This window comes from Grammomys surdaster, unplaced genomic scaffold (genome assembly GCF_004785775.1).
Source record: "Grammomys surdaster isolate TR1022 unplaced genomic scaffold, NIH_TR_1.0 125450, whole genome shotgun sequence".
Classification (NCBI taxonomy): domain Eukaryota; kingdom Metazoa; phylum Chordata; class Mammalia; order Rodentia; family Muridae; genus Grammomys; species Grammomys surdaster.
In genome coordinates, this window is record NW_021620314.1 from 764 (window position 1) to 72852 (window position 72089).

Below are 72089 nucleotides of genomic sequence, written 5' to 3' on the forward strand. Positions count from 1 at the left end.
TCATCTCGATCCACCAAAAATTCCACCCCCCCAAGTTGGAGTTTATATATGTTAGAGGCCAAAGCAATAAAGTTGAGCTCCCGTTTCAACAAGACTCCTTGCCCTGTGTGTTTCTTTTGGGACATTGTCACTCATCATTTTGCTCAGCCCCAGAGAGAGCTGGTGGGATTGGGAATGCTCTCCTTTCGCCTGGACCTGCTGACAAGTAGCTGACAGACTGGTGGCCCCTGTGAGGAACTTTTCTCCTGTCCTCTTGATGTAAGAATACTGATGGGCCAGTCTGGTTGCAGGTGAGTGTACTCCCATAAGATATGGGACAGTCTACATCTAACTGTGGTATCCTTCTCATAATCCTCCAACTAATCCATTCCATGCTCCTCCTCCTTCTGTGCCCTCTGTTACTCTGCCTTATTCCATAGGAGGTCCTAACTCAATAGAAACCGCTCACCTCTACCCAGTCACCCTTAAGCCTGGGGGCACTCCAACCATTGTAGCTCTGAAAAGTTGCTTTCCACACTGGTTGAAAACAAGGAAAAGGCCAAGGAGCCTCCTTCTGCTGAAGACACATCTGAACCAATAGTGAAATAGTCCTTGTGGGTCATCACCCAAGGGACCTCTTTATCCTTCTTTAGAACCCTTTGGCAATGGTCCTTACCTGGCCACGAAGCAGGCAATAAAACTGGCCACCAAAGACCCCTCAGACAACCTTTCTTAGACCTCTGAAGTAACATCTGAGCCTTACAATAGGGAGGTGCTTGGCACCCAGTACACCACCAGTCTTTACCTAGTGAATATCAACTCTAGCAATAATCAGACAGATGCCTGGTATCCTTAGGAATCCCAAGATCCTAAAGAATTTAAGAAGGCAGTGACAGAGGATGGGCCAACTTCCTCTGGGCTGAGACTATTCTTGGGGGTCTGGCCTGCCAGGCATGTGTTGCTTGAGATGGGAAAGAGTTGGTTAAGGTAAGCCTCCTTTAAGTTTCTGGCATATTTTAATGAGGAATGCTGCACTGGTGGAAAGGAACCAGAATGCCCAACTAGTCATATAAATCACCACTGGGATGCTCTCATTAAGACTCATTGTATTGTGATATTCATTAAGTGGAAAAATAGTTGTAGGTATTCTCCTAGGCTATATGACTTAGCTGAATCATAAGCAATAGAAATATGTGTTTCATATCACGATGGTTAACTTAAATCCAATTAAAATGGGATTGGTGAGCTTCTGAACATTCTTACCATGATATTCACTATTGGATCAAAGATAATATTGTAGGCAGTCCACTACGACAGCTTGGAATAGCTATGTTACATCTGGGTATGAGTATTACCTTTATTCTGGAAGCAATGGCATTTTATAGCCATGTAGGAAAGCTTTCCTGAAGGTTGAAGTCTCCAGTTTACTATCATCTAGATTTTTCTATGTTATATGCCATACATATGTGGTATCAAAGTCAATAATGTCTTATCATTAGTTGTAGCTCATATCCAAATCATTAGCATGATCCTGTAGTAATTGACAATTATCTCAGGAAACAGATCAAAAAGATGTAATCTGTCCTAGGTACTGGAGGTTTCCTTAGGTAGTGTAAGTAGAGGCGTAATTTCCCCATTTATAATCATCACTCCATTAAAAAAGCTATATGTATAATATTTACACATACTATATATTTTTCATTTACTTTTGTAGTGACTTTTTCTTTTTCTCTCCTTCCCTTCTCTCTTTCTCTGTCTCTCTGTCTGTGTTGCTCTCTACCTCTCTGTATCTTTCATTCATATATATATATATATATACACACATATATATATATATATATATATATATATATATATATATATATATGCATATGTGCCCACGCCCATGTTTCTACTGCTTTCACGACTTTTTTACTATTAGTTATATGGCATCGTATTTCTACCTCATGCAATCCTCCCATAAACCATCACTATTAATCATGCTGCTCTAATATCCTCTTTATTTCTTAGTTTTTTATATTTATGCTATAAGATCAAGAATTGACAAATGGGACTTCATAAAATTGCATGTGTTTTGCAAGGCAAAGGACACTGTCAATGGGACAAAATGGCAACCAACAGATTGGGAAAAGATCTTTACCAATCCCACATCTGATAGAGGACTACTATCCAATATACACAAAGAACTCAAGAAATTAGACTCCTGGCAACCACATAACCCTATTAAAAATGGGGCATAGAGCTAAACAAAGAATTCTCCACAGATTAAATGTGAAAGGCCAAGAAGCCCCTAAAGAAATGTTCAGCATCCTTAGTCATCAGGGAAGTGCAAATCAAAACAACCTTGAGATTCCACTCACACCAGTCAGAATGGCTAAGATCAAAAACTCAGGTGATAGTAGATGCTGGCGAGGGTGTGGAGAAAGAGGAACACTCTTCCATTGTTGGTTTGATTGCAAGATGTTGCAACCAATCTAGAAATCTGTCTGGCAGTTCCTCAGAAAATTGGAAATATCATTACATGAGTACTCAGCTATACCACTCCTGGGCATATACCCAGAAGACGCTCTAACATATAACAAAGACATATGCTCCAGTATGTTCATAGCAGCTTTATTTATAATAGCCAGAAGCATGAAAGAACTCAGATGTCCTTCAACAGAAGAATGGATACAAAACATGTGGTACATTTACACAATGGAGAATTACTCAGCTATTAAAAACAATGAATTTGAGAAATTCTTAGGTAAATGGATGGAACTAGAAAATATCATCCTGAGTGAGGTAACCCAATCACAAAAGAACACACATGGTATTCACTCACTGATAATTAAATTTTAGCCCAGAAACTTGAAATACCAAATAATCAACTCACAGACCACATCAAGCTCATGAAGAATGAAGACCAAGTGTGACGGGGAGAGGGGGGCCTTCGGTCCTTCTTAGAAAGAGTAACAAATACTCAAGGGAGCAAATATGGAGACAAAGTGTAGGTCAGAAACTGAAGGAGGAGCCTTCTGGAGACCATTCTACCTGGGTATCCATCCCATGTGCAGTCACCAAAGGTAGATGCTGATGTGGATGTCAGGAAGTACATGCTGACAGGAGCCTGATATAGCTGTCTCCTTAGAAGCCTGCAAGAGTATCACATATTCAGAGGCAGATGCTCACAGCTAACCATTGAACTGATCATGAGGTTCCCAATGGAAGGGTTAGAGTGAAGACTGAAGGAGCTGAAAGTGTTTGCGACCCCATGAGGAGAGCAACAATACCAACCAACCAGAACCCCTAAGGTCTAAACCTCCAGCCTGGGAGCACTTAGGGAGGGACCTATGGCTACAGCTGTATATGCAAGGGAGGATGTACCTGTCAGGTATAAGTGGAGAGAGGAGATCCTTGGTTCCATGAAGGCTGGACGCCATGTGTGTGGGAATTTGAGGGTGCTGAGGTGTGAGTGTGGGGGGTGGGTAAGGGCACATCCTCATAGAAGCAGGAGGAGGGAGGATGTGATGGGTTCCTGGGTGGGACTAAGGATAATGGGGTAAGTGGATAACATCTGAAATTTAAACAAAATGTCCAATAAAAAAAAAGAAAAAAAAAAGATTCGACAGGCCAATTGATTCTGCCACTCTTAAACAATGTGATCCCAATCTACCCCCTATTTTATATATATTTTCTTTGAGAAAATATTTGTAAATCACTCCTACTTAATAAAACAATAAAAAGATTTAATAAGTTGTCTGTATTTCCACTTTCTTTCTTGAATGTTCCAGTTTTCCATCTTTCCTCAACAGTGTCTGTCAGTTTCCTCAGCTAGACATCAAGGTTGTCATTGCTTTCAAATGCCTAGTTGTAACCCATCTCCACAACTGTGCTGGTTACTGAGGACACTGGTCTCTTTCTTTCTGTCTTGACTTGTCATTGCTGTGGGTGTCAGCAGCCTCTCTCAGGATGAAAATTATTCTCATTTTTCTTTTTCATATGTTTGGTTTAATATTGTTGCATGTGAATCTGTAACATAGTGTTAACAGGAAACCCTGTGTACATGTTGATATATGTGTAAAGGTGAGTTCATCCTGGCTGGTAAATTTTCAGAAGCTATATATCTCATTTGCATGATTATTTGTAATGTTTAGTATTATATGTATTTATTGTTTGTATGTAATTAAGAATATATGTATATGTATATATATATGCACACACACATATATATATACATAAATATATATGTAAACATGTGTATATGTGTCTGAGTGCATATGTGTTTGTGTGTGTATATCTGTCTGTGTTTAGAGAAGCTGATTATATGTTTTGGACATATAATCCTCAATTCACCTTGGTTCTCAGCACTGAGGTAGTCACTCTCATGGTACTCTTAAAGAAGGTTGAGTGGCTCACCAGCATACCTTAGACATCTGCATGTTCCTCCTTCTCATGGCTAGCATTGCATTCACAGACAAGTAACCAAGAATTTGCAAAGGTTTTGAGAATTCATTCTCATGTCTCTGTGCTTTTGCAACATTCATTTTACCAAATGAGTTCTCTCTTTCTTGTCTGGTATCTGACTGTATTACTATTTTGAAAAAAATTAATTGCCGGGCAGTGGTGGCACACACCTTCAATCCTAGCACTTGGGTGGCAGAGGCAGGTTATTTCTCAGTTCGAGGCCAGCCTGGTCTACAGAGTGAGTACCAGGACAGTCAGGGCTATACAGAGAATTCTTTTCTCGAAAAAAAAAAGAAATAATAATTAATCTTATCGATTCACTAACATGTACATTGCTGAAAGTGTATATAAGAAAAAACAACAAAAAGACAATTAGTGACATTATAATGAAACACTGACTAAAACTCTGACATGCTGAGGAGTATCAAAAAATACTTGGGTGTAGATTTGATAAATATTATACAAAGTATATTTTTACTGTAAAGAATTATTCATTAACAACACAGCATTTTTGGTTTTTAGCAAGAAATGTATGTCAGTATTAATGACTCAAACTATAGTAATCAATAGGTTACCACAAAACATAAATAATTATTGAACAATCCCAGTCATTCATTACTGACCACAATGATGTTAACATCTATAACTCTACATAAAACATACATTTATTCATCCATAATTTGGTACAACTGCTACATCCTTGATTTAATTTTGGCTCCAAGATATTAGATTTTACGTTACCTTTTTCTCCCACAACTTCATCAAATTTATTTATAACTAACCATTTGCCACCCAAGATCTCTAATAATTCATGATGTAGTGAATCAAACTTAAGCTTTAAATTACAAAGAGTGTGGAAATATCTAAAGAAAATGAAGGCCATCCCCAAATAAAAACAACTGGCAAGGAATTGAAATCTCTATGTGTTCACCTACTAATTATTTGTGCTTCTATTCTTTACTGCTATTCTAAAGGCTTACCATCAGCTGAGGTGATGCCCATGTTCTTTTCTTGTTACTGTCTTGCTCACAAAACATTTTTACATCTTATCTCAGGAACACAGGACATTGTTTGAGAATGCAAAAGAGAATATAAACTTTTCTCTTGTCTCTCATGGAATAAGTTCTAGATTCATGTTCCTAGCAACAGGAGCCTCTCCCTTTTTAGAACCTGGCAACCCATGAGATTCTTCCCAATGGTTCATTCCTCAACCCCACGAACCAAAGATATTTGGTTTCTTCTTTTATGTCAGCAAGTTTAACTCCTTTCTCCTCATATGCTATACTCCAGTGTTTTCATTGTGAATTAATTTCATTTCTAAACTTATATTTTCCCTCATACACTGTAAAACCATGAAGCATAGCTATTTTGTTCATATTATAATCACTGTTCCATTTTATTTAGTATTGACAACAGAAAGGAATACTCAAAGTACTTCAAATTATGGAAAATAATTCCACATCTTTTAAAGTAGATTCTTAAGAAACCAGCTGTCAGAGACAGGGGCAGCAGGAGGAAGAAGAGAAGATAAGATGGATGGAGAAGAGGTTGTATCTTACTCATGTGGCTTTATACAGCCACAGATAGCTATAAATAGCATAAAAGGATAGAATAGCTTGATAACTAGTCTAAGTTGGTAGGCAACTGGTATCATTGTCAATTGGCTCTAAATTAATTGTGTGGCATCTGGGAATTGAGAACTTATTGATATATATAACTGATAATTATAAGAAAAGAGAAATAAATTGTCTACCATTAGTTTTATCTTTCTCAGATCAGCGGATACATCAGAGACATTGAACACCTGCACATGGAGAGGCATATCAATGGCATACAACTGTTATTCAACCTAATGTATGATATGAATTTGAAAGAGGAGGGCTGAGAACCAGCATAGGAGAATTTCTCTGACAGTAGGCTAACTGATAACTGAAAAAACATCAATCTGGTACTAGTGCATTTCATAGGTTGATTAGAAAATTGTGTGGACTTATTTATGTGCTGTTTAATTTTGCTAAACTCATGTTTATCTACTGGTGAGACTTGTGTCCACTTTCCTTCTTGTTGGATGCTATATGGATTGAATTTGGACAGAAAATTTTTTCAATATTTGCATATGTGTGAGTGTGTGTGTGTATGTTTGTGTGTGTTTGTGTGTGTGTGTGTCTGTGAACATCTGTGTCTGTCTTGTTGTGTCTGGAAGATGTTGTTTCCTTAACCATCCATCTCCTCTGGCTCATATAATCTTTGCATTTCCTTTTCCACAAGAAAACCTGAGTGTTGATAGGAGGGTTTTGATAACGACATTACATTTTGGGCTGAACAGACCAAGGTGTCTCACTTTCTCTGTATTCTTTAGTGTTTTCACTTGTGACATTCATAGTCCATTGCTTGAAGAAACTCATTTGATGAGAGTTGAGCAACTGTCTGGTCTAGGGGTATATCAATATGTCATTAAGAGTCATTCTATTATGATATTCATTAAGTGGAAAAATAGTTGTAGGTATCCTCCTAGGCTATATGACTTAGTTCAAACATGAACAATAGAAATATTTGTTTCCTATCATGAGGCTTAACTTAAATCCAAATAAAAAGGTATTGGTGACCCTCTGAACATTCTTACCATGATTTTCACTACTGAAACCAAGATAATATTGTAATCAGTCCATTACTACAGCTTGGAACAGCTATGTTACATCTGGGTGAGATTATTATCTTTATTCTGGAAGCAATGGCATTTTATAGCTATGTAGGAAAGCTTTTCTGAAGGTTGAAATCTCCAGTTTACTATCATCTAGATTTTTCTATGTTATATGCCATACAAATGTGGTATCAATGTCAATAGTGTCTTATCATTAGTTGTAGCTTGTATCTAACAGCATTAGCAATACCCTGTAGTAACTGGCAATGATTTCGGGAAGCAGCTCACAAAGATGCAATCCATTCTAGGTTCTGAAAGATTCATGATGTAGTGTAAGTAGGGGTGTAATTTCCCCATTTAAAATCATCACTCCATTATATATATATACATATGCACACATATATATGTATATATGTATAATATTTATACATAGTATATATTTTTAAATTAATTTCTGAGTCTCATTCCATTTATTTCTCTCTCCTTTCCCTCTCTCTTTCTCTGTGTCTCTGTCTGTGTTGCTCTCTGCCTCTCTGTCTCTTTCTTTCATATATATATATGTATATATATACATATATATGTACATATTTATATGTATGTATGTTTGTGAGTGTATGTATCTGTTTGTGTGTATGTGTGACCATGCTAATGCTTCTATTGCTTTCCCAACTTCTTTACTATTAGATATACCACCTCATATTTCTACCTCATACAGTCCTCCCATTGTCCACCACTGTTAATCATACTGCTCTAATATACTCATTATTTCTTAGTAATTTTATATTGTATAAGTTTTTCCTGGGAAGATCTTCTATTTCTCTCTCATTCCTTACTAGACAGCAAGCCTCAGAGTGAATTGTAAATGAAATATAGATAGTTAAATCCAAAATGATAACATCCACTTCTAAGAAATATGCAATGCTTTCGTACCTTCCTCAGGATGATTGTTTCTAGCTCCATCATCTTAGATGCAAATTTCAGTTTCTTAATAGTTGACTAATAGTCCAGTGTCTAAATGTACTACATTTCATTATCTTGTCATCTAGGGATGGTCATCTGGATTTCTTGTCATTTCTAATTGTCATGAATAGGGAAGCTGTGAACGTGGGTGAGTATTTCTCCCTCCAATAAAGTGTTGAGTCCTTTGGTTGTATGCTCAAGGTTCAGACAGATATACCTTGGAATAAATCTATTTTCCTATTTTTGAGTAATCTCTATTCTGATATTCTTAGCAGTAGGACTAATTTATACTTCTACCAGCAGTAAATAATTGTTCCCATTACATCATTGCTGTTAATAATTGCTATATTTTCTTATATTATTGTTGTCCATTGGGACTGGAATAAAATAAAATTTGAAAGTACTAAAATTATTTCTTTTGAAAGTGGGCTATATCTGGGAGTTTAGTTCGTAAGAATGTTTTTGAGTCTTGCTCCTCCTCCTCTCCCTCTTCCTCTCCTTCTTCCACCTCTTTATCCTCGTTTTTTCTTCCTCCTCCTCCTTCTCCTCCTTCTCACCTGTCTCTTCTTCTTCCTCTTTCTCCTCTTCCTCTTCTTATTCCTCTTTTTCCATTTCCTCCTCTTCCTTCTTCTTCATTTTTGTTTTTGCTTGTTTGGTTGGTTTTGTTCGAGATAGTTTCTCTGTTAAGTCCCGTCTGTCACAGCCCTCACTCTGTAGACCAGGCTGCCCTAAAACTCAGAGATCTACCTACCTCTCCCTCCCCAGTTCTAGGATTAAAACCATGTGCCACTGCTCCCTAGTGACCCTTCTTTCGGCAATATGCCCCTACTTGGTTTTCCAAATCTTGTTCATTTAGAGGTTATAACACTTTTTTGCTAAACAGCACATAATTGACCTGGTGTGTTAACTCTTTGGTAATTTTCTATAATGATATCATAAGGTAACATAAATGAACTGTATTACTAAATAGAATAAATTTATTGTCTTGGAGATATAGAGTCCAGTATCTCAACAACATGATGTCCTCATAGCTGTACTTCCTCTCTTATTGCCAAGGAATGAGTAGCTTATCATGCTTCTTCACTCTGATGGTTCCCTGATTAGAAGACCTTTGTGCTCTCTGTTATATACCATTGTGTGCGAAATATACTCCATTTAAATCAAATGTTAGTTATATCATAAAAATGGCCCCATAGACTCATCTGTTTGAATGATTGTCTCATATGAGCAATGGTGGAACTATTTCGGGGTGTGTCCTTTTTGAATGAAGTGTGTTAGTGTAGAAGGAGGTTTTCAGGTTTCAGATACTCAAGCTAGGCCTACTGTTGCTTTCACTTTTGCTACCTGTAGATCAAGATATAGAACTCTCAGCTTCTCCAGCCTCATGTTTACCTGCATGCTGCAGTGTTTGCAACCATCAAAATAATAGACTAAACCTCTGAAATCATATATCACACTCAATTGATTTTTTTACCCTTTATCAGAGTTGCTTTGGTCATGGTTTTTCTTCACAGCAATAGAAATCCTAACTAAGAAACCATGCAAAAATCAAAACCTAGACCAAACCCAAAAAGCAACCAAAAAAAAAAAAAAACAGTTTAAGAATAAAAAATTCTTTCATGACAAAACATAAATATTAACATTATTCATTCAGTGATTCTTGAATGTTAACTTATAGAGCTAATATTACAAAAAGACCCTGGTGCTGAAAAACAGGGATGTACACTAATAGCACAGAGAATTCAAAGATATGTTCCCATAACCACTGCCCCTTTATGCTGGCATAGGTCCAGAAGTCATAACATTGGGAAAAAAAAAAACCCTTCCATCTTTAAGAAACCATTCTGAGAACAATGGAATGATTCTTATAAACAATGGTTTACAAGGGAAAGAAAGATCTTTATGATTCAGAGTTAAAACTTTAAAATCAAAACAAACAAACAAACAGTATTCCTCACTCCAAGTGGATGAAATTTCCCTGCAGTGACTAAAACTCTAACTAATGGAGAAGAATGTATGGAACAACCTTTAAGGCACATAGTTAAGGACTTTGTAAACTTAACTGATTGGTCAGAAAGATCAATAGTTGACATATAAGACCTGCCTCAAACAAAAGATTTTGTACAATGATAGCAGACGTAACTCAATCAAGTGCAATTGCAATATGAAGTAGGAGTGTGCGGGGCGCGCGCGTAGTGATCTCGCCGGCAAAAAACACACACACACGCACGCACACACACACATCACACACACGCCAGAATCCTTCCGTATGAACACGTTTATTTCCCCAAAACCAAGATGGTGGAAGAAGACGAGAAGGCATGGGAAAGCACTGCCTATATACCCCAGAGCGGGGTATTCACCCCCTGATTGGCTGCTTACTCGTAGCGCGCCAAACGCCGTGGGATGGGCTTAGCTTTGGCGGGCTTACCATGGCACATGCGCAGTTTACTTGGTACTAGGAAGAATTACGGGCGACAGCGCCACCTAGCGATGGCGGACTTTGTCAGCTCTTGTGGCGGCTCCCAACATCTGCCCCTTTTTGTTTAAATATAGAGGGTGGCAGAGGTCCCTGGGAAGGTTTCGTAACTCCCAATTTTGGGGGGTCTCACGGCGGGTCTGAGTCTCTTTAGAGGGCGGTGCTCAAACTCTTACCCGTCACGGGGTCAGCCTCCCCACCCGAGGCTGCCCTGTCTTAGGTGGCCGAGACTTATCCGTCCACTCCGTTATTGACTTACCAGACCTTCTATCCGTGGAACGAACACCTTAGTGGGCAGGGACTGTGTATAGAAATGTTTGAGGCTTTACAGGGTGTCTTTACCAGAAGCCCTTGGGTACAGCGGCTGAGGAATCTGTCCTTGGCCTGTCTAGTATGGTATGACTCAAACCCAAGGCCTGATCAAGCAAATTCCATCTTGGGGGAATAAGCGATCAAAGAACCAACAGTTTAAAACCGTCTCCCTTACCCTACCAGGTGCAATGGAAACGAGTCCTCCGGGTGCAAGGGCTAAGGGGAACAGAAAGAGATGCAAACACCCATCCCTGTGCAATGGAGTCATCTCCTAGGGGTGCAAGGGCTGTTTGTCTCAAAATTCAGGTACCACAGCTATACAGACAAGAATCAGCCAGGCCAAGACTCCTCACTGACCCAGTGTAAAGGGCAAATGTTCTGGGGTGTAACGCTGATGGCCCAACATTAGCACCACCACTCGTGAGGGGGAGACTGCTTATAATTGAGGCAGTGATAACCACACTGCAGGGGAAGCCCCTAGTACTTTGGAAGCGCCTGTGCAAAAATAGCCTTGTCAAGATTATGTTGAGCTCTGAGTTTGCAACCAACCAAAAGATGAATACTAATCCACAACTGGGGTATACCAAACCGGCCTACTCCCACCCACTTAAAAAAGGGAAGAAAAGGAAAAGAAAGGAAGAAAGCTGAAGAATTCTGGGAGGACAGTCCCTCAGTCAGGGACAGATCCACGCGCGTCTGAGTTGATGTTCACCACAGCTGCTCTCAATTTTCTGAGTGTCTCACTGAAGTTTTCTGAGCAGTTTCCTGTAAGATACTGAAACAATTTTCTGGACAGATTAGTTACACGAGTAAAGTTTTTATACTGTACACTGGTGATGTAAAGTGTACCCAGTTTTCTCTCACATCTCAATTGGGCTAGTTGAAAGAGGATATCTAATCTCTCTCTCATTAAATCAAGGCGTTGATTAAGGATCATTAGCCCGCCTTTTAGTAGGGTACTGGCGGAGGTTTGAAGGTTAACAGTCTCTGCCACCGTGGCTGACAATTGGGGGTAGTGCCCACCTGAACAGAAGTTGACATAGTAATCTCAGTGGCAGTGGCGGTAACGGCACTAATTAATATCGTCGTCACTATGGCTGCAGTTATACCAATCTCCTTTTTGTCTAAATAATGACAAAGTGGAATGAGTCTCCACGGGGATGGGAACCCATCGCGTGACTCTGGCAACCATAGTGCGAGTGAATCTTTAGAATTCCAACACTGGGACATCCAGCAGGTTTTATTGGGACAATTCTTAAAGGTGGAATTTGATAAAATAAACAAAAATACTAGGAACCTGTATCCCTTGGATCAGTACAAGGGCTATCATCAGAGCCTGGAGGGTCTGTCTGGGTGTCACTTTCCAGTATCGCGAGTCGCCTCGTCAGCCGCTCTGGTAGCCAAAACGGATTGTCTTCTTCCTGTGGAAACACACAGACCGCTCCCCTGGCTTTTATTAAAATAGAATCTGGACCTTTTCATTGTCCGGTCAAGATGTCTTTTTATTTGACCATTTCTTTTGGCCTGTCAAGCTGAAAGTGAGGTTTTAGCCAATTAATCTCTGTTAACAACTTTTGAGAATCACTTTTCTGGAGCAACAAGTACTCTAAAATCTTAAAGCTCGTTGTACTAGAGCAAGGGCTTGTGGAAAACTCTTTTAGAGAGATCAGCCAATAAAATATACAACGAATAATATATAATGAGAGATTTAAACGCTTTAACCTTTTGTATTAAAGCAACAACAAATTTTTTAAGGCCATTAATCATTCTTTGAGGCAAGCTTTTTTAATGAATGGCTTCATGGGCTCTCAAAAATCACAAGCAATTTCACTTAATGTAAACCTCTCACCTTTACCAGGAGGTAAAGGAACTGTATAGAACAATCTTTTAAATCTATAATAATTTTTTATATGCATTTACTTGAATGGCAGCTGGAGTAGGCAAGTCAGGCTGTAGTGTCCCATTAGTCTTATAAATCTTAAATTTGAACTTTCTCTGTGTAGCCCTGGCTGTCTTGGAACTCACTCTGCAGACCAGGCTGGCCCTGAACTCAGAAATCCGCCTGCCTCTGCCTCCCAAGTGCTGGGATTAAAGGCGTGCGCCACCAACGCCCGGCTTCAGTGTTTTTTGGATTAATTGAATAACCAACTCCTTTTAGCTGAGTGAAGTATCAAATAAAGCCAAGCTGAAGGCAATCTTGTCCTCCAATAATTGTTAATTAGCCCCAGTATCTATCAATCTTTTAAAACCCTTTTTCTTTTAATTATTAATTTAAGATTAGGTTTTTAGTTACTGATAAGACCTAATACACATCAGAGGAACCAAGGCCATTTTGTCTCTATCACACCCAACAATTTTGGCCTGGCCCAAAAGCTGTTTTGAATTTCTTTGAGTCTGAGGCTGACACCTCCCTAAGGAACAAGCAAGGCAATAAACAAATTCTAGAGAACACCCTTTTTGAGGCGGGACAGGACAATAGGAATGTCTGAAATCTAAGCTCCTGTCTCAACTACTCTGTTATAGTCTTAATTTAAATGTAAATGTTTTAATCTTGGCCTATATCCTGAGGCCTGGCCCAAGGATTATCCTTCTTGTACCAAGGACAGGTGTGTCAGGTAACCTTGGTCACCTGGCTGTTGTTTAAGTCTCTGTTCCTGGGACAGTCACTTTAAAAACTATCTAAATTTCTACATTTAAAACACCCCCCATCTCTATGGCTCTGTGCAGTTATGGCCAGACCCTGATTGTATGAGGGTGCAATTTCATTGCAAAGACAAGTATCTAAGTCTGTCTTTGCTTGTATGATTTGAGGGCTGTGTGGGCAGTTTAACCTGATTAACATCACACTGACCTTGTCTTACAAGCACGTTAAGATCTCAGCCTGTATGTCTTAATTTAAATGTAAATGTTCTAAATCTCTAGCAGGCCAGTACTGTATCACAACTTGTTATAAATATTTTTATTTAACTCTACCTGCTGCCCCCCCCCTTTCTATCACATGGGCGAATCAAAAAAAAAAAATTTTTAAACTCAAGATTAAAACTGCCAACTGCAGCCAATGGAATACTGGCAGTTTAACTAAACTTTTAAATATCTTTTGTAGCATTAGAGTGTAACCATTAATTTTGAGAAGCAAAAGCAAAACTAATCCAAACAATCTATCTTCTCTAAAATCAACACCAAGCAGACCACCCCTATGCTATAACGTTTTGCCGCCAATTCTCTACACATGAATGCATGAAGCAGCTTTTAATCTCATTGAAGAGACATTGGTCTAAAATCTTACTTTCTATATACCTGGTTTCTGAACGACTCCAACACTGAGCTAGTTCCACGCCACCTTTTGTTATCAAAGTTGTAAATTTTTAATTACACCCAATAATTTAAGCCAATAGTCTATAACCAAGACATGTAGAACATTTTTATACTTTTAAAACCAATCTGAAACAACAATGAAATGGCTATATATCTTATTTTTAGATCAAACAAAATTTCTTGTCTTTCTAGCTGTAATTTCAAGAGAAAAGCACCTTGTCACAGAGGTTTTTCTAGGACAAAACGACTCTTAGCTTCCTTATAAAACCCAAAATGCTGCTGGTCTCTTTTAAAAGCAGCTTATGTCAACCTCGATTCCTGAAAAGACTTTTTTTAGCTCCCAAAGGTTGGATCAAGCAGTTTTAACGATCTTTCTTTTTGAACACGTAACAAACACAGAACATTTAGACAACGAAACAAAAGGCAAACACAACACGTGGACATTGGCGCGCCAAGGACAAACAAAGAACTTTTAGGAGCTACAGAGAAGTTCAGGACGTCTCCCGAATTCTCTGTTTCTAGATGAACTCTGAAATAGCCTTTTCATTCCTTTTGTTGACACAGCTCAGAGAGAGGGCACCTGTATTTTTTTTAAAACTCTTTCTCTCTCTCTCATATTTAAAATGTAACTTTTCATCTCGTTCATTGGAGATTTAGCGGGTAGCTAATTTAACACTTCAATACCCTGCTTTCTAATTCTTTTTAACCCTGCTCTTCCCACCTGAAGCGGCCGCAGGCAATGCCTGTTTAGAATTCTCCTGACCTATGTTTCGCTATTACCTCCTAGGCAAAATCCTCATTCACCTAGACTGACTCTCCCGAAACATTTTTCTTGTAAACACAGCCTCTAATTGACCGTCACTAACGCAAGAACTCGATCTCGTGGCGGCGGCTGTCTATTCGGCTGGCATCTATCCTCCCCATCCCTCTCTACATCTGAGTCCTCTGACTCGGAAGTTAGCCCCTCCGACTCAGAGCTATCACGCCGTAAAAACCCCGGCTCCTTTACCAGATACGGAGGTTTCTTTCTGAGGCTTACTTTCCTTCCGTCTCTCCCGAGAGTGTTCTTCCTCTCCTCTCTCATCCCCGTGGGTTGGTCCTCGGGGAGGCCTGATTTCTTAAATATGTCCCTTTTCTCTTTTCTTTTCTGACTTTTTAAGCGCTTCCATTTCTCTGTCTCTGTTTCTGACATGTGGGCCCATAATTCGTCTATCACTCCCCAGCCCGCCGCCATAACCGAGCAGCTTTTCTCATCCTGCAAAACCAGAAGGAAGAGTACCAGCACTGTCTGGGGTGGGAGGCGAAAAAAATCAAGACCAGACATTATCTCTCAGAGAACATTACCCCGTCATACGGTTCTGGATTCACTCCACGCGTGAGAAAACGAGCGGAGGGTCTTCTTTAAGCAGCGCCGGCGATCGATGGATTTTCCCGGGTTTCACGGCACCAAATGTGCGGGGCGCGCGCGTAGTGATCTCGCCGGCAAAAAACATACACACACGCGCGCACACACACACATCACACACACGCCAGAATCCTTCCGTATGAACACGTTTATTTCCCCAAAACCAAGATGGTGGAAGAAGACGAGAAGGCGTGGGAAAACACTGCCTATATACCCCAGAGCGGGGTATTCACCCCCTGATTGGCTGCTTACTCGTAGCGCGCCAAACGCCGTGGGATGGGCTTAGCTTTGGCGGGCTTACCATGGCACATGCGCAGTTTACTTGGTACTAGGAAGAATTACGGGCGACAGCGCTACCTAGCGATGGCGGACTTTGTCAGCTCTTGTGGCGGCTCCCAACATAGGAGGAGGCAGAAAATTTTGTGAGCTATACTTTTAACAAGAGTATTATTGATTAGGTTAGCTGTTCTTAAGCTTTTCAACACTATGAGTCTTTAAAACAGTTCCTCATGTTAGGGGGACCTCCCAGCCATAAAATTTTGTTGTCGTCCTACTTCATAATAGTATTTTTGCTACTTTTTTTGGAGATAGAAACTTGCTAAAGGGAAGGTGACCAATAGGTTGAGAACTATTTACCTCGGTTATAAAAACATAAAGAAACTAAATGTCAGCAAAATAAACAATTCAATTAAAAGTTGTCCCTTGAAGCTTGGGTAAGAATGCAGATCCGAGTCCCCAATATTTTATATAAGAAAACAATGAAGATGATATTCAGTAAATGTGGTTTTTGTTTGTTTGTTTTTCAAGAATAAAAATGTGTAAATGACCTTACTAATCCAGTGAATATCTCTGCATCAAAAAAAAAAAAGCTGTTATCAAAGCTCATCTAGAAGACAATGAATAGGATCATTGGTGACATCAAGAAATAAATGGGATAATAAGACATTTCAAACTTATCAAATAAAATGAACTCAGTTTTTAAGTTGGGAATCTTTCTTCTCTTCTATACCTATTATCTTTAGGTTTGCATGCTCTTCTCATTGTATCCTGGATTTCCTAGATGTTTTGAGTTAGGAGCTTTTTGCATTTTGCGTTTTCTTTGAGTGTTGTGTCAATGTTTTCTATGGTATCTTCTGTACCTGAGATTCTCTCTTCTATCTCTTGTATTCTGTTGTTGATGCTTGCATCTATCACTCCTGATTTCTTTCCTAGGTTTTATATCTCCAGGTTTGTCTCCCTTTGAGATTTCTTTATTGTTTCTATTTCCATTTTTAAATCCTAAATGGCTTTGTTCAATTCCTTCACCTGTTTCTTTGTGTTTTCTTGTAATTCCTTAAGGGATTTTTGTGTCTCCTCTTTAAGAGCTTCTACCTGTTTACCTGTGTACTCCTGTATTACTTTAAGGGAGTTATTTATGTTCTTCTTAAAGTCCTCTATCATCACCATCATCATCATCATCATCATCATCATCATCATCATCGGTGATTTTAAATTCAAATCTTGCTTTTCTAGTATTATGGGATATCCAGTACTTGCTATTGTAGGAGAACTGGGTTCTGATGATGTCGTGCCCCCTTGGTTTCTGTTGCTTATATTCTCATGCTTGTCTCTTGCCATCTTCCCTCACTGTATCTAACTGGAGCCTGTCCCTTCTCTGATCCTGGTGTGTCAGAACTCCTCAGAGTCCAGCTGTCTGTTATCCTGTGATTCTGAGATCCTGGGTGTGTCAGAACTTTTGGAAGTCAAGCTGCTTCTGAGATCCTGAAATCCTGGTGTGATCAAGCTCCTGAGATACTGTTATCCTGGGTGTGTTAGAGCATCTGGGTGTCTAGCTTCCTCTGAATGTTGTGGGACTGGGTGTGGAGGTAGTATTCAAGGTCTGCTCAGGGCAGCAGCTCAGACTGGAAGGAACTGGTGCCACTGGCTGGGTGTGCTTCCTGCATCCCTGGATCCTGGGGGTCCCAGTTACTACCAGCGTTGGGGCAGATGTTTTGGCCCCCTCATCGATGACCCTGGGCATATTATAGCACCTAGGAATCGAGCTTCCTCTGGGTGTTGTGGGACTTGGTTAGGTGTTAGCACCCATGGTTGAAAGCAATCTAAATATGGAAGTTTATACCTCTAACAGTATGTACTAAAAAACCAGAGCGATCTCCATAAAAAAAAAACAAAAACCAAAAACCAAAAAACAAAAAAACAACCAACCAGCCGAACAACCCCCACAAACACAACAACAACAACAACAAAAACAACAACAAACCAACCAAACAACGAAACAACCAACCAAGCAGACAACCACCCACCCAACCAACCAACCAACCAACCAACCCACAAACACATTAATGCCTTCCAAAAATTTAAAGTCTAAAATCAATGAGGGAAAGAAGTCATTTAGACTGAGACAGAAATTTATCTATTGGAAATAACAACAAAACAGAGGCTCTGGTTTTTGAGAGTGTATACACAACTAAGGAAACCCTTGGTCACAGTAACCAAATGAGAGTGAGGAGACATGTATATGGTATTTTAAAATGTTATTTATAACTCCATTTATTATTAATATGACCTGGCCAGCCTCCAGTAAATGAGGCAGAGTTCTATGGATTTTTTTCTTCTTTTCTTTTTCCTATGTAATTTTAAAATCAGACTTTGCACAATCCATGGGTGAATTACATTTAGTAAACTTTCCTATAGGTTAGACTGGTTAATCCCCTAGGTGTGCTCTTCAAGTACTTGCTATTTGAGTCTCACCAGCATTATTTCTACTCCACCATCTTGTCTGAAGGGTCCAGTTTCCCTGACTACATGTTCATGATCCATCTAGCCTCATGGAGGCCTTCTCCTCCCTCTGTTTTCTGTCTTTGTCCCTTCAGCCTTTCTCTTTTCTCCTGGTCTTGACCTGTGATCCTAGCACCTATTCTCTACCCACCTCTATTCTCCCGAGACAGTTATTGGTTGTAGCTCCTTTGATTCAACAATAGATTTAAGTTGGAGTTCAATGTTTACACAACAATGACTGTTGTATGTGAGAATCTGCTCATCTGTAGCAACCAGATTTGTGGTTCATAATTTATCATTTTTGTACACGGCAAGAGCAGACCAACTCTCAGCAGAGATACATATTATTAAATACTTAGAAAAGGAAGCCCTTAAAACAAACATCCATAGAATTCATGAATTCCTCAATTCACACATATGAACAATATATTCCAATAACATGTACAATCTAAAAAAATAAATAAATTTGTGAATACATATCACTTACCTAAATCAGATACAATATTTACTGAGATCTCTAGTAAGAAGTAGGTTTGAGGCAGTAATTAACACTCTCACACTAATAAACATTGTATCCTTAATTTCATAAAGTGTTTCCTAAATGGAAAATGCCACACATTTTGTGACAGAGAAAGACATTTGAGAAGTTTCTCCATCCTGTATTCTTCCTGAGACCATCTCATGTTTAATAGAATTTTGTTTCCTTGATGGAGAATCCCATGGAAAGTTACCCAATTCTATTCTAGGAACCTGATATGGAATGTGATCTGCTATCTGGGCTTCCTTGTGTGGCATGAATGGGAGAAGAAGCACCTAGCCTTCCAGAGGCTTGAAGTGCCAAAGTAGGAGGATACCCAGGGCCCCCACACCTGCTCAGAGGAGAAGGAGTGGGATGATAGGGAAAGGATTATGAGAGGGGTGTGCACTGAGCAGGATGTAAAATCAATATGTAAATTCAATCAATCAATAAATATAATTAATATAAAAAGGATGCCCTAGTTAACTTCTTTTAGATTCTTTTAAACTGCCTATTCCTGTAATCTCTCTTGTGCAGTTAGAGAGGGAGATGCCAGGATGTGTTTTTTGGCCTTTAAAAGTATTTTCCTATAGCTGGGAGTGCTGGTGGTTCACTCTTTAATTCCAGCACCTGGGAGGCAGAGGTAGGTAGATTTCCTTGAGTTCCAGGCAAGGCTGGTCTACAGAGCACGATCCAGGCCAGCCAGGGTTTTTAAGGAGAGAAACCCTGTCTCTAAAAACAAAACTAACAAAGGATTCTCTTCTAAATAATGGGGCTATACTTGTGTCCTCAGTATTTGAGTGTAGATCCCGTAGGCTGGAATAAAGACTTTCAATTGGATATAAACTGAATCTGGGTGATCATCTCTGCTAGGATCTGCATAACAACTCTGGGTCCTGAGCATAATAAAGTTTTCCTGTAACCAGAACTACATGATTTCTCTCTACTGCCTAAATTTCATTGTTTTAGAATGTAATATGTATACTTCCGAAGTAGAAGATTCAACAAAAATCTTACCCAGTTATGGACTCAGTACGCTACAATTATGACCTTCCACACAAGATGTTCTCACAGGCAAAGTAGCAGTATGGCTGTTTCTGAGAAAAAGGTAATTTCTAATTGGACTTGAGGCCAACCCCACAAGAGACAGTCCTGGCCTGGTAGTGTAAACTGCCCAAAGGCCCATGGTTTTGTGGTTCTTTCTCTAAAATCACATTTATTCATGTTATTAATTTGTTAAGTTGTTATGTGATCAATCTTTCTTCAAAATATTTATATTTTTCCATGTGGTAGCAATGGTCTCAGTCTCTTTCAGAGAAGTTTCTTTTTGCAAAGGGCATTGATTAATTTATGGGTGAAACCACTCAGTAAAGAATTCAATGTGCTCATCTCAAAGTGGATTTGGACAACACCATAAAGAGATTGTAAGAAACACAAAATCCATTGGACAGAGTGAAATGCTGTGATTCACTTTGTTCTCAGGACCAAGGGTTGCTCCCCTCACTGACTTCCAACAAGGATATCCTCTGTCACATATGCAGCCAGAGTCATGTGTCCCTCCATGTGTACTCATTGGCTTGTGGTCCAGTCTCCAGGATCTCCAGGGGTTCTGGCCAGTTGACACTGTTGATCCCCCCATGGGGCTGCAAACCCCCTCAACTCCTTCAGTTCCTTCTCCATTGTTATATCATGTTATGTTATAAGCTGGTTTTTTTTCGTTTGTAAGTTAAACATGACATAAGGAGTTATGTTGGTGCTTTTATTGATACAGGTAGACTTCTGATGGCTAAAGCTCATTGTAAATTTAGTAGCACTCCAAATTAAGTGAACAAAATGTAAATTATATGCAAATAATGGAGAAACAAAGGAAATAGCAATTAAAGGAAAATTTATAGGACTTCTTGCCTACATCATAAATTTGATAAGTCTAAAATGAATAACTGTACAATGTATCTTGAATGACTTAAAAACCAAAATCACTGATACCTCTTTTCTGTGAGCATTTTGTTTTAGTACATGTTTTCTTATTTATTTTTCTGTTTTCATTTTTGAGAGAGAGAGAGAGAGGCAGAGAGAGAGAAGAGACAGACAGAGAGAAAGATGGGCTACAAGAGTTGTGTGGGTAAGGAATTGTGGAGGATTTGGGAAGAGATTTGTATGATAACATTTAGATAAAATGGAACAGATCAATCAGTACCCACCACAATGTAGACAGGAAATATTATTCATGTTCAGGACTGAAATTACTGAAGAAACAATCAAAAGGTAAAGCAGTCAAGAAACTAAGAACTATTGTTTGATAAGATTAAAATACTGAGAACAGTTTAGCCAAACTAACTGAAAGAAAAAGAGAAGGAATGCAAATTAATAATATCGGAGATTATAAATATCACATCACAACATGCAGTGAGATAACTCACATACTGGTAAGAATACTTTAAAATCCTATACTCCATCAAACTGGAACACCTCAAAGAAATGAATCAATTTCTAGATGTAAACAGCCTACTGAACTTGTATGAAGATTTTAAAAAGGCAGTTGAACAGACCCATCTGATCCAATTTTGTGTCCTCCAATGTGAGAAAACAAGAGACATTTCAAAATTCTGATCTAAAAATGGAAGATTGCTCAGTCTGAAAGAAAATAACACACTGATTCCTTTGAAGAAGATAGGCACAATGTTTTCAATACATTTATTGCGTATAAAATGCAAGAGCACTTCAATACATTATCTACTCTAGTCAAGTCAGATTGAACTGAAAGTCGTGAACATTGTAAAACATAAAGAGGTTAAAGAACCAGAATCTCCTGATTATCTCATTAGGCACAGAAATGTCCTTTGACAAAATCCAAGATTCATCTATGACATAAGAATTCCTGCCACTATATATCCTCAGTCACACTTGTCACTAGATAGATGAATGCAGCTTTGAATGCTTTTATCACAAAGAAATGGTAGATATTTGAGGTGATCCAGATGCTAATCACTGTGATTACTTTCACTTTTCAATATAGATGAGCATGGGATTTCACATTTGACCCAGAAAGTATGTACAAATATGTGTCAATGAATGTCTAAAACAGATAGTGTAATACGGGATACAATGATAAGGAATTACGGTCTCCATATACTTAATCTACAAGCATAGTCTCCTGTAGGCATTGGAGAGATGGAGGTCCTCTTCTCTGACTGAGGAGGACAGTATCTTCAGGTCAAAAACATTTCTCCTTTTTCCAATATGGCTCTTTACATTTGAAATACCTGCTTTTTTCCTAATTGTATTACCATTGGCTCTCAGATGCTTTTCCATTGTTATTTTAAGAGTTTAATTGGGATTTGCATTTTATTTTCAGAAGACAACTGATTTGCTAATATTTATTCTATACATTATAAAATTTGAAATATTCAAGACATCATTTATGCATGTTTAAATATTTACATATTTCATCAAGTGTCTATGTTTATTCATCACTTTTACCTGCATAGAAACATGCCTGTACCTGTGCCTGAGTACTTGAAGTCAGTGACACACTTAGGTGTCATTTATCTCTTTCAAGCATATGGGTTTTAATGACTAAGTTCTATTCACAATATTTTATCGAAGCTCCATTATCTTGCTCTTACACCTAATGTGTAAGTACAAATGTCACAACCCTTAATTGAAAGTCCTTTTGTTTTCTGTTGAAAGAATATTGAGATAAAATTCTACTTAAGCTTAAAATCAGGTCCTCATGATCCTAAAAGTCTATGATAAAACTCTGGGATCATCAGAGTTATCAGCTGTGACAGAGGACAACCTGTGTCACTCCAGTTCACTTCTGGAATGAATAGATACATCCCTGATATAACTAAGAGAAAATAACTACATTGAGTAGCTCTGTCCACTGGGAGGACAGATCAAAGGGAAGGATGAGGGGATAGTCAACCAGGGCTTTAGAATGTATCTTATATACCCAAAGTTGAGAATCTAGAAGTCCCTTAGGAAAGGGTTGAGTGAAATTGGTGGTCTCACATCCATGAATCAACAACAATCAGGTAGACTGTTTCTGAGCAGTTTTGTGTTTTGGTGACTTTCAGTGCAGATACTTGGAGAAGAGCTCAGTTTACATGCTAATTAAACCCACAGTGAATCTGGCAAATGCCTCCTAGGTCAGAGCTGTGACAAAAGAGCATTGAAAAGACTTTTATCCAAACAGTTGCCATGCCCATTTTCAAGGGTAAACCAGGCTCTTCTTTGTGCAGATCCTTCTAGTGGTGGCTGGTGAATCCAAATGGGATTTGTAGTCTCCCTGTCTGTAAGTGGTAGGGCTAACATGTTTTGTAACTGAGAAGCCCAGTGAGAGTGTATGTGGATGATCAGGGGGTAGTGTCTTTGTTTATGAATGATAGATACCAATTCTATTAAAAATAAACCAAAATACAGAAAATTAGCATAGTACATATGTTAGAACTTCCTTATCTGTAATCTCGAAATTATAAAATCCTGAAATAACATAGACCCCTAAAATTCCCTGTGAAGGTTTATTACACATGTAGTTTCATTGCTATTGCCAGAATGTTACAGACTAACATAGGGTGTGTTTCCAAATGGTCTACGATTGTATTATGAAATTAGAACATATTAAATTCCGGTTACAACTTGAACATTGATTTTTTTTAATTTGATGAAGTGTCAACATTGAACACTTTCCTTTTATGAGAAATCTGATTGTTAGAACTTCCTTCTCAGCTGAAAACTGAGTAATGAACTATCGTTTTATTCATGTGTTTTTAGAACATTGTGGTTTTGCTTTGGTGATGATGTTTTCTCATATAAAAGAAAATTTTAAAAAAACAAAAGAAAACTGAAAAGAATATATCGACAAACCTCTTACGGTGTTTATATTCTTCTTTGACATTTTTCCAAAAGCAGGTGTCCCAGAGTCAATACTACCTTTCTTATGGTAACCAAGTATTGTTATAGGTGACCCTCTTATCTGTAATAAAACATGATGAAAACCAACTTTGGGAGGAATGGGTACACATTATTTTGCATCTTGTAGACCTTAATGCATGATGTAAGTTAGGAACTGAAGACAGGAACTCAGAGACAGGTCATGAAGAAGAGGCTCTGGTGTAACACTGCCTATTGATGTGTTTTTAGTAGTTTCCTGAGCCTTATTTCTCCTTACATCAGTGACTACTTGGCATATCCATGAAAAGATCTTCCTGGAAGCTAAAGAAACTGGAAAGTGAGGCTGTGAAGCACCTCGACAATAAAGGTCAGTAGAATTCTGATTGGTCAGAACAAAGACTTATCCACAGATACAATGAGTGAACGGATCTCTTTCAGTTTGTAATTATTTTCTTTGTGTCATCCTATGTGGTCTATTTTAGGAAACCTTCAGGGACTTGAGTCTGCATGAGTGTGTGTTCTGAAGTGTGAGGTTTCAGTGGGGGAAGACCAGGGATAAGAACATAAACAGGACAGAAAGCTTGGGTTTGGAGGGCTATACAATTGGTGTATGTATATGTAATGTATTTGTGTGTTTGTTTGTGTGTGTGTGAATGTGTGTGTCTGGGTGTGTGTGTTTGTCATGGCATCCAGCTCTGGTTCCAGGACTCCATTTCCTGCCTTTTATCATGTTCAGATGCTGCTCAACAACTGTCTGGACAGGTGAAACAAAGTAGAGAATTTGTTGTATGGAGGGCAAGTAAGACCTTCTCCTATGATCTTCTGAGACAGTCTTAGCTTGTCCAGATATCTTTATTTTTCATGTAATCTCCTATTTCTTGTGTGTTCCATTCAGATATTTAAAATTGCTATGTTTCTTGCTTATTTGGTCTACATCCTCTACTTTTAAAATCTAATTTCTCTCTTTGTTTGATTCTTTATACCTGTAGGACTTTTCTTGAGCTTTGTTGTTGACATATTGGATTTTTGAGGTCTACTCTCATTTCAGCTTGTGTCTTCTTTAATTTTTTTTAGTTGAATTCTGTTCTCAAAGCCTGGATTGTCTTGTTCATTACATTGACTTGTTACATTAGACTTATGTTTGTGTATTCTTGGTCATCAAGGTGCGATTTAGCAAGGGGGCAACGTATAATATGTAGCTTTCTATGTTAGGAAAAGTTATGGATAGATGTTGAGAGTTATTTTAGCTATTTCTTGTTGTAGGAGGCTTTGGTGCTAGAATTTCTGGAACCATTAAAGGGCTCAGACACATGACATCATAAGTCTGGCTGTGATGCTTCATAGTTGTACTGAATCTTTGGTGGTGAGACTGTGTTGTTCTGGCTACATTTTTTGACAACCGATACAACCTATAGTTATAGAGACGATGAAACTTTAACTGAGAAGATATCCAAAGATATGGACCTGTAGGCTAGCCTGTAGAACATTTTCTCATTTAGTGACTGATGGGGGAGTGCCCATCCCATTGGTGTTGGTCCTACTTCTGGGGTATTGATTTGTGGTTCTATAAGAAACTGGAGGAACAAGGCAGTAAGTGGCAGCCCATCAATAATGTCTTTTGCATCAGGTCCTGCCTCCAGATTCCTGCCCTGTTTAAGTTTCTGCCCTGACTGACTTTGATGATAGTGATAAGAAAGTGTAAGGCAAATATCCCCTTTGAGTTTCTGCTTGCTTTTCTCCTGATGTCTTATTACATCAATTGTCACAAAGTAGTCCACTCATGGAGAGGAGTTTTAAAACCTGTGAAAACCACCTGCAGAGTGAGAGCTACTGCTACCATGCAGGTGAGACCTGAGATTACAACAACCATGATAGACACCTCAAACTGTTCTCTCATGTTTACAAGTTTACAATCTCACTCTGGTTCTCCCAGGAGCAAATTATAGTAGACAGGAATTTCCATCAACAAATGTGACTGGGGTCTCCCTCTCTGTATGTAATACAGTGGAATGATCTTAACTGCAGCCCATGTGACTTTTCCCTAAAGAATATACACGTGTAAAAGTGTATACAAGTGTATACAATTGTATACAAGTATACAAGTATAGTATAGAAATATAAATCTGATATTGTTGACAAGCATAGGTAAAAAAAAATATCAAGAGAAAACTAGTGACAATGACTACTCAAAGTCATGGATGCTCTATCAACTTTGATTTAATGAAGAAATATAGAAGAAAAATTTAAAAATCCCAAATAAAATAAATAAAATGAAATGAGTACAAATTATACCTAAATCATTGGGGTACATCAATGGACACATTTCCCCATTAAAAATACACAGGTTAACCAAATGAATGTGTATTTAATGAATGTGTATACTTCTGCTTTATACAAGGAAACCTATCTCAGCAGCAAAGATAGACATTACCTCACAGTAAAGGTGGAAGTAAGCTTTCTAAGCAATGAAGCCAAGAAGCAAGCTAGAGTAGCCACTGAAATATCTATTGAAATAGACTTTGAAGCAAAATTAATCAAAAGAGATGTGGAAGGATATTTTATATTGATCAAAGAAAAAAATGACCAAAAGGACACCTCAATTCTGAAAATCTATATCCCAAATCAAGGGCACCTACATTTTTAAAAGAAATATTAATGAAGATTAAATTGCACATTGAAACTCACATAAATAGTGGGAGACTTCAACAGCTGACTTTGACTAAAGGACAGATCATTGAAACAGAAACTAAACAGAGAAATAAAGAATCTAACAAAGGTTATGACTCCAATGGACCTAACAGATATCAACAGAACACTTAATCCAAACACAAAAGAATATACCTTATCCTCAGCTCCTCGAACTTTTCCCAAAATTGACCATATAATTAGTCACAAAGCAAGCATCAGTAGATAAAGTACCATTGAAATAACCCCTTGAATCCTATCAGATCACCATGGATTAAAGCTGGAGTTCAACAACAAGAGAAACAATAAAAGTCTACATATTTATGGAAACTGAACTGCTCACTACATAACAATCATGGGGGCAGGGAAGAAATAAATGATGAAAACACAACATATCCAAACTTATGGGACACAATGAAAGGAGTGCTAAGAGCAATAATCATAGCACTAAGTACATTTATAAAGATATTGGAGAATTCTCATACTAATGAATTAAAATATATATCTGAAAGCTCTAGAAAAAAAAGAAAAGTAAAAAGGAGCAAGCACACTCAAGAGGACTGAAGATGTAGTTAAACTTAGAGCTAAAGTCAAAGAATCAGAAACCAAGAGAACATTACAAACAATTAAGAAAACCAAAAGCTTGTTCTTTGAGAAAATCAACGACGTCGACAAAATCTTTGTGAAACTAACTGAAAGGCAGAAAGATTGTACCCAATTAACAAAAGTAGAAATTAAAAGGGAGACAAAGCAAAGTATACAGAGGAAGTTCAAGAGTCATTAGGACTTATTTCAAAAGTCTGTATTTCACAAAATAGGAAAATTTAAATGAAATTTACAATTCTACACACAGATACCAATTACCAAAGTTAAATCAATAGCAGAACTATCTAAAAAGTCCTACAACCCCTAAGGAAATAAACACAAAAAGTCTTTAAAATCTCCTAAACAATAAAGCCCAGGACCAGATGATTTTAGTACCAAATTCTATCAGACACTTTAAGAAGAGCTAATACCAATACTCCTCAAACTATTTTACAAAATAGAAACAGAAGGAACATTGCAATAGTCAACTTATGAGGCCCCATTCATCCTGATATCTAATTCACACAAAGACTCAAAAAAAAAAAGAGTACTTCAGATTGATTTCTCTTATAAACATTGATGCAAAATACTCAACAAAATACTTGTACCCTAACCTAATAACACTTCAAAGACATCATCCACCATGGTCAAGTAGGCTTCACCACGGAATGAAGGGGTGGTTCAATGAATGAGAGTATATCAATATAGTCTACCAAATAAACAAAATAAAATAAATTAAAAACCACAATCATCTCATTAGAAGCTGAAAGTGCCTTTGATAAAATCCAACATCCCTTTATGTTTAACGTCTTAGAAAGATAAGGGATACAAGGCACCTACCAAATCACAATAAAAGCAATATACAGCAAGGCAGTAGCTAACATCAAGTTAAATGACAAGAAACTTAAAGCAATTCCACTGAAATCAGGTAGAAGACAAGGTTGTCCACTCTCTCCCAGTCCATTATACGACTTGAAATTCTAGTAAGAGCAATAAGACAACAAAAGGTGATGAAGGGGTTACAAATTGGAAATGAAGAAAGTCAAAGTGTCATGTGCAGATGATGTATGAGCGTATACATAAATGATCCCTAAAATTCTACTAGAGAAGTATTGTAGGCAATAAACTCATTCAGCAAAGTGGCTATATAGAAAATTAAGACAACAAAATCAGTAGCCTTCTTTTTACAAATGATAAACAACCTGTAAGAAAACGTTAAAGAAACAAAACCCTTCAAAAGAGCCTCAAATAATATAAAATACTTTGATGTAACTCTAACCAATCAAGTTAAAGACCTGTATGACAAGAATTTCAAGTCTCTGTAGAAAGAAGTTGGAGAGAAGATATGAGAAAATGCAACGACTTCCCATGTGCATGGATCAGTTTGACAAATAGTGTGAAAATGGCTGTCTTACCAAAGAAATCTATAGATTTAATGAAACTCTCACCAAAATTTCGTATAATAATTTACAGATCGTGAAAAATCTATTTTCAAATTTATAGACAAACCACCAACAAACCCAGGATAGCTAAAACAATACTGAACAATGAAAGATCTAGTGGAGGTATCCCCATCACTATCTTCAACCTTTACTACAGAGAAATAGTTATAAAAGCTGCATGATTTTGCAAAAAAACAGATAGGTTGATCAACGGAATTTAATTAAGCACACTGAAATCAACCCACTCACCTATTGACACTTGATTTTTGACAAGGAAGCCATAATCAGCCAATGGAAAAGGGAGAGCATCTTCAACAAATGCTTTTGGTCTATCTGGCTATCTGTATAGAAGAATGCAAATGGATGCATATCTATCATACAGGACAAAAGTAAAGTCCAAGTGGATCAAAGACCTCAACATAAAACTGGATACACTAAATTTAATAGAACAGTTAATGGAGAATAGCCTGGAATTCATCAGTGCAGGAGACAACTTCCGAAACAAAACGAGTCTCAGGCATTACAGTTCCACCAAACAATCAGAGAAGGTGCTGTACCCGAGGCTGTTGAGGGAACTCTCTGCCTGTCGATCTTGTACCACTAAAAGGTCATCCATTTCTGGCCTCAGTGGGAAGGGATGTACCTAGTACCACAGTGACACACAGGGTAGGAATTCCCCTTCTCAAAACAGACCGGGGGATCCCGGTGGCAGTTCTGCACTCAACCTCACAAAACCCAGAGGAAGCTGGCCTCTCAGTAGCTCAGTAGCCTCGACAGTATCTTAGGTAATGAGACAGCAACACCCGCCCCAAACAGGGAGTAACTGGGACCCACTGGAACCCAGGAATTCACTCCTGGCCTGGAGCGTTGGTTCCTTCCTCTCTGGGCCTAAGCACTGAGCAGATCTTGCGCTCCAGCTCTAACCCCAGTAGTAACACCCACCCCACACACTTTTGAAACATCCAAGATAATAGGAAAGACAGGCACCAGTCAGAGACAGGGAAGGTGGCACTAAGGAAATCTAGATGAAGAAAGGCAAGCACAAGAACATAAGCATCAGTAACCCAGGGTACTTTGCATCATTAAAACTTAGTTCTCTCACACTAGAAAGTCCTAAATTCCCCATATAACCAGGAAAGCAAGGTTCCAATTTAAAATTACTTCTAATGATGTTGACAGAGGACTTTACAAAGGACATAAACACCACTCTCAAAGAATTTGAGGAGAACCCAGGTAAACAGGTAGAAGCCCTTAAAGAGGAAACAGAAAAATCCCTTAAAGAATTACAAGAGAATACAACCAAACAGGTGAAGGAATTGAACAAAACCATCCAGGACATAAAAATGGAAGTAGAAACAATAAGGAAATCACAAAGGGAGACTACCTCAGAGATAGAAAACCTAGGAAAAAAATGAGGAGTCATAGATGCAAGCGTTCCTAACAGAATACAAGAGACAGAAGAGAGAATTTCAGGTGCAGAAGATACCATAGAAAATATTGACACAATTGTCAAAGAAAATGCTAAAGGCAAAAAGTTCTTAACCAAAACATCCAGCAAATCCAGGACACAATGAGAAGACCAAACCTAAAAATAATAGGTATAGATGAGAGTGAAGATTCCCAACTTAAAGGGCCAATAAATAGCTTCAACAAAATTATAGACAAAAACTTCCCTAACCAAAGAATGAGATGCCCATAAACATACAAGAGGCCTACAGAATGACAAATAGACTAGACCAGAAAAGAAATACCTCCTGTCACATAATAATCAAAACATCAAATGCAGACAAAAAAGAAAGAATATTAAATGCAGTAAGGGAAAAAGGCCAAGTAACATATAAAGGCAGAGCTATCAGAATTACACCCGACCTCTCACCAGGTACTATAAAAGCGAGATGATCCTGAACATATATCATACAGATCCTAAGAGAACACAAATGCCAGCCCAGGCTACTATACCCAGCAAAACTCTCAATTACCATAGATGGAGAAACCAAGATATTCCATGACAAAACCAAATTTACACAGTATCTTCCCACAAACCCAGCATTACAAAGGATAATAGCAGGAAAGCTCCAATACAAGGAGGGAAATCATACCCTAGAAAGAGCAAGAAAGTAATCCTCTTCCAACAAATCCAAAAGAAGATATCCACACAAAGATAATTCCACCTCTAATAACAAAAATATCAGGAAGCAACAATCACTGTTTCTTAATATCTCTTGACATCAATGGACTCAATTCCCCAATAAAAACATATAGGCTAATGGACTGGATAAGCAAACAGGACCCAGCAGTTTGCTGCATACAGGAAACCCACCTCAGTGACAAAGACAGACACTACCTCAGAGTAAAATGTTGGAAACAATTTTTCAAGCAAATGGTCCTAAGAAACAAGCTGGAGTAACCATTCTAAAACCTCCATCCCAAGAACACAAAGGGAGGGACTCATGGCTCCACCTGTATAGGTAGTTGAGGTTGGCCTTGTCAGGCATCAGTGGAAGTGGAGGGCCTTTGTGCCTGAAAGTTTGGATTCCCTAGTGTTGGAGAATTTAAGAGCAGGAAGGCGGGGATGGAAGGATGGTGGGAGCACACCCTCACAGAAACTCCCAGAATTATATGGATTAGACATGACAGAGGCAGGCCGCCAGAAGACTAGATCCCAGAATTCAAACAAAAAATTATCTTGATACTAAAATTTGTTTTGAGAATTGTATATTGCAGAATACATAGCCTTGGTGTATCTACTCATCAAGCAAGCTGAGCAGACCTGTTCGAACCTCTGATGTCCTGAAATTTCAGCTGGATGCAATGAAGACACAGACATCAGAGGCTTATCAATTTATTCTTCCCCCTACCCCTCTTCTAATATCTCAACACCAGTAATCAGCTTGAAGAAGTTAATGAAGAGTTGGCACTGCTATTCCCTGGGCTTGGGGACTAAGATGGTTAAAATTGGGCTATCTTTCTAGGGAAAAGTAGTGGTTTTGTTGGAACAGAGAGGAATAGCTAGGATTTATTTCACAGCCATAACTTATTGGTAGAAATCTGTATAACTGTTATTAAGCTGAATTCATACTTTCTTAAAGGGTTCAAAATTTACTTTGATTTCAAATTTAAGGTTTTCATTGGTACAAGTTTCTTATTGATATAGAAGTGATATTAATATTGTTACTCTCATAGGCATTGTGCCTATATAACACATTTGGGAATACAAGGCTTAGACCCAGTCCTTCTTTAACTTTTTTAACTGATTTGAGATGGTTTGCCTGTGAGTTAAGGGCCTAGAGCAAATGCATGGCTCTAAGTTTATTGTTAGGGTGTTTTCTATATTTTATTTAGAAATAGCTGAGAGGAGTTAACAGACAACAGTTCAGATTGCCTTACATGGATAGTTGATTTTCAAAATGTCAGAAGTCCACAGAATTGACACTACAAACATTTCTATATTAATGTTCATTTTGATTAGAGACCTGTATGCTCCTGACAGCTTCCTGTCTTGGATTCTAAGAACAAATTGAGCATCTATGGAGTACTTCAGTTGTGGTGAGATAGCCACTAGACAAGAATTGCCTCTTTTCTTCTACAGACAAATTACTGTCCAGAAAAGGACGCACTTGTGGAATAGTCGACTGATTATATCTGCCAAGACAGAGTAATCAGCCCTTAATAATTCTGCAACACTAGGTCTGTCAGATGATACAAACTGGTATAGTTATGCTCTAATTGTATTTTGAGAGAAAATTTTATTTTAACAGGAAGGGTGATATGTAGGAAGAGCTAAGGTGGGAGAAGTAAGGAGAAGAGGAGGAGGAGAGAAGGATTTAGGAGATGAGAGAGAGAGAGAGAGAGAGAGAGAGAGAGAGAGAGAGAGAGAGAGAGACAGAGAGAGACAGAGAGACAGAGAGACAGAGAGAGAGAGACAGAGAGAGACAGAGAAACAGAGGAACATGGAGGTGGATGTTCGCATGTCTCCTCCAGTCAAAGGTAGTTGGTATATCTAGGTTGGGTATTGGGTTACACTTCTGATTGTATGGGCATCTCATTATTGAGCATTACCAAACTTCCGAAGCCTTTGATTAACATTTAAAAAAAGAATGCTGTCCCTAATGATTTAAATAAAATAAATTCCCAATGAAAATGAAATAAAATAGGACCACTGGGGGAAAAAAACAAAAACAGAAACAACAACAACAACAAAAACAGAAGGGGAAGGCATATTTGGAGGATTACTTGCTCGAGGGGGGCAATGACAGGGGAGCAGGGCTGATAGTGGGTTGTAAAGGAAATAAATAAAGAAATCTAATTTTTAAAAAGACCAAATAATAAATAAATGGGACCTCATGAAACTGAAAAGCTTCTGTAAGTCTAATGACACTATCAATATGACCAAATGAGAGTCTACAGATTTGGAAAATATCTTCACTACAGGAGACAGAGGGTTAAACTCCAAAACACATAAGGAACTCAAGAAGTTAAGACACAAAAAGTCCAGATAACCCAATTAAAAAATTGGACTACAGACCTAAACAGAAAACTCTCCTCAGAGGAATCTTGAATGACTGAGAACCATTTAAAGAGGTAAGACTACAGCAACCAAACAGAAACCTCATATAGTTCTCTCAGGTTCCCAAACTCACCCTGGCTCTTCTAGAACCAAATTTTAGTAGACAGGAATTGCCATGAGGAAATAGGATTGAAGGCTCTCTCTCTTTTTATGACAAAGCAGAATAAAAGGTGGGAAGGGTTTTCAAGCTGAGAGACACCAAATGCAAAGAAACACATACAGAGGCCCATGGGTTGGACACATATTTATGACCACAATTCTATTATTATCAGGTAAAAAATTGAATAAAGGAAAGTATGAATGTGTAGGATTACCTTTTACTTGTTGGGGAATGCTTTTGGTTCTAAAATAAAGTCTAGTATTCAGAACTTCTTGCCTGGGATAACAAACACACATACACACACACAAACACACACACATACACACAAACACACACACACACACACACAAACAGAGAGAGAGAGAGAGAGAGAGAGAGAGAGAGAGAGAGTAAGACAGAGAGACAGAAAAAGAAACATGTTAAAAATCTATAGAAATACATGAAGGAAGTTTTATAGTATAATTTAAATTTTTTTTATTTAATTATTTCAATGTGTGGTATCTTCTTCAGGTTTTGCAAGTCTATAGACCTTAAATTCTGTTATTCAGGTAAGGTGTCTATCACCAGATTCTGTGTTTGGCACCACTTTTTTTAGAGGTAATATCCTTAATTTAAATAGGACATACAAAGAAATTAAGCCAAGCACACACATAAGTAAAAAAGCTATGAAGTACATACTCCAATTGGAAGGAGATAAAGGCACAGGAGCTGGCCCACTGTCTATACTACCTCCATGGCCATGTAGTTGACAGTCTGGGGGTTCCCATGTGAGGTCACAATGGCAGTGCTGTTTATTGTTGCAGACTCCATGCATATGGCAAACGATTGTTGAACAGTTACTTGACAGAATGGACTGGTGTACACACTTTCTGTCAATACATAAATGCTGTGGACCACAAACTGTGCCATCGTTCACTGCTCCAATGTCATCTAAGGTTATTCCAAAATGATAGTCTATAGTCCAACAGGTGATATTACTGAAGTGAGTGGAATGCAATGTTTCATGGTTTCTCCTTTGGGGAAGTACTGTCACATTCTCACACTGAATTCGCCCACAGTGTACATTAGCTAGTTTGCATCCTATGTATTTATGGGCATCAATACCACAGTTACCAAAGCGGTCACCCCGTTTGTTCATTTCCATGTAGCAAATTCCACTTGCACTTCGACTTCCATTGCCAAAAATCTTCCGACACTGTTCATCATGTTGATGACACTCCATCTTATAGCAATAACCACCGCCACTGCAAGGGCTTCCGACTTCTTTATACACATCTGTTGGACACTCAGCTGAAGTTCCATTGCACCACTCTGGAAGGTCACACTCATTTTTCTCTTTTCTACACACTGAGCCTGTTTGAAGGAACTGGCAATGTTGGCAACAAAGCCCAGAAGCACATTGGGCACCAGGTTTGAGAACACAGTCCTCGCTACAGCATGGATCTTTTGAACAGGATTCAGAGCTCCCACAATCACACTGCTCTCCTTCCTCAACTAAGTTATTCCCACATTCAGTCAGGTTTGTTGTTACTAGTGTTTCTAGTGTTTCTGGTGTATCGTATAAGCAAGTTCTTGGAAAAAGAAATGAATATAGATATTCGAAACTACAGTTGCTGAATTTGGGGGAATTTGATTTATAGGCAGCCATTAGGCAGGTTTTTCTCCCACAATAACAATCCTTTACATCATGTATCAAACCCAAGTTATGACCCATCTCATGTGCTACAACGAATGCGATGTCTAACATGTCATCAGACACAAAACTGATAACTGCACAATTAAGAGTTAAACAAACAGTAGCTACATAAGCTAACCCTAAAGATATACCATAACCATGTCTGGCAAAAAGGTGTATAACATCATATCTAATTTCATTGCCAACTGAGGCTCGCTTCCAATCGGAGAAATCACGTAGAACATTAGATATACTTTGTTCTACATTGATATGATTTTGTTCAGTCCACACTTCAAGTTTGGTTAAAACCACATCCATACTTATTTGAAGATAATAACCATTTATTCCATTGACTATTTGCAACATATCTTGAAGACAAGTTGTGGTATTGTTGTTTCTATAAACATAACGTTTATGGTCTATTACAACAAAATAATCAATAAACCTATGGTGGGTCCACCAATTTTCATATGGGATTTGCAAAAGTGTTGAGGCAACTCTTTCTTGAAGCTTCATTTGTCTTGCTATTTCATCTTCAGTTAACCCGCATCTCATGGGAATTGATTCTGACTCCTCACTGTCTAGTTCGTAAGCCAGATGTTCAAATGTTGAAGTTGAGCTCTTGGGCATGATTTCATAAGTTGTGCCATTTATGTCTAGTATGCCTTGCAAACTCCCAAAACAGGTGTGAACAATGACCAAGGATTCTGGGTCTTCATCCACATAGCCATGGTAGTAGCAGTCATTCTGCACAAAAGGCTGTTCTTCAAGTGGATCACCTTGGTCACTATAAGTGAGTAATAAGAAGTTTCTGGATATCAAGTTTTTCTTTGGTTTCATAGTGATTATGTGTCTCTGCCCACGAATGTGCAGACTATAGGACAGCCAAGCTCGTGAAATATTATTCCTGCTAGAGACATTGACCCTCAAGGGTATCACTACTTCTGGAAGGCTACTGTACTTAGCATGTCCAGTTGGTGACCATGCAGAGAAGAAGAACATCTTCCACAGGTACATCTTAATGTACATCTTCCTTTCATGGACCAGGACCTTATCCACAGTCACTATATCCTATTAGAGACAACGGAAGATCTTGGAAAGTCCTTGCTCTCTTATTCCTCAGTTTTTGGAGTCAGCTCTGTCCTTTAATGGCATGTCTTCTGACAGAATTGGGTCCTAAGAGCAGCAGGACTACAAGAAACAGGTAAATAAGGGCAAACACAGCAATTGGTAAATCATGGTCAAGGTAAATTTGATCATATAACTGCAGCCTGTTGGGCCCCATTTAGTCCCTGGTTTCAGCCTTATGGACAAACCCGAGCCTGGCTCGAATTTCTGTGGCCATGTGGGAGACCCTAAGCCTGGCTAGAGTTTTGATACCTATTTCACTCACTTCCGTATCCAGGTGACTCAGCAAGACCTGTTTGTCCCTGTCTCTGCCCCTCCATTGCTAATGTAGAGCTTTGCCCTTGTCCTTGTCATTCACCCCATACTCTCTGTTACCCTTCCCTGCTTCCTATGTCATCTCACTCCACCAAAAATCCCTGTCCCTAAATTTGGAGTTTATATATGTGAGAGGATAAAGCAATGAAGTTGAGCTCCTGCTTCAACAAGACTCCTGGCCCTGTGTGTTTCTTTTGGGACACTGACACTCACCATTTGGCTCAGCCCCAGAGAGAGGTGGTAGGATTGGGAATGCTCTCCTTTTGCCTGGACCTGCTGGCAAGCAGCTGACAGACAGACTGGTGCCCCCTGTGAGGAACTTCTCTCCCATCCTCTTGATACATGAATACTGATGGGCCAGTCTGTCTGCAGGTGAGTGTACTCCCATAAGATATGGGACAGTCTACATCTAACTCTGATATCCTTCTCCCAATTCTCCAACTAATCCATTCCATGCTCCTCCTCCTTCTGTGCCCTCTGTTACTCTGCCTTATTCCATAGGAGGTCCTAACTCAAGAGTAACCACTCACTTCTATCCAGTCAACCTTAACCCTGGGGGCACTCCCTACCATTGTAGGTCGGAAGAACTACTTTCCATACTGGTTGAAAACAAGGAAAAGGCCAAGGAGCCTCCTTCTGCTGAAGAGGCATCTGAACCAATAGTGAAACCAAAACATAGTCCTTGTGGGTCATCACCAAAAGAACCTCTTTATCCCTTTTTGGACCACTTTGGCAATGGCCCTTGGCTGGCCTCCAAGCAGGCGATAAAACTGGCCTCCCAAGACCCCTCTAACAACCCTTCTCAGACCTCTGAAGGGACCTCTGAGCCTTACAATAATGAGGGGCTTGGCACCCAGTACATGACCAGGTTTTACCCAGTGAATGTCAACCCTGGAAGTAATCAGTGAACCGCCTGGTACCCTTGGGAACCCCAAGATCTTAAAAACTAAAGAAGGCCGTGACTCAGGATGGGCCAAGCTCCCTCTGTACTGAGACTATTCCTGCTGCCAGGCATGTGTTGCTCGAGACTGGAAATACTTGATTAAGACAGTTCAGTCTGGGCCTATGTTTCTTAAGTTTCTGGCATATTTTAATGAGGAATGCTTCACAGGTAGAAAGGAACCAGAATGCCCAACTAGCCATACAAATGAGCACTGTGATGCTCTCTGGTGCCTTAGACCAATACTCCAAAGGTGCCCAACAAGCAGCTATTCTGAACCCCTACCAGGATCAGGTCAGAGCCATTGACCTTGCTGCCTGGAGGAAACTTGATCAAGGGCCCTCTGGGTCCCAAATAGCAGGGATTAATCAGAAATCTACTGAGGACCTTACCTTCTTCATTGACAGAGTTCAAAAGAGCATGCAAAGCAAATTCCTAGTGGGTGACTTTTGATACCACTTTGTTTGCTCTCTGATCTGGGATGGGATGAATGGTGATCACAAACTTGCCTGTGTATGGTTATGCAACTAGGCTTATTGACAGGTGGAACATGGCCACCAGAGATGTAGGCTCGTCCTCCTTTCAGACTAGGGCCCTGGCCACTGCTCATAAGGAGGCCCAAAAGGAAAATATGACTGACTGTTCTTGTTAATGCCCTCCAACATACGTTAGTCAGCAGGGAATGGACCTATTTTGGTGTGGGAATGATGGTCATTTTAAAAAAGAGTGCCTTAATTTGACAAATGCTGTCTTACATCCTACAAACTGTTCACCAAGTACCCCTTGGCCCAGGTTCAAGGAGAGCTTTCATTGGGCTAGGAGCCTTAAATGTAAATTTGTTTTCAATGGCCTGACTTCAAACTCCACAGGAGGGCTAACCCCATCTCGATTAAATAAGGGGAAACCTCCAGTTAGGGCTAACTGGTCTGTGCCTCTTTTCCAGGGCTCTCCCCTATGATGACTCTTGCCATTGGTTGGGAAAACTTTCTGGTTCCTCAAAGGAGGAAGCCCCCTACTCTTGGAAGCTTGTTCCTGGTTCGCCTTTTACTGGGCATGGCGGAGAATCAACCACATGGGAGACCACCTCCTGGCTTTCCAGGGGGGACCATGATGGCTATAGAAGTGAGGTGTGCCCTCTTGTGGTGGTTGGCCTTACTGCTAACCTTTTGAGCCAAGTCATCCTTGGAAAGACAGAGGCCTTTATGACTACTGATCACAAAAAAAAAAAAAAAATTATTTATGATCTGTTAGATACTAAAAAATGTGAACAGTCTTTTATACAGGGAAAGATAGTGAGAAGTTTGACTTTTCTATTATTTTTGTTAATTTTGGTGGGCCTGATTCTAGGTTTGAGTGGATGGTTATCCCCCAAGGCATGGCCAGTAGCCCCCTCCCCCCACCCTCCCCACCCTGTCACACACACCATGTGTTAATTCTATATGCTTAATATTTTTCTATCCTTTGTAGATGATTCCAATATTTTATTTTACATTTATATGAATGATACTATTTTGGGTGCTCCTAGCTTCTTGGACCTTCAAGGGTTTACTGATAAGTGTCTCTCCTTTCTTAAATATAATAATTTTGGGGTTGCTCCTGGAAAGGTTCAAAAGGTACCACCATTTAAGATCCTGGGCTCCATGTCGTCCTTAGATGCTGTGTTCCCTGTTAAGCCTAAACTTCAAATTCAAGACTCCTGTACCTTCCCACAGGTACAAAAGCTTTTGGGAGAAATTAATTGGATGAGGTCTTGGATCCCCATTGTCACAGAAGATCTAACACCATTATTTGACCTCCTTAAGGAAAATGACCTCTTCACCCCTATAGTACTGACATCTGATCTATCCAGCTGTTGAATAAGATTAAACAGGCCATTGATTCAGCCACCCTTAAATGATATTATCCCAACATACTCCATATTTTTATATATAATTTCCTAGAGAAATGTTGTGCAGTACTCTACTTGGTCAAGAGGATAAACTGGTCCATTGGATCCAACTTTCAGTGGGATGGCCCCTTAGTTTATTCTATGGCTAGCCAGCTGGATGATTACATTGTTAAGAGGAGAGATCTTTTCATTAGGCTTTTTGGGACAAAGACTTCTGCCCTTGTTACCCCATTTAAGAATACAGATTTCCTTTGGTTACAGAGAAACAATAGTCAGGTTGCTCTGGCCCTAGAGGGTTTTGCTGGCAAAATTGGTTGCCACTTTGGATCATATAAGTGGATGAGTCTGTTTTCCAGACTTGAATGGAAGCCCCCTTCCAAGACTCTTTCTTTCTAGCCCCAACCCAAACTATCTCACTGTCTTTACTGATGGTAGGCACCTGGGGATCCTCCATTGTTGTTTCCCACCCTTCCTCATCAGATAAAGGTCCATCGCCTATAAAGTCAGACCTCAAAAAAATTGAGGGCTCTGACCAATTTAAAGAATTGTTTGCAGTGGTTATGACATTAGGTATGATTTCTGAATCCTTTAATTTGTTTTCTGACAGTCTCTATGTAGGAAACTTACTGCCTAATTTGGTAGAGGCTCATATTAGGCTTGAGTCTAACCCCATCACCCTCTGATGATCCATGCACATACCCTACTAAAACAAAGACAATATACCATTTTTCTCTAACACCCTTGTGGTCATCAAGACCATCCAGGGTTACTATCTGCTGGAAACTACCTGGTAGATCAACTTGCTTCAGGCTTACAATGCCATACTGTTGCTGAGGCAACTCAGTCCCACTCATTAACTCATGTCAACTGGAGGGGCCTAAGACATAGATACCCCCAGGTCCTCATAAAAGACCATGGAAAGATCATCCATATTGCCAGCCATTCTTAAAGGTATCTCCCCTCCAGCCCATTGGGAGCAATACCCAAGAGTCTCTGCCCTAATAATCTTTGGCAACTTGATGTTACTTACTATTCCCCATTTGGGAAGCTAAAATATGTATTTGTGACTGTTGATACCTTCTCTCATGCATGCTGGGCATCAGCCCATGCCAGAGAAAAAATCTAAACATGTTATTAGCCATATGCTTCAATATTTTGACATTTTCAGACTTTCAGATCAAATCAAAACAGATAATGGCCCATGTTTTACAAACAAACCTTTTTCAGAACTACTCCATACTTGGAAGATCTTCTACACTTGAGGCATCCCTCACAACCTGAGAGGACAGGCAATTGTCGAAAGACAAAAATCAAGCCTTAAAGTCTCAGTTACAAAAACAAAAGGGTGAGTCTTTACCCCCACATGATCAGCTAAAAAAGGCATTATTCACTTTAAATATTTTAAGTTTTTCAAAAGAAAATCCTCAGTTGTCCCTGTTTCAAAGACATTGGACCTCTGCCATCACCTATAGCTTCATATGAGTCAGATGGAGGAACCCACTGAAGGGAGCTTGGAGAGGACCAGTTCTGCTTCTCACAGCTGGGAGGGAACTTGACTGCATATTTCCCCAAAGTGAAAAAAGAGCAAACTGTATAACAGCCAGAGATATAAAGTATATGCCTCAACAAGGGGTGGCTGACAATAACATTTCCAGGGAGTCTACCTTGCCTAAGAAACCACCCTTTGCTTCTCCTGCAGGAGACCAAGATGATCAAGACAATGACACTGCTGCTGACATGGATGCTGCTTTCCATCTTGACTGAGGGAAGACATGGGGACCCCTGAGAAGCATGAGAGATCTTTTAAAAAACAGTTGGGTGATCCCCGTGACTGTAAAGGAGACAACTAGAACTCCAAGACAACCTGTTGTGAACTAGATTTGATGGCCTTTTACCCTACCCCCCCCCCCCCGGCTCCTTCCTTCTCCTCCTTATCTTGACTTTCTGGCCATGTGTGCTCAATAACCTCACTCAGTTTATCCATTAGAGGATACAGGTGGTCTGGCTTCACCAAGTTGAGGTCCATTACCAAAGACTTGTCTCTTCTGAGACAGGTTCTACGTATCCCTCTGCCTAGGAGTACCCCTCCTTGGCTCTCCACCTGACCAATGACAGGTAATATCTCAGATGTGCTGAGGCAACCTAGGACAGATTGTGGATCCCTCCCCCAACCCCCAGCTAGAGAGACATATAGTATCCAGAGATGGTTAAGATCACCATATGGGGGACAACCTAAGACAGGAGTCATGTAACTTGCTCATTACAAAAATAAATGGGGAAAGATATTGGGCCCTATTTCAGCCCTGGTTTGGGCCTTGTGATCAAACCTGAGCCTGGCTCAAGTTTTGAGGCCTATTTCAGTCACTTCCATATCCAGATGACTCAGCAAGACTTGTTTGGTCCTGCCTCTGTCTCTCGGTTGCTAATGTAGAGCTTTGCCATTGGCCCTGTCAGTCATCCCATACACTCTGTCACCCTTCCCCACTTCCTACATTATCTCACCCCACCAAAAATCCCTCTCTCTATGCTCCAAGTTTACATAAGCAAAAGGCTGAAGCAATAAATTGAGTTCCTACTTCGACAAGACTCTTGGCCTGGTTTGTTTCTTTTGGACCAGACTACACTCACCATCCTGGTCAGCCCTGGAGAGACCTGGCAGGACCTCTCTCCTCTTGCCTGGACCTGAAGCAAGGGGCTGACAGCAGAGCATGGGTTAAAATCAATTAGTGTTTTTTTCCGAGATGTCTCAATAATGTGATTCCATTTGCTTAAATGTTGTAGTATACACATCTGTAAATATATTTGTAACTCACTCCTAGTTAATAAAACAATAAAAGGATTTAATAAATTGCCTTTATTTCCACCTTCTTTCTGAATGTTCCAGTTTTCCATCTTTCCTCAACAGTAACTGTAGATTTCCTTAGCTACACATTAAGGTTATCATTGCTTTGAAATACCTAGTTGTAACCCTCTTCCACAACTTTGTTGCTTACTGAGGACATTAACCTGTTTCTTTTTGTCCTTGACTTGTCATTACTGTGGGTGTCTGAAGCCTCTCTCAGGCTCAAAATTATTCTCATTTTTCTTATTCATATGCTTGTTTTAATATTGTTGCATGTGAGTCTGTACAATAGCGTTAACATGAAACCCTGTGTACATGTTGATATATGTGTAAAGTTGAGTTCATCCTGCCTGGTGAGTCTTCAGAAGCTATGTATCTCATTTGTGTGATTATTTGTAAAGTTTAGTATTTCATGTATTTACTGTTTGTATGTATATAAGAATATATGTATGTTTACATATATACACATATATGTAAACATGTGTGCATATGTGTCTGAGTGTATATATGTTTGTGTGCTTGGGTCTGTCTGTGTTTAAAGAAGCTTATCATAAGTTTTGGATCTCATTCCTAGGCTATCACACACCTTGGTTCTCAGCACTGAGGTGGTCACTGAAACAGTGCTCTCTAAAGAAGGATGTGTGGCTCACCAGCAAGCCTTAGACCTCTGAATGTTTCTGCCTTCTCATGGCTGGTGCTGCAAGCACAGACAAGTAACAAAGCATTTATATAGGTTTCAGGGATTCCTTCTCATGTCTGTGCGCTTTTGCAACATTCATTTTATCAATTGAGTTCTCTCTCTCTCTTGTCTGATATCTTAGTGTATTACTATTTTGAAAAAAAAACTGCAGGGCAGTGGTGGTGCATGACTTTAATTCTAGCACTTGGGAGCCAGAGGCAGGCAGGTTTCTGAGTTCGAGGCCAACCTGGTCTACAGAGTGAATTCTAGGACAGAGAGGGCTATACAGAGAAACCCTGTCTCGAAAAAAAAAAAAAAAGAAAAGAAAAAAAGTAAAACAATTAATTTTGTTGATGCACTAACATATACAGTGCTAAAAGTGTATATAAGAAAAAGCAGTAAAAAAGACATTTAATGACATTATAATGAAACACTGACTAAAACTCTGACATGCTAATGAGTATCCAAAGATACTTTGGTTTAGATTTGACAATTATTATAGAAAGTATATTTCAAGTGTAAATAAAAGAATTATTCCTTAACAATGCAGCATTTTTTGCATTGCAGCAAGAAACATATGTCAAAATTAATGACTCAAACTATAGTAATAGATAGGTTAAAACAAAACTTAAAATGTTATTGAACAAGCTCAGTCATTCATTACTGCATATATTGATGTTAACATCTGTAACTCTACATAAAAGATATATCTTTTTCATCCACAATTTGGTACAACTATTACAACCTAGATATAATTTTGGCTCTCAGATACCAGATTTTACATTACCTTTTCCTCCCACAACTTCATCAAATTTATTTATAACTAGCCATTTACCACCCAAGATCTCCAATAATTTATAATGTAGTGAATCAAACTAAAACTTTAAATTCAAAATAGAGTGGAAATATCTAAAAGAAATGAATACCAGCCACAAGTAAAAACAATTGGCAAAGAGTTGAAATCTCTGTGTTTACCTACTAATTATTTGTGCTTTTATTCTTTACTGACAATTCTAAAGGCTTACCATCAGATGAAGTGATACCCATGTTCTTTTCTTGTTATTGTCTTGCTCAGAGAATATTTTTACATCTTATCTCAGGAACAAAAGACATTGTTTGAGAATGCACAAGAGGATATAAATCCCTCACTTGTCTCTCATGGAGTAAGTTCTAGATTCATGTGCCTAGCAACAGGAGCCTCTCCCTTTTTAGAACCTGGCAACCCATGAGATTCTACCCAATGGTCCATTCCTCAACTCTACCAACCAGTTATTTGGTTTCTTCTTTCATATCAGTAAGTTTAACTTCTTTCTCCTCATATGCTATACTCCAGTGTCTCCATTGTGAGTAAATCTCATTTCCAAACTTATATTTTCCCTCATACACTGTAAAACCACGAAAAACTGCTTTTTTGTAAATATTATAATCACTGTTCCATTTTATTTAGTATTAATCACAGAAAGGATTACTCAAAGCACTTCAAATTATGGAAAATAATTCAACATCTTTTAAAGTTTCTTAAGAAGTCAACTGTCAGAGACAGGGGCAGGAGGAGGAAGAAGACAAGATGGATGGAGAAGAGGTTGTACCTTATTCATGTGGCTTTATATAGCCACAGGTAGCTATAAATAGTATAACAGGATAGAATAATTGAGATACCTTGTCTAAGTTGGTAGGCATCTTGTGTCATTGTCAATTGGCTCTAAATTTATTGTGTGGCATCTTGTGAATTGAGAATTTATTGATATATAAAACTGTCTGATAATTATAAGAAAAAAGAAATCAATTGTCTACCATTAGTTTTATCTTTCTCAGATCAGTGAATACATGAGACATTGAACACTTGCACATGTAGATGCATTGTCAGTATAATACAACTGATATTCAATGTAATGTATGACTTGAATTTGGAAGAGGAGGGCTGAGAACCAGCATAGGGGAATTTCTCTGACAGTGAGCTAATTGATAACTGAAAAATCATCAATCTTGTACTAGTGTATTTCATAGGTTGATTAGAAAATTGTGTGAACTTAATTATGTGCTGTTTAATATTGCTAAAGTTTGGGTGCTTGAAGACTTCCCATTGTGATTCATTTAAGCTTTCAATTTTTTTTTCTTGGAGAATTTTGTACTTTATATTTTAATACATTCCTTCTCACCCAGGAATTTTTCCCACATCCATCTTCCCATTCCAACCCACTGAACTTTATATTTTTCTCTGTCTTAAAACAAAAGCAAAACAACAAGAAATATAACAACAACAAGACACTGAAAAATATGGACTTCACTTAGTGCAGGCTAATTATGTGTGTCCATCATGTTTGCCCACAAATGATTGAGTGGGGTTTGAATACATAATTTTACTCTAAGAAAACAAATTTTTCCATTCTCTGCAACTTTATCACTTGCGTATAGCTTTCTATGTTGGAGTGGTACTTTTAAGATATATTTGAAGATCTTTTCCACACTATATATTTTGATTATGTTTATCTATTGGTGAGACTTGTGTCCACTTTCCTTCTTGTTGGATGCTGTATGGATTGAATTTGAACAGGTAATTTTTTCAATATTTGCATATCTGTGTTTGAGTGTGTGTGTGTTTGTGAGTGTGTGTGTGTATGTATGTGAACAATTGTGTCTGTCTTGTTATGTCTGGAAAATATTGTTTCCTTAACCATCAATCTTGTCTGGCTCATAGAATCTTTACATTTCGTTTTCCACAAGAATACCTGAGTTTTGATAGGAGGGTTTTGATAAGGACATTATATTTGGGGCTGAACACCCTAAGGTGTCTCATTTTCTCTGTATTGTTCAATGTTTTTTTTCTGTGTCATTCAGAATCCATTGCTTGAAGAAATTTATCTGATGAGAGTTGAGCAACAATCTGGTCTATGGGTGTATCAATATGTCATTAAGAGTCATTGTATTGTGATATTCATTAAGTGGAAAAATAGTTGTAGGTATCCTCCTAGGCTATATGACTTAGTTGAAACATAAACAATAGAAATACGTGTTTCATATCCCGAGCTTTAACTTAAATCCCATTAAAATGGGATCGGTGTGCCTCTGAACATTCTTACCATGATTTTCACTATTGGATCCAAGAGAATATTGTATGCAGTCTACTACTACAGCTTAGAATAGCTATGTTACATCTGGGTATGAGTATTACCTTTATTCTAGAAGCAATGGCATTTTAAAGCTATGTGTGAAAGCTTTCCTGAAAGTTGAAGTATTCAGTTTACTATCATCTAGATTTTTCTATGTTATATGCCATACATATGTGGTATCAACGTCAATAGTGTCTTATCATTAGTTGTAGCTCATATCCAAAGCATTAGCATTATCCTGTAGTAATTGACAATGATTTTGGGAAACAGCTCAAAAAGATGTAATTTGTTCTAGGTACTGGAAGTTTCACTAGGTAGTGTAAGTAGGGGCATAATTTCCCCATTTATAATCCTCACTCCATTAAAAATATATATATGTATATGTATAATATTTACACATACTATATATTTTTAAATTACTTTCTTAGTCTCTTTTTCTTTCTCTTTCCTTCCCCTCTCTCTTTGTCTCTCTGTCTGTGTTGCTCTCTGCCTCTTTGTCCCTTTCTTTTGTATATGTATATGTATATGTATATGTATATGTATATGTATATGTATATGTATATGTGCCAATGCCCATGCTTCTATTGCTTTCCCAAATTATTTACTATTAGTTATACCACCTCATATTTCTACCTCATGCAATCCTCCCATTGTCCATCACTGTTAATCATACTGCTCTAATATACTCTTTATTTCTTAGTAATTTTATATTGTGTAAGTTTTTCCTGGGAAGATCTTCTATTTCTCTCTCATTCCTTACTAGACAGAAAACCTCAGAGTGCATTGTAAATGAAATATAGATAGTTAAATCCAAAATGGTAGCATCCTCTTCTAAGAAATATGCAATGCTTTCTTATGTTCCTCAGGATGATTGTTCCTAGCTCCATCATCTTAGTTGTAAATTTCAGGTTTCTTAATAGTTGACTAATAGTCCAGTGTCTAAATGTACTACATTTCATTATCTTGTCATCTAGGGATGGTCATCTGGGTTCCTTGCTACTTCTTGTTGTTATGAATAGGAAACTATTAACATGGGTGAGTAATTATTCCTCCAATAAAGTGTTGAGTCCTTTGGTTATATGCTCAAGATTCAGACAGATATACCTTGGAATAAATCTATTTTACTATTTAAGAGAAAATGCTATTCTGATTTCCTTAGTAGTAGGACTAATTTATACTCCTACCAGCAGTAAATAATTGTTCCCATTACCTCATCGCTGTTAACAACTGCTATATTTTCTTTCATTAGTGTTATCCACTGGGACTGTAATAAAATAAAATTTGAAAGTACTTAAAATTTTTCTATGAAAGTTTAGCTCTTAAGAATGTTTTTGAGTCTTTCTCTGCCTTTTGTGCCTCCTCCTCCTCTCCTTCCTCCTCTCCTTCTTCTTCCTCTCTTTCCTCCTTTTCTTATTCTTCCTCTTTCTCCTCTTCACCTGTCTCTTCATCCTACTCTTTCTATAGTTCCTCCTCTTATTCCTCGTTTTTTCTCTCCTAGTCTTCCTTCATCTTCATTTTTGTTTGTTTGTTTGTTTTTTTTGTTTAGTTTTGTTTTGTTTTTTCTTGGAGTCAGTTTCTCTGTTTAGTCTTCACTGTCATAGCCTTCACTCTGTAGGTCAGGCTGCCCTAAAACACAGAGATCTGCCTACCTCTCCCTCCCCAGTTCTAGGATTAAAGGCATGTGCCACAGCTCCCTGGTAACCCTTCCTTCTGCAGTATGCCTCTGCTTGGATTTTCAAATCTTGTTCATTTAGATCTTATAACACTTCTTTGCTAAACAGCAGATAATTCATCTGGTGTTTTAATTCTTTGGTAATTTTCTATAATTGTATAATAAGGTAACACAAATGGACTGTATTACTAAATAGAATAAATTTATTGTCTTGGAGATATAGATTCCAGAATCTCAACAACATGATGTATTCATAGCTATACTTTCACTCATATTGTGAGAAATGACTAACTTTAGCATGCTTTTTAACTCCGATGGTTCCCTGAGAAGTAGACCATTGTGCTTTCTGTTATATACCATTGTCTGTGTGCAAAGTATACTTCATTTAATGAACTGTTATTTATATCATAAAAACGGTCCCATAGACTCATCTGTTTGAATGATTGGCTCATATGAGCCAATGGTGGCACTATTTGGAGGAGTGTTCTTGTTGAAAGAAGTGTGTCATTTTAGGGGCAGGTTCGCAGGTCTCAGATACTCAAGCTAGACCTACTGTTGCTTTCACTTTTGCTGCCTGTAGATCAAGGTATAGAACCCTCAGCTTCTCCAGCCCCATGATTACCTGCATGCTGCAGTGTTTGCAACCATCAAAATAATAGACTAAACCTCTGAAATCATAAATCACGCTCAATTCATTTTTCCCCCTTTATCAGAGTTGCTTTGGTCATGGTGTTTCTTCACAGAAATAGAAACCCTATATAAGACACCATGGAAAAATCAAAACCAAAACTGAAACTAAAAACCAAACAAAAAAAAAACTGTTTAAGAATAAAAATTTCTTTCATGATAAAACATAAATATTAATACTATTCATTCAGTGATTGTTGAATGTTATCTTATAGAGTCAATATAACAAAAAGCCCCTGGTGCTGAAAAACAGGGATGTACACTAATAGCACAGAGAATTGAAAGATATGTTCCTATAACCATTGCCCCTTTATGTTGGCATAGGTCCAGAAGTCATAACATTGGGAAAAAAAACCTTCCATCTTTAAGAAACCATTCAGAGAACAATGGAACAATGTTTATAAACAATGGTTTACAAGGGAAAGAAAGATCTTTATGATTCAGAGTTCAGAGTTAAAAACTCAAAATCAACAACAAACAAACAAACAAACAAACAAAAATGCTCACGCCAAGTGGATGAAATTTCCCTGCAGTGACTAAAACTCTAACTAATGGAGAAGAATGTATGGAACAACCTTTAAGGCACATAGTTAAGGACTTTGTAAACTTAACTGATTGGTCAGAAAGAAGATCAATAGTTGACATATAAGACCTGCCCCAAACAAAAGATTTTGTACAATGATAGCAGACGTAACTCAATCAAGTGTAGTTGCAATATGAAGTAGGAGGAGGCAGATGATTTTGTGAGCTGTACTTTTAGGAAGAATATTATTGTTTAGGTTAACTGTTCTTAAGCTTTTCAACACTGATGCTTTAAAACATTTCCTCATGTTAGGGGAACCTCCCAACCATAAAATTTTCTTTTGTTCCTACTTCGTAATAGCAATTTTGCTACTCCTTTTTTGGAGATAGAAACCTGCTAAAGGGAAGGTGACCAATAGGTTGAGAACTATTTACCTAGGTTATAAAAGCCTCAAGAAAATAAATGTTAGCAAAATAAACAATTCAATCAAAAATTGTCCCTTGAAGCTTGGGTAAGAATGCAGATCCGAGTCCCTAGTATGGAAACTTCATATAAGAAAACAATGAAAATAATATGCAGTAAATGTGGATTTTGTTTGTTGTTTTTTCCAAGAAGCAAGATCTATAAATGACCTTACTAAGTCAGTGAATATCTCTGCAGTAAAACAGAAAAGCTGTTATGAAGGCTCATCTAGAAAACCTTTATTGAACAATGAATAGGACCATTGGAGACATCAAGAAATAAATGGGATAATAAGACATTTCAAACCTATGGAATAAAATGAACGCAAATTTTAAGTTGGGAATCTTTCTTCTCTTCTATATCTATTATCTTTAGGTTTGCTTGTTCTTCTCATTGTATCCTGGATTTCCTGGATGTTTTGAGTTAGGAGCTTTTTGCATTTTGCAATATCTTTGACTGTTGTGTCAATGTTTTCTACGGTATCTTCTGTACCCAGGATTGTCTAATCTAACTCTTGTATACTGTTGTTGATGCCTGCATCTCTGACTCCTGATTTCTTTCCTAGGTTTTATATCTCCAGGTTTATCTCCCTTTGTGATTTCTTTATTGTTTCTATTTCCATTTTTAGATCCTGAATGGCTTTGTTCAATTCCTTCACCTGTTTCTTTGTGTTTTCTTTTAATTCCTTAAGGGATTTTTGTGTCTCCTCTTTAAGAGCTTCTAATAATATAACTAAATTCACTAGGACCTTTTCAGGAGCATATGCAAGTGTAAGGACTTCTGGGAGATACTCTCAGCACAACTGATTTGCCTGGATGTGCTAGAGACAAGATGAACTTCTAGAAGGAATACATGCTGTTTGAACTGCCTAGAAGTGGCTGAGACCTACTATGCTATCTGGAAGAGACACTTTCCAAACTGTTGAATGCCAGTTTGCTCACGGTTTCAAGGTTTCATGAGCTATTTCCTATGCTGGACATGACTTTTGTAGATTCAGCTGTTTTTAGCCACTTTCTATTGAAGGTACACAAAACTCATATTCCTGTAACCTCAACAAAACACAATTGAGGGAATGTCAATGGTCATAATAGTTCATTTTTTAGACACCATGGACATCATTTAAGTCACATTGCCATTTATTTTAAAATTTATATTGCCTTTGCAGCTGTATTTGGTATTGTTATATCATGTAACGTTATAAGCAGGTTATTGTTTTCATTTGTAAATTAAACATGACTTAAGTAGATATGGTTGTGCTTCTATTGATAAAGGTAGGCTTATGATGGCTTTAGCTGGTTGTAAATTTGGTAATACTCCAAATTAAGTGATCAAAATGTAAATTATATGCAAATAATTGAGAAACAAAGGAAATAGCAGTTAAAGGAAAGTTTATAGGACTTCTTGCCTACATCAAAATTTGATAAGTCTAAAATGAGTAACTGTACAATGTATCTTGAATGACTTAAAAATCAAAATCACTAATAGGCCTTTTCTAAGAGCATTTTGTTTTATTATGTGTTTTCTTTTTTATTTTTCTATTTTCATTTTTGAGAGAGAGAGGAAGAGAGAAAGAAGAGATAGTCCAAGAGAGACAGACAGACAGAAAGATGGGCAACAAGAATTGTGTGGGTAGAGAACTGTGGAGGATTTGGGAAGAGATTTGTATGATAAACATTTAAATAAATAAAACAGATCAAACAATATTCACAACAATGTAGACAGTAAGAGATACTGATATTTAGGACTGAAATTACTGAAGAAGCAATCAAAAGGTAAAGCAATCAAGAAACTAAGAACTATTGTTTGATAAGATTAAAATACTGAGAATAGTTTAGCCAAACTAACTAAAAGAAAAAGAGAAAGAATGCAAATTAATAATAGCAGAGATGATAAATATCACATCACAACATGCAGTGAGATAATTCACATACTGGTAAGAATACTTTAAAATCCTATATTCCATCAAACTGGAACACCTCAAAGAAATGAATTAATTTCTAGATGTAAACAGCCTACTGAACTTGAATGAAGATTTTTAAAAAGGCAGTTGAACAGACCCATCTGATCCAATTTTGTGTTCTGCAATGTGGGAAAACAAGGGACATTTCCAAATTCTGATCTAAAAACCAAAGACTGCTCGATCACAAAGAAAATAATACACTGATACCTTTGAAGAAGGTAGGCACAAAGTTTTCACTACATTTATTGCACCCTTCAATGTATTATCTACTCTCATCAAGCCATATTTAACAGAAAGTCATGAACATTGTAGAATTTAAAGAGGTTAAAGAACCAGAATCTCCTGATTGTCTCATTAGGCACAAAAATGTCCTTTGATAAAATCCAAGATTCATCTATGACATAAGAATTCTTGCCACTATTTAACCTCAGTCACACTTGTCAATAGATAGATGAATGCAGCTTTGAATGCTTTTATCACAAAGAAATGGTAGATATTTGAGGTGATCTAGATGCTAATCACTCTGATTACTTTCACTTTTCAATATAAATGAGCAGGGGATTTCACATTTGACCCAGAAATTATGTACAAATATGTGTCAATGAAAGTCTAAAACAGACAATGTAGTATGGGTTACAATGATAAGGAATTAAGGTCTCCATATACTTAATCTACAAGCATAGTCTCCTGTAGGCATTGGAGAGAAGAGGGTCTTCTTCTCTGACTTATTTTCAGCTCAAATGCAGTTTTCCGTATTTCCATATGGTTCTCTATATTTGAAATATCTATTCTTTTCCTAATTGCATTATCATTGGCTCTTAGATGCTTTTCCATTGTTATTTTCAGAGTTTAATTGGGGTTTGTATTTTATTTTCAAAGGACAGCCAACTTGCTAATATTTTTTCTATACATTATAAAATTTGAAATGTTTGAGACATCATTTATGCATGTTTATATGATATGTATTTCATCAAGAGTCTATGTTTATTGGTCATTTGTACCTGCATAGAAACATGCATGCACCTGTGCCTGAGTACCTGAAGTCAATGACACACTTGCGGGTTAGTTATCTTCTTCAAGCATATGGGTTTTAATGACTAAGTTCAATTCACAATATTTTTTTTATATTTAAACAGGCTATAGGAAATTTAATACCATTTAAAAATTACATTTTAAACTACTTAGTTTCATTTTGCCACTAAAATTCTGAATGGCATTTTACATTTGAATAGGTATTGGAGGTTTGGTATTTCCTGACTGAGAATAGCACAGACCCTTCTTTCATTTACTGTTCACATCTCATAACCTCTCAGAGACAGTATGGTCACCTGGTAGCTGCCTTCTCAGGGAATCACCTTTTTTTTTTTTTTTTTTTGTTTTGAGACACAGTTTCACTATGTAGCTCTGGCTGGCCTAGAACTAGCTATGTATTCTGGGCTGGTCTCAAATTCTGAGATCTGCCTCTTTCTCCTCCCCCCTCCCCCCCAAGGCCCAGGATTAAAGGCGGGAACCACCATGCCTGGGAAAGACAGCTTTTAAGAGGCTCCAGATTAAATATAACCCTTGGCAGCTTTCTCCAGAGGTCAGTCTGACTCACTGTGTTCCAGTCCCTCGACCTGGTGTACAGACAGAGGTTAATTTACCTATGCTGGGAAGGTGTGGGAGGAACACTGCCACCACAGTGACTGGAGTCACTGTGAAGTCACTGGAGTCAGGGTGAAGTGAAACGCTCCAGTCTAGAGCCAGGTGCTACCATTTGTTCTCACCAATATTGTTTAAGTGACACTGGTTAAGTAAGTGGCATTGGTTAACTATCACACTTGAAAATTTTGAAATGGAATTTTCTCCAAGGCTGAGACTAGGCATAGTTTTCCCAGGAACAGGCAGAGGGTTTTACTCACATTCCCTGCAAGCAGTAAGAAGAGTGCTTTTCATTCCGGATTGGAAGCAGCTATACCCCATTTCTGTCTTGCCTGGCCCAGAAACATATAGGTGGAGCCAGGCAGATACAGGAATGGCCACGCAGAGGGGCAGGTTCAGCAAAGGCATTGCATAGTAGCTAGCTGTCAAGCCTGGGCACCAAAGACATTTTAAGATTACTATGCAGCAAGACTAGAAACTTCTCGACTGAAAATGAGAGCTCCCACTACTTCCTAAATTACTGCTCAGTGTTCCCGAGGGTACTTGCTGCCCTGTGATGGCCGCAGGACTGAGTGGATGCATTCACAATATTTTATAGAAGCTCCATTATCTTGCTCTTACACCTAATGTGTAAGTACAGATGTTACAACCCTGAATTGAAAGTCCTTTTGTTTTCCGTTGAGAGAGGATTGAGATACAATTCTACTTAAGCTTAAAATCAGGTCCTCATGATCCTAAAAGTCTATGATAAAACTCTGAGCTGTGACATAGGACAATCTGTGTCACTCAGTTCACTTCCAGAATGAGAAGATACATCCCTGATATAACTAAGAGAAAATAACTACATTGAGTAGCTATGTCCACTGGGGGGACAGAACAAAGGGAAGGATGGAGGTGATAGTCAACCAAAAATTTAGAATGTATCTTATAGACCCAAAGTTAAGAATCTAGAAGTCCCTTAGGAAAGGGTTTAGTGAAATTGGTGGTCTCACAACCATGAATCAACAGCAATCAGGTAGATTGTTTCTGAGTAGTTCTGTGTCTCTGTGACTTTCATTGCAGATGCTTGGAGAAGAGCTCAGTTTACATGCTAATTAAACCCAGAATGAACCTGGCAAATGCTTCCTAGGTCAGAGCTGTGACAAAAGAGCATTGAAAAGACTTTTATCCAAACAGTTGCCATGCCCATTTTCAAGGCTAAACCAGGCTCCTCTATGTGCAGATCCTAGTGGTGGCTGGGAAATCCAAATGAGATTTGTGTCTCCCTGTCTGTAAGTGGTAGGGCTAACATGTTTTGTAACTGAGAAGCCTAGTGAGAGTGTATGTGGATGATCAGGAGGTAGTGTCTTTGTTTATGGACCACAGATACCAGTTCTATTAAAAATAAACCAAAATACTAAAAATTAGCAAAGTATGTATATGTCAGGACTTCCTTATCTGTAACCTTGAAATTATAGGACCCTAAAATTACACAGGACCCTAGAATTCCCTGTGATGGTTTATTACGCATGCAGTTACATTTCTATTTACAGAACATTACAGACTAATATAGGGTGTGGTTCCAAATGGTGGGATTGTATTATGAAATTATAACATTTTTCATCCCAGGTCAACTTGAAAATTGAACTTTATTTTTTTTTTTAATTTGATGAAGTGACAACATTGAACTCTTTCCTTTTATGAGAAATTTGAATATTAGGACTTCCTACTAAGCTGAAAACTGAGTAATGAACTATTCTTTTATTCACGTTTTGGATATTGTGATCTTGCTTTGGTGATGGTGTTTCCTCATATAAAAGGAAATTAAAAAAAAACATAAGAAAACTGAAAAGAATCCATTGACAAATCTGTTATGGTGTGTATATTCTTGATTGACATTTTTTTAACAGGAGATTTTCCATAGTCAACACTACCTCTTTTACGGTAACCAGGTACTGATATAGGTGACCATCTTGTCTGTAATACAATATGATGAAAAGCAACGTGAGGAGTAGTGAGTACACTTTAATTTGCATCTTCCAGACCTTAATCCAGGATAAAAGTTAGGAACTGAAGGCAGGAACTCAGAGGCAGGGCATGAAGAAGAGGCTCTGGTGTACCACTGCCTATTGATGTGTTCTTACCAGCATCCTGATCCTTCTTTCTCATTACACTAGTGACTTCCTGTCATACCTATGAAAATATCTCACTGGAAGCTAAAGAAACTGGAAAGTGAAGCTGTGAAACACCTCGACGGTAAAGGTCAGTAGAGTTCTGGTTGGTCAGAACAATGACTTACCCACAGATACAATGAGTGAATGGATCTCTTTCAGTTTGTAATTATTTTCTTTGTGTCATCCTATATGGTCTATTTTAGAAAACCTTCAAGGACTTGGGTCTTCATGAGTTTGTGTTCTGCAGTGTGAGTTTTCAGTGGTAAGGACCAGGGATAAGAAAATAAACAGAATAGAAAGCTGGGGTCTGGAGGGCTATGCAATTGATATATGTACATGTACTGTACTTGTGTATGTATGTGTATGTGTGTATATGTGTGTGTGTGTATGTATGTATGCATGTGTACGTGTGTGTGTGGGTGTGTGTGTATGTGTGTGTATATGTGTTGGCATCCAGCTCTGGTTCCATGCCTCCATTTCCTGCCTCTCATCATGTCCAGATGCTGCTGCACACTGGCCTGGACAGATAAAATAGAGTCAAGAATGTGTTGTACAGAGGGCAGAAAAGACCTTCTCTAATGATCTTCTGAGACAATCTTAGCTTGTGCACATAACTTTATTTTTCAAGTAATCTCCTATATCTTGTATGTTCCTTTTCTATGTTTAAAAATAATTATGTTTCTTGGTATCTTGGTCTACATCTTCTACCTTTAAAATTTAATATCCTCTCTCTGCTTGATTCTTTCTACCTGTAAGACGTTCCTTTGGTTTTGTTGTTAAGGCATTGGATTTTTTAGGTCTACCATTATTTATGCTTGAGTCTTTTTTAATGTTTCTTTTTCTTGATTAAATCTGTTCTCAAGGCCTGTATTGTCTTGTTCATTTACATTAGACTTATGTTTGTGGTTTTTTTGGCCATCATTGAGTGATTTAGCCTCCTTAAGTTCTTTTTACTTAATTTCTTTGAGATTATTTTAAGCACTCTTTTTTTTTATTCGATATTTTATTCATTTACATTTCAGATGCCATCCCCCTTCCACATTTCCCCCACCTATTAATCCCCTATCCCATCCCTCCTCCTCCTTTTTTGCCTTTATACTGTTTAAATTACATACAAGTAATAAGGTCAGTTCTAGATTGAGGAAGTAGCAATACAATAGATGCAAATAATCCAGGAACAAGGAAGACCATAAATTTAGATAATCAAAGTACATGCATGACAATAAACAGAGTCCTGTGATCACTTCTGTGATCACCATTTCTAAGGGCTTTTCAGAACGATCAATGTATCTGAGCCTACTTCTCTGTCCTAGGCCAAAGCCATTTTCATGCCTGAAGCCTACTTCTTTGTTCTAGCTTAAGATTTAGATTTCTGCCTATAATTACTTCTTTGTTGTAGCCTAAGATTTAGATTCCTGCCTGAAATTACTTCTTTGGTCTAGCCTAAGATTTAGATTTCTGACTGAAATTACTTCTTTGCTCTAGCACAAGGTCAGAGTCCTGCCTGCAGTCTATTTCCTTGTCCTTGGCCTATATCAGATTCCTTCCAAGCAGCCCATTTCCTTGTTCTTGCCCAATGACAGATTCCTGCCAGGCAGTCCCCACAGCTCTCCACATCTCCCCCTTTTTATTGCATAAACCAGATGAGCATGTCTTAGGTCATTCTGACAAGAAAGCCTTCCTTACTGGTCATGGAATATGCATTATCATAAGCAATGCACTTCTGTCTTAAGTTGTAAGGCTCTGTGCAAAATGTTACCCGTCCTTGTCTTGGCAGCCAGTTAAATTAATGACTCTGTCTTTGGGTCCATTATCACGGATAATTTTATTGGCATTATCTGCAGCATCAAAGCTCAACAGAGTAGTATTCTTTAAATTCATAATCTCACTATGCAAAGTTAACACACCCAGAGAGGTGTTAGGATTGTGCCAAATACCCTACAGGTATCTTTAAAGTTTTTTCTAATTATAATGACAATCATTGTAAATTTTAGAAGTAATACTACTCCAATGATATCTGCCATGACACTTGGGATGGCTCCTAACTCTTGAACCCTGAACCTCCTTCAGATAATTTGAATAGGTTATAGAGTATCATCCGTTGTTCCAGATAACTATATAAATCCTTTTGTATACTCAATATAATAGTAACTTTTTTGCTAGGTGGTTAACAAAAATAGTTCTCTTAGCTCCTTGTGTCAATCCTATTGCAGAAGCAGTGGTGTTAGCAATAAATGAAATTAGAGGTGTATACCAGGAATAATCAAGCTCACTACTCTCTTGCTTCTGCTTAAAGTCTAACTCACTTCTTCCAGCACTTTCAAGCTTTTTTCAGAGAATCAAGGTTTTATAATACTCAGGGCAATAAGATAAAAGTTGGTTGATAGACCCCTGTAACAGACATGCCAGGTTTCAACATACTAACACAATTGGAAATTATACAGTCAATGTAACTTACAATAAACACTGTAGAAGAGACAAAACCAATTTTAGCTTGACAATTAAAAGAGCCATAAAACATGCACTAGCCCTTGTTTGAAATCCAAATCCTGTCCCAACTTTATCTCTTGTTATCATAACAATATAGTGAACTACAGCTAACTTCCAAATATGTCTCTGAAAATGTCTTGATCCAGTCTTCCAAATGCAGACTGTTATTTCCAATATTGAACTGACTTCTAGACTCATGATTGAGTCCTAATAGCTGGTCTCCTTTAAGCAAAATATAAGAGACATTATAATTTCTCTTTTTGATTCTCTGTCTCACAAGGTCTAAAAACTTGAGGCAAGGCAGCTTGTCCCATCTGGGATATAGTCAAGCAAAGGTGGGTCAGGAACATATGTCCAATACAGCACTCCAGTCACCCTTGTCAGGGCACTCAGCAAGCTCACAGGTCAGCACTATTCTTTGTCTCAGCAACAGTATGTATCACCAATCTCTTTAAAGTTCTATGGGCCTTTTCCACAATACTTTGTCCTTGAGGATTATATGAAATCCATGAAATAAATTGTTGACAAAAGGTCTCCACTGCTCTACTACATTTACCAGCTCCATTATGGTTTTTTTATTGTATATTTTATTTATTTACCTCTCCCATTCCTCCCCAAAACTCCTTATCACATCTCCCTCCTCCTAATTCTATGAGGGTGTGCCTCCACCCTTCCACCCATTCCCGCCTCCCTGCTCTTGAATTCCCTAACACTAGGGCATCCAAACTTTAAGGGACCAAGGCCCTCCTCTTCCACTGATTCCTGATAAATCCATGCTCAACTATCTATACAGATGGGGCCATAAGTCCCTCCCTTTGTGTTCCAGGCTGGAGGTTTAGACCTTGGGAGCTCTGGTTGAATATTTTGATCATCCTTCTAAGAAGGACCAAAGCACCCATACTTTGGTCTTCCTTCTTCTTCTTGAACTTCATGTGGTCTATGCATTGTATGTTAGGTATTGTGAGCTTTTGGGCTAATACACACTTATCAGTGAGCGCATACCATATGTGTTCTTTTGTGATTGGATTACCTCACTCAGGATGAAAATTTCTACTTTAGTCCATTTGCCTAAGAATTTTATGAACTCATTTTTTTAATAGCTAAGTAGTACTCCATAGTGTAAATGTACCATATTTTCTGTATCCATTCCTCTGTTGAGGGACATCTGGGTTCTTTCCAGCTTCTGGCTATTATAAATAAGGCTGCTGTAAACACAGTGGAGCATGTGCCCCTGTTGTATGTTGAAGAATCTTTTTGGCATATGCTCAGGAATGGTACAGCTGGGTCCTCAGGTAATATTATGTTTAATTTTCTGAGGAACCACCAGACCCTTAGCCAGACTAATCAGAAGGCAGAAAGACAGTATCCAAATTAATAAAATCAGAACTGAAAACGGTGATATAAAAACAGAAACTGAGGAAATTAAAAAAAATCATCAGATCCTACTACAAAAGCCTATACTCAACAAAACTGGAAAATCTGGACGAAATGGACAATTTCTGAGACAGATGCCAGGTAAATCAGGCCCAGATAAACCATCTAAACTGTCCCATAACCCCAAAAGAAATAGAAACACTAATTAAAAGTCTCCCCACCAAAAAATCTAGGACCAGATAGCTTTTATTCAGAGTTCTATCAGATCTTCAAAGAAGACCTAATACCAATTCTCTATAAACTGTCCCACAAAACAGAAACAGAAGGAACACTACCCAACTCATTTTCTGAAACCACAATTACGCTGATACATAAACCACACAAAGACCTAATAAAGAAAGAGAACTTCAGACCAATCTCCTTTATGAATAGTGATGCAAAAATACTCAATAAAATTCTCGCAAAGTGAATCCAAGAACACATCAAAACAATTATCCATCATGATCAAGTAGGCTTTATCACAGGAATGCAGGGATGGTTCAATATATGGAAATCCATCAATGTAACCCATTATATAAACAAACTCAATGAAAAAACCACATGATCATATTACTAGATGCTGAGAAAGCATTTGACAAAATTCAACATCCCTTCATGATTAAAGTCTTGGAAAGATCAGGAATCCAAGGCCCTTACCTAAATATAGTAAAAGCAATATACAGCAAACCAGTAGCCAACATCAAACTAAATGGAGAGAAACTTGAAGCAATCCCACTAAGATCAGGGACTAGACAAGGCTGACCACTCTCTCCCTACCTATTCAGTATAGTACTGGAAGTCCTAGCCAGAGCAATTAGGCAACAAAAGGAGGTAAAAGAGATACAAATTGGAAAGGAAGAAGTCAAAGTTTCACTATTTACAGATGATATGATAGTATACTTAAGTGACCCTAAAACTTCCACCAGAGAACTCCTAAACTTGATAAACAACTTCAGCAAAGTGGCTGGATATAAAATCAACTCAAAAAAATTAGTAGCCTTCCGCTACCTGAAAGATAAACAGGCTGAGAAAGAAATTAGGGAAATGACACCCTTCTCAACAGTCACAAATAATATAAAATAGCTTGGTGTGAATCTAACCAAGCAAATAAAAAATCTGTATGTCAAGAACTTCAAGTCCCTGAAGAAAGAAATTGAGGAAAATCTCTGGCCGCTAACATTGGGGAGCCTTCCTTTATGACAATATTACACCCCAAACTGACAAATGGTTGGTAACTTGAACATTTACAAGGGACTAGGATGGCTGTGAGTTAGTCCAATGACGGGATTATTGTAGGTCCACTTCCCAGGGGCCCACCCAATGCAGCCGAAAAGGAGTGCGTGGTGCTGGGAGTGGGTGCAGCCTACATGGCCTAAGACAGGGCTCTCACCCTCCTTTCACCCACCTCGGGGTCCCTTGAGGTTGCCCATCATCGACAGCCTAAAGCCTTTGACCATCGATGTGACTCGTCTCACATCAATGTTTTGGGGCTGTGAACTTGTCTAAGACCCCCCATAATTAGACATCCAAATTCAAAACTCACATAGTTGGGATTGATCATAAGACGCCTTCTCTAACTAAACAGAGAAGGGGTAGATGCCAGAAGCCAGGACCCTCGCCCTTACCCTCACCCCCTACCTTTCCCCACCTGCACAATGTCCCCTGAAGCTTGGCAACTGCAAGATCCTGCTTGGCAACTGCAGATAGACTCAAAGCAGTGTACCATATCTTCTGAAGAATAGCAGGGAGACCATAACTCAAACAGTGTACCATATCTTCTGAAGAATAGAAGGTAGATCATAATTCAAGGCAGTGTACCGTGTAGACCATCACATGTTTCAAGGCAGAGGCCAAGAAGATTCTGTACTTTTCCACCACCTGGCCCCTCTTACCCCCTCCCCTTGTAAAACATGCTATAAAAAAGCATCTCATGTTCAAAAAAAATTAAAAAAAAAGCAACTAAAAAAAAAATGTATAACAAGAGTGGCGGGCAGATCTGGGAGGACTGAAAGTGAGTGTGATTAGGGTGTATTATGTGAGATTCCCCCAAAAATCAATAAAAGAATTATGTTGGGAAAACTAAAAAAAAAAACAAAAAAAATTAGAAAGATCTCCCATGGTCATGGATTGGAAGGATTAATATAGTAAAAATGGCCATCTTGCTAACAGCAATCTACAGATTTAATGCAATCGCCATCAAAATTCCCACTCAATTCTTCACAGAGATAGAAAGATCAATTATCAAATTCATTTGGAATAATAAAAACCCAGGGTAGCGAAAACTATTGTCAACAATAAAAGAACTTCTGGGGGAATCATCATCTCTGACCTCAAGCTGTACTACAGAGCAATAGTGATAGTATTGGTACAGAGACAGGCAGAAAGATCAACGGAATCGAACTGAAGACCCAGAAATGAATCCCCATACCTATGGTCACTTGATCTTTGACAAAGGAGGTAAAACCATCCAGTGAAAAAAAGACAGCATTTTCAACAAATGGTGCTGGTCCAACTGGAGGTCAGCATGTAGAAGAATACAAATTGATCCATACTTATCTCCTTGTACAAAGCTTAAGTCCAAGTAGATCAAGGACCTTCACATAAAACCAATTACACTGAAATTAATAGAGGAGAAAATGGGGAAAATCCTCAAACACATGGGCACAGGGGAAAAGTTCCTGAACAGAACACCAATGGCTTATGCTCTAAGATCAAGAATTGACAAATGGGACCTCATAAAACTGCAAAGCTTCTGTAAAGCAAAGTACACTGTCAAAAGGACAAAGGGGCAACCATCAGATTAGAAAAAGATCTTTACCAATCCTACATCTGATAGAAGGCTAATATCCAAAGTATATAAAGAACTGAAGAAATTAGACTGTAGACAATCAAATAACACTATTAAAAAATGGGTTACAGAGCTGAACAAAGAATTCTCAACTGAGCAAACTCGAATGGCCAAGAAGCATCTAAAGAAATGTTCTATATCCTTATTCATCAGGGAAATACAAATGAAAACAACCCTGAGATTCTACCTCACACCAGTCAGAATGGCTAAGATCAAAAACTTAGGTGACAGCAGATGCGGGTGAGGATGTGGAGAAAGAGGAACACTCCTCCATTGTTGGTGGGATTATAAGCTGATACAACCACTATGGAAAGCATTCTTTAAAAAAAAACTCTTTAAATATTTTTAATGATGTTAATAAATGTTCTTTTATTCTGGGTCTCATAGTTCATTTGATAATTCACATTTACAAACACTTCTTCAGGACTTGAAGGACTTGAAGATCCTGGATTGATATATTGTATTGTTGATATTGTGCCAATAAGATCTGTTCATGTGGGCTTATTTTGTTAGTTTGAGCTTGTTGTGGACATGGTAGATTTGGAAGAAATTGTGAAAATGTGGGTTGTGTCTTGATGTTGGAAATTAGTTGGGTGAAGTGAATAAAGGGGTAGTGGGGAAGTTTATAGGATGTGCTATTTCTTGAAAGCCTGAAAGAAGGTGTGTGTGTGTGTGTGTGTGTGTGTGTGTGTTTGTGTGTATGTGTGTGTGTGTGTGTGTTTTGGGGGCAGTAGAGCTGTCTGTGGAGAAAGTTTAGGTATGGCATGAGGGAGTTCTTTGGTTTGTAGGATAGGCAGTGAGGATCTACATGCAAGTATGCAAGTCAAATATATCTTTTGATCAGTTAGGAGACACAGGCAGAAAGATATGGATGGGCAGGTGAGGTGTACTTAACAGATTAGGTACTGGAAGAGGAAGAGAGCAGTCTGAGTATCTAGTAGGGTATTGGAGGTGTCCCACAAGGGTCCATTGGCTGATTTCATGTAGGATAGGCCAAGGCTTTGACATAGTGTAGTCATGGTTGGTCAAACCAGGCTGGATGATGGAACATAAGGTGTATGATACTATAAAAGTATAGAAACCAGCTGCAGCACAGTCATGAGTAGCCAGATTTGGCTTTGCACTGGATTTTGACTAGGTCTTGATATATCTGCTTGCAGAAAAAAAAAACATGAATTGTGTGGTCTGGGCTACACAACAGGCTATACCCTGGTTGCTGAGGGGAATTGTTGAATCAACAGAGAAGGAATCTGTAGATAGATGCACATAGTATATTATATGAGGAAGCCTAAAGTTTAGCAGCAATGCCTGCTGGGTTGTCATGTGTAGCTGAGTCCAAAGCATTAATTTGGGGACAGGCTTCTGTTTGCTTTTAATAGGTGTGTGTGTGTGTGCGCATTTGTATATGTGTATGCGCACATGCATGCTTAAGGTTAAATAGGGATGTTCAATTTTATTTCCAAGGAATACAGGATTTGCGTATATTTACTTTATCTAATACAACTTTGCAGATATCTTCACAATCTTATTTTATAGACAGTTGATTAATAATTGTCAGGATCTAACATTTTCTGTTATAGACTTTCAGGAAATAATATTACAGCTTTAATTATCTTCCCATAATTGTAAAAGAAATTCATAAAAGTTAAACTTGAGCATAGGACAAAAGTGCCCTCTCACTCCCTGATGAGAAACACTCATGTCTGAATTGGCAAAGGGGGCAAAGCAGAAAAAAAGCTCTCTACAGTGTGAATAGAGAACAAATGGGAAAAATTATAGGTAGATGTTGAGGGTTCTAACGCCTGTTTCAAGGCTGTAGGAGGCTTTGGTGCTAGAACTTCTGGAACCAGTAAAGGGCTCAGAAACATGAGGTCATAACTGTGGGTGTGATGCTTCATAGTTGTATTGAATCTCTAGGGGCGACACTGACATTGATCTGGCTACATTTTTTGACAGTTGATATAAGCTATAGTTATAGAGAGGAGGAAACTTTGACTGAGAAAATGCCCAAAAATATGGGCCTGTAGGCAAGCCTGTAGAACATTTTCTCACTTAGTGACTGATGGGGGAGTGCTCATCCCATTGTTGTTGGTGCTACACCTGGTATTGATTTGAGGTTCTATAAGAAAGCAGGAGGAAGCTGGGCGGTGGTGGCGCACGCCTTTAATTTCAGCACTTGGGAGGCAGAGGCAGGCGGATTTCTGAGTTCGAGGCCAGCCTGGTCTACAGAGTGAGTTCCAGGACAGCCAAGGCTACACAGAGAAACCATGTCTTGAAAAAAAAGAAAGAAAGAGAGAAGGAAAGAAAGAAAGAAAGAGAGAGAGAGAGAGAGAGAGAGAGAGAGAGAGAGAGAGAGAGAAAGAGAGAGAGAGAGAGAGAGAGAGAGAGAGAGAGAGAGAGAAAGAAAGAAAGAAAGAAAGCAAGCAAGCAAGCAGGAGGAACAAGCCAGCAAGTGGCAGCCCATCTTTAATGTCTCCTGCATCAGATCCTGCCTCCAGATTCCTTCCCTGTTTAAGTTTCTGCCCTGACTGCCTTGATGATAGACAGTGATAAGAAAGTATAAGGCAAATATCTCCTTTGCGTCTCTGGTTGCTTTTCTCCTGATGTCTTATCACAGCAATAGTAACAAAGTAGTCCACTCATGCAGGGGAGTTTTGAAATCTGTGTGAAAACCACCTGCAGAGTGAGAGCTACTGCTACCATGCACGTGAGAGCTGAGATGACATCAACCATGACAGAGACCTCAGACTGTTCCCTCAAGTTTCCAGTCTCACTCTGGTTCTTCCAGGAGCAAATTATAGTAGACCGGAATTGCCATCAAGGAATGGGATTGAGGGTTCCCTATCTCTATGTAACACAGTAGAATGCTCTTCCCTGCAGCCCATGGGACTTTCTCCAAAAGAGACCACCTGGTAGTATAGAAGTTTAAATCACATGTTGTTTACAGGCATGGGTAAAACAGAATATCAAAACAAAGCAAGTGACAGTGACTACTCAAAGCCATGGGTGCTAGACAGAATGCTACTCTGTCAACTTTGATTAAAAGAAGAAATGTAGAAGAAAATGTAAAAAGTCCCAAATTAAACTAAAATGAATATAAATTATACCCAAATCATTGGAGCACATCAATGGATACAATTTACCAATAAAAAGGCACACACTAATGGAATGAATGTGTAAACAGAGTCTATCATTCTGCTGTATACAAGAAATCCATCTCAGCAACAAAGATAGACATTACCTCACAGTAAAAGCCTGGAAGTAAGTTTTCCAAGCAATGAACCCAAGAAACAAGCTGGAGTAGCCATTCTAACATCTACTGAAATAGACTTTGAAGCAAAGTTAATCAAATGAGACGAGGAAGGACATTGTATACTTATCAAAGGAAAAATTGAACAAGTGGACACCTCAATTCTGAATATCTATGTCCCAAGTAGAGGACACTCACATTTTTAAAAGAAATACTACTAAAGATTAAATTAACTGAAACTCTCAATTTAATAGTCAGAAACTTCAGCACTCTACTTTTACTAAAGTACAGCATATTGAGAAAGAAACTGAACAGAGGAGTAATGAATCTAAGAAAGGTTATGATTCCAGTGAACCTAACAGATATCAATAGAACACTTCACTCAGTTCTTGGTTGAGGAACCAGCAATAAAATAGATCAAATAGTCAAGGAACAAGCAAGACAATAAACAAAAAGAGTCAAAGAACAAGCAAGGCAATAAACAAAATTCTGTGAACACTCCCAAGATCACTGTTTCTAAGAGATATCAGGATGGCCAAAATATCTGAGCCAATTTCCCTGTCCTAGTCCAAATTCATTTTCATGTCTGAAGCCTACTTCCTTGTTCTACCCTAAAATTCAGATTTCTTCCTGAAATTACTTCTTTGTTCTAGCCTGAGATTTAGATTCCTGCCTGAAATTACTTCCTTGTTCTATCCTAATGTCAGCTTCCTGCCTGAATCCCACTTCCTTCTCCTTGGCCAATTTCATATTCCTGCCAAGCAGCCCATTTCCTTGTCCTTGGCCCATGTCAGATTCTTGCAAAGCAGCCCCAAAAGCTAGAACGGACCTTAATACTTGGATGTAATAAAAATGGTATAAAAGTAGAAAGGGGCAGGGAGTATGGGATAGGGAATTTCTAGTGAGGGGAAATGGGAAAAGGAGGTGGCATCTGATTTGTAAATACATAAAATATCCAATAAAAAAGAAAGAAAAAAGAAAGAACACTTCATACAAGAGAATATACCTTATCCTTAGCACCCCATGAAATCTTTTCCGTAATTGACCTATAGTCAGTCATAAAGCAAGTTTCAACAGATAGCAGAAAATTTAAATAACTCTTTGCATCCTATCAGATTAGTATGGATTAAAGCTGGACTTCAACAACAAGAGAAACAGTAGAAAGCTCACATATTCACGGAAACTGAACAACTCTCTACTTAACAATCACTGGGGCAGGGAAGAAATAAAGAAATGATGAGAGCACAATATAGTCAAACATATGGGACACAATGAAAGCGGTGCTAAAAGGAAAAATTATAGCACTAAGTACATTCATACTAATGAATCAAAAAGTATACCTGAAAGCTCTAGAAAGAAAAAAAGCAAGGATAACAATAGGACAGTAGATATAGTAAAACTCAGGGCTGAAATCTAACAATCAGAAACAAAGAGAACATTACAAAAAAATTAACAAAACAAAGAGCTGTTTCTTAGAGAAAATCAAAAAGACAAAGCTTTAGTGAAACTAACTGAAAGGCAGAAAGATCATACCCAAATTAACAAAATCAGAAATTAATAAGCAGAGAAAACAAAGTATACAGAAGAAGTTCAAGAATTATTAGGTCTTATTTCAAAAGCCTGTATTTCACAAAATTCGAAAATCTAAATGAAATTTACAATCTTCTAGATAGATACCAATTACCAAAGTTAAATCAAGATCGGGACTATCTAAATAGTCCTACAACCCCTAAAGAAATAGAAGTAGTCACTAAAAGTCTCACAAAAAATAAAGCCCAGGGCAAGATGGTTTTAGTGCCAAATTCTATCAGACATTTATAAGAAGAGCTAATACCAATACTCCTCAAACTATTCCACAAAATAGAAATGGAAGGAACCTTGTCATACACATTTTATGAGGCCACAGTCATCCTGATACCTAAATCACACAAATACTCAAAAAAAAAGAGTACTTCAGACCAATTTCTCTTATGAACATTGATTGAAAATACTCAATAAAATACTTTACCCTAATCTAATAACACATCAAAGACAGCATCCACCATGATGAAGTAGGCTTCATTCTAGGGATGTAGGGGTAGTTCAATATATGTAAATGTACCAATGTAGTCCACTATGTAAACAAATAAAATTTAAAAATCCACATGATCATGTTTTTAGAAGCTGAAAAGGCCTTTGGTAAAATCTAACACAATTTAATGCTTAAAGTCTTAGAGAGATTAGAGATACAAGGCACCTACCAAATCACAATAAAGGCAATATACAGCAATCCAGTAGATAACTTGAAATTAAATGAAGAGAAAATTAAAGCAATTCCATGGAAAACAGGTAGATGACAAGGTTGTCACTCTCTCCCTGTCCAATATAGTACTTGAAGCTCTAGCAAGAACAATACAACATAAGGTGACGAAGGGGATACAAATTGGATATGAAGAAGTCAAAGTATCGCAATTTGCAGATGATATGATATGAGAGTATATATAAATGATCCCTAAAATTCTACTAGAGACATTTAACAGGTGATAAACCACATCAGCAAAGTGGCTGGATACAAAATTCAGGCAACACAATCAGTAGCCTTCTTTTTACAAATGACAAACAACCTAAAAGATTAGGGAGAAAATACTTGCAAAAGAGCTGCCAATAATATAAAATATTTAGAAGTAAGTCTAACTAAGCAATGGAAAGACTTGTATGGCAAGAACTTCAAGTCTCTGTAGAAAGAAATTGAAGAAGATGTGAGAAGATGCAAAGGCCTCCCATGCGCATGGATCAGTTTCACAAATAGTGTGAAAATAGCTGTCTTACCAAAACGATCTACAGATTTAATGCAACTCTCACTGAAATTCCAATACAATAATTTACAGATCCTGAAAAATCAATTTGCATCTTTATACACAACCAACCAACCAACCAACCAACCCAGGATGACTAAAACAATACTGAACAATGAAAGAACTTGTGCAGGTATCACTATCACTGATTTCAACCTTTACTGTAGATAAGTAGTAATAAAAACTGCATGATTTTGCTACAGAAACAGATACATTGATCAACAGAATCTAATTAAGGACACTGAAGTCAACCCACTCACCTATTGACACTTGAGTTTTGACAAGGAATCTATTATCACCCACTGGAAAAGGGAGAGCATCTTCAACAAATGCTGCTGGTCTATTTGGCTATCTGTGTAGAAGAATGCAAATAGATCCATATCTATCATACAGGACAAAAGTAAAATCCAAGTGGATCAAAGACCTCAACATAAAACTGGATACACTAAATTTAATAGAACAGTTAATGGAGAATAGCCTTGAATTCATCAGTACAGGAGACAATGTCCTAAACAAAACACTCAGGCATTACAGGTCCCCCAAAACAACCAGAGCAAGTGCTGTACCTGAAGTTGCTGAGGGAACTCTCTGCCTGTGCACCCTATACCAGTAAATGGACATCTGTTTCTGGCCTCGGTGGGAATGGCTGTGGGTAGTACCACAGTGACTTGATGTGTGTGGGTGCTTGACACTCAGAGCAAGGTTTCCTCTTCTCAAAACAGAAGGGAAAGGGGTATTTGGAGGATTATTTGCATGAGGGGGCAATGACAGATGAGCAGGGCTGATAGTCGGTTGTAAAGGGAATAAGTAAATAAATGTAACTAAAAAAAGATCAAACAATAAATAAATGGGACTTTATGAAACTGAAAAGCTTCTGTAAGTCAAAGGACACTATCAATATGACCAAATGAGCGTCTACAGATTTGGATCAGATCTTCATTCAACCTTCTGGCAACAGAGGGTTAAACTCCAAAATATAGGAAGAACTGAAGAAGTTAAGACACAAGCAATCCAAATAAACCAATTAAAAAATGGATTACAGACCTAAACAGAAAACTCTCCTCAGAGGAATCTTGAATGGCTGAGAAGCATTTAAAGAGCTAAGACTACAGCAATCAAATAGAAACCTCATACTGTTCTCTCAGGTTTCCAAACTCACTCTGGTTCTTCTAGAACCAAATTTTAGTAGACAGGAATTGCCATGAGGAAATGGAATTGGAGGCTCTCTCTCTTTTCAGGACAAAGCAGAGTGAAAAGAGGAAGGGCTTTCAAATTCAGAGACATCAAATACAAAGAAACACATACAGAGGTCCATAGGGTAGATACAGGTTTAAGGAAGATAGACACCATTTCTATTATCAACGTGTAAAAAACTGAATAAAGGAAATTACGAATATGTAGGACTTCCTTTTATTTGTTAGTGAATGCTTTTGATACTGAGACAAGGTAGAGGATCCATAACTTCTGCCCTGGGATTTCACACACATACACACACACACACACACACACACACACACACACAAACACACACAAACACTCAAAGAAACAGAGAGGAGAGAGAGAGAAGAGAGAGAGAGAGAGAGAGAGAGAGAGAGAGAGAGAGAGAAGTGGAAGGTGACATGTGACATATGTTAACCTGTCTACACATTAATACCAGAAGGAAGTTTTATAGGATATTATTATTCTTTGTAGTTTTTTGTTTGATTGTTTAACATGTGAAATCTTTTTCAGATTTTGCAAGTTTAAAGACCAGAGATTCTGTTTTTTCTGATTAGATTTTATCTTCAGATTCTGAGTTAGGCACAGCCTATCTTGCGGATCGTTTCTTTAACTTACGAAGGCCATACAAAGCAATTAAGCCAAGCATATACATAATTATAAAAGCTACGAAGTACATACTCCAATTGGAAGGAGGAGGTAAAGGCACAGGAGGTGGTCCACTGTCTATACTCCCTCCATGGCCACGTAGTCGACAGTCTGGGGGTTCCCATGTGACGTCACAATGACAGTGCTGTTTATTGTTGCAGACTCCTTGCATATGACATAAGCCTGGTGAACAATTACTTAGCAGAATAGATTTGCTGACACACTTTCTGTCAATACATAAATAGTCTGGAGCACAAGCTGTGCCATCGTTCACTGCTCCAATGTCATCTATGGCTATCCCAAAATGATAGTCCATAGTCCAGCAGATGACATTATTGAAGTGAGTGTAATGCACTGTTTCATGGCTTCTCCTTTGGGGAAGTTCAGTTACATTTTCACACTGAATTCGTCCACAGAGTATATCAGCGAGTTTGCACCTTCTGTATTTAGTGCTATCATTACCACAGTTACCAAAACGGTCACCCCTTTTGTTCATTTCATAGTAGCAAATTTCATTTGCACTTCTACTTCCGTTGCCAAAAATCTTCCGACACTGTTCATCATGTTGATGACACTCCATCTTATAGCAATAGCCTTCATCACTGCAAGGGCTTCCGTCTTCTTTATACACATCTCCTGGACACTCAGCTGAAGTTCCATTGCACCACTCTGGAAGATCACACTCATTTTTTGCTTTTCTACATATGGTACCTGTTTGAAGGAACTGGCAATCTTGGCAACAAAGCCCAGAAGCACAGTGAGCACCAGGTTTGAGAACACAGTCCTCACTACAGCATGGATCTTTTGAACAGGATTCAGAGCTCCCACAATCACACTGCTCTCCTTCCTCAACCAAGTTATTCCCACACTCGGTCAGCGTAATGTTTGATGTTCTTAGTGCTTCTGGAATATCGTATAAACAACTTCTTTGGTTAACAACTGAATACATTTCTTCATAACTACAGTTGCTGAATTTGGGGGAATTTGATTTATAGGGGGCCATTATGCAGCTTTGTCTTCCACAAGTACATCCACTTACATCATGCATCATACCCAAGTTATGACCCATCTCATGTGCTATAATAAATGCCATGTCTGATATTGAATCAGACATGAAACTGTTAACTGCACAATTAACAGTCATACAAACTGCAGCTACATTAGCTAACCCTAAGTATATACCATAATTACGTCTGACAAAAAGGTGTATGATATCATGTCTAACACGATTACCAATCGCGTTTATCTTCCAATTGCAGAATGCATTTAGGACCGCTGTCATATCCTGTTCTACATTGATAAGATTTCTTTGGCTCCACACTTCAAGTTTGGTTAAAACCACATCAGTCTCTATTTGCAGATAATAAGCATTTATTCCATTGACTATTTCCAACATATCTTGAATACAGGCTGTGGTATTGTTATTTCTATGAACATATCGTTTATGGTCTATTACTACAAAATAGTCAATAAACCTGTGGTGGGTCCACCAATTCTCATATGGGAGTTGCAAAAGTGTGGAATCATTGCTTTCTTGAAGCTTTATTTGTTGTGCTATTTCCTCTTCAGTTAAGCCACATCTCATGGGAATTGATTCTGACTCCTCACTGTCCATTTTGAAAGCCAGATGTTCAAATGTTGAAGTTGAGCTCTTGGGCATGATTTCATAAATTGTGCCATTTATGTCTAGTATGCCTTGCAAACTCCCAAAACAGGTGTGAACAATGACCAAGGATTCTGGGTCTTCATCCACATAGCCATGGTAGTAGCAGTCATTCTGCACAAAAGGCTGTTCTTCAAGTGGATCACCTTGGTCACTATAAGTGAGTAATACGAAGTTTCTGGATATCAAGTTTTTCTTGGGTTTCATAGTGATTATGTGTCTCTGTCCCCCAATGTTCAGGCTATAGGACAGCCAACCTGGGGAAATATTATTTCTGCCAGCTACAGTGACCCTCAAGGGTATCACTACTTCTGGAAGGCTACTGTACTTAGCATGTCCAGTTGACGACCATGCAGAGAGGAAGAACATCTTCCACAGGCAGAATATAAGGTACATGTTCCTTTCATGGACCAGGGCCTTATCCACAGTCACTATATCCTAATAGAGACAAAGGAAGAGCTTGACAAATCCTTGCTCTCCCAGTCCTCACTTTGTCTGGTTGCCAGCAGCACTGACCTACAATTGTGTGTCTTCTGACAGAGTTGAGTCATAAGAGCAGCAGGACTACAAGAAACAGGTAAATAAGGGCAAACATAGCTATTGTTAAATCATGGTCAATTAAGTTATATGACATAACTGTACAGAATGGGTTAAAATCAATTAGTCTTTGTTCCAAGATGTTTCAACAATGTGTTTCTGTTCCTTAAATGTGATAGTATGCCCTTTGTCCTTCTGTAAATATATTTGTAAAGCACTCCTAGTTAATAAAACAACAAAAATTTAACAAACTGCCCTTATTTTCACAATGTTTCTGAAGGTTCCAATTTTCCATCTTTTCTTAACAGCAACTGTAGATTTCCTTAGCTACACATCAAGGTTGTCATTGCTTTCATATACCTAGTTGTAACCCTCCTCCACAACTGTGCTGCTTACTGAGAACATT

At 38.3% G+C, this 72089-nt stretch overlaps 2 protein-coding genes across 3 annotated transcripts; both read right to left on the minus strand.

The window, feature by feature from the left end:
- Nucleotides 1–24587: 24587 nt before the first annotated feature.
- LOC114637936 (disintegrin and metalloproteinase domain-containing protein 26A-like) lies at nt 24588–35844 on the minus strand. 2 transcript variants are annotated; one of them, XM_028786257.1, is made up of 3 exons: nt 33758–35811; nt 26513–26543; nt 24588–24596 (listed from the first exon to the last, which is right to left on the minus strand). In XM_028786257.1, exons 1-3 carry the CDS (start codon nt 35809–35811, stop codon nt 24588–24590), a joined length of 2094 nt encoding a protein of 697 aa, XP_028642090.1. The 2 variants fall into 2 exon arrangements, with proteins under 2 accessions (XP_028642090.1, XP_028642091.1); XM_028786258.1 differs by lacking the exons at nt 24588–24596; nt 26513–26543 and having other exon boundaries at nt 33652–35844.
- Nucleotides 35845–69283: 33439 nt separating this feature from the next.
- Nucleotides 69284–71722, minus strand: LOC114637934 (disintegrin and metalloproteinase domain-containing protein 26A-like). The gene has a single exon (XM_028786256.1). It carries the CDS (start codon nt 71540–71542, stop codon nt 69425–69427), a length of 2118 nt encoding a protein of 705 aa, XP_028642089.1. The 5' UTR covers nt 71543–71722; the 3' UTR covers nt 69284–69424.
- Between the last annotated feature and the right edge of the window lie 367 nt (nt 71723–72089).

Coding starts and splice junctions, on each gene's coding strand:
- LOC114637936 (XM_028786258.1), bottom strand. CDS start 35,811: ATGTACATTAAGATGTACCTGTGGAAGATGTTCTTCTTCTCTGCATGG.
- LOC114637934 (XM_028786256.1), bottom strand. CDS start 71,542: ATGTACCTTATATTCTGCCTGTGGAAGATGTTCTTCCTCTCTGCATGG.